Raw genomic sequence first — 72,089 nt, 5'->3', positions numbered from 1 at the left:
GCTACAGATTCCATTACCTCTGGGGTAAACTTGTGATAATTCAGCTAATGAGAAATCAGAATCAATTGTTCTGTCACCAAGGATATGGTCAAGGCCAACACTCACACATAATGTCACCTATGGTAATTTTTTTCTTAATGAAATGGCTGACTGTTATTTGTCTATAGTGTATTATCATTGTCAAGCCAAGACAAGATGATGGCATTAGGTAAGAGAGCCGCTATTAACTACCATTAGGAGCAACAATGTCAGGGTCTCAATTTCTTTATCTGTGAAATGGCAGTAATAATAATTACAACTGAGATTTTAGCACCATGAGGATATGAGCAATCTCTTCTCATCTTTTTGAATCCCAGTTTAGCACAGCGCTGGTGATTACAGAAGTATTTCTTCAATCTCCCCAAGTGTTCATGAGAGAGGCCCATCCGGTGAGTCACTTTTTCTTTATTCTCCTTACTGGGTTACTCAGAGTTTGTGACAAGAACATTACTAATTGCCTAGCTGGTGCCAGGGGCACTGCAGAGTCGTTGAGGAAGTCACTGTTAGCTGCAACCCGTGTAAAAGCCGATTACTCTCCAGAGGCAGTATGCCATCCTGGGAGAATTCAGGGCTGGTGCCTCAAAGTTCTCCTACAGAAGAGGTGCACAGCCTGGGGCAACCTATTTTAACTGCAGCCTTCTCAGCCGTGAACAATGAGAGCAGCAATCCTTACTGCTTTGGAACAGAGTTGTGTTTATTAATTAGTTTGTATTTCAAAGTGCTTCACAACTGGAAAGTTTCACTATTGAATTCAGGAAATTTTCCTTTCATTTTATCCCCCACCACATTAGGATGAAAAGAAACTGTGCTCACTGAGGCTATAAGAAAAATGGAGGGGAGTCAGGCAGAAAAGCTAAGAAACCTGACTGCAAGGTAGTGGCTCATTTCCCTGACTGTAAGATGGCACCCATTAGGGGGAGCTTTGTAAATTAGGTCTCTTAAAGGGCGACCAAAGCTGCTCTCTGAAGAATTGCATTTGTTTTAGACTTAATTTTTATGATCCCTTCAAGAAAAAAAGAACAAGAAAATGAACCAAATCACACTGTGATGGGGGATTTGAAAATGAGAAGTGGCATCAACAATATCATGTTGTCTTACCAGGAAAATAGGTTGGACCTGCGAGTATCCCAACCTTGAGACTCCCAACCAACCTCTTTGTCCTTTGCCTCGCTTATCTGCTACAAATGTTTGATCATCATCTAAAGATTGTGGAGAGAGACAGAAAATTCATTCATATTTTCCTTGTGGTTCACTGTCCACTCAGTTTTAGTTTCTCATTCCATACTGTGCTTGCAGCTGCCTGGCTAGATCCTACATCCCCGCCTCCTTAGCCTCTGGCTGGGGTCAAGTGACAAGTTTCACCAAAGGAAAGTGAACGGAAATAGGATTTCTGAGAAGTGACTGTGCCCTCTCCACTAGTTCTGAGGGCTGGAAAGGATTCTGAAGACATAGAGAAAGGCCAAGCCTCAAGAGAGAAGCCTAAAGCCTTTATTACCACATGGAGAAAGGGCTCCCACAGATAAGGAACATCTGCTTTGGATTGTCCCCTGAGTGAGAAATAAACTTCTTTTGTGTTAAGTCACTGAAAAATTGAAGTTTATTTTTGTTACCCTAACACATACACCATCAAAGGTAAATCACTTCCCCAAATTTCTCTTTATGATTTCTTTCTCATGCCAGATCATGAACTCCTTTAGGATTTTCATGATACCCAACGTAGTGCGAAACATATAAGGGATTTAATTAATGCATATGGAAGGGAGGGAGGGAGGGAGGGTTGAATTGATGTGTATGCCTTTAAAGTGACTCGCCTATTATCTCTTAGGCTTTCAAACTCAACATGTTCATTCCCGCCCCTCCCACTCTCACTTTCCCATTAACTGATGGAAAGAGGAAGAAGATTTCTACTTTCTTCATACTCTTCCAAAGGATGGACACACTGCCATGAGGGAAATTGCTGGCCAGAGGAAAGCAATTCCTTAGAGTATGCAACCCACATATCATCACCCAAGAGAGCTGGGCCACCGCCAACATCTCCATCAGCAACTTGGAAAAGTTGTCTGTCTTCCCAATACAATAAAACTGGAGACATGAGCATCCAGAGCCCCAGCCAGAACAATTACACAAAGCCAAACCACATTATCACTTGTAGGTTGCAGGATTTATGGCCAACTATGATGGAAAAGAAAGAGATACTTTACTTGTCTGAATTCATCACTGGCAAAAGACAATATGTATTAATCATAGAGAAGAGTTGGATATATTCTACCTTTTCTAATGAAAACCTTAGCAATCAGAGCAGACACAGAGCCAACATCTTGAAAAGAGAAAAATGACAAAGACTTGCTGGTTTGTTCCCATTCACGAAATATGCAGTTGAATACCTTTATTGTTGAAAAATTCCTTTCACATGCATTGAGGAAGCAGTCTATATTGGCACTTTCCTGGATTTGGGAAAGAGACTCTGACTTGGGGGGAACAGAGGAGTAGTTTGTATTCTACATTGAGCAGTAAAGCTAAAATCATTATATTCCTAGGAACCCTGTGAGTTCATGCCATGAAGACATTCTTTCCTCTGCCTTGAACTCCCAGGAATGATCCTCTTTATCCAGCACAGCAGTCTTATGCTTTGTTATAGTTGCTCCTTAATCATCCCTGCTCCAGAACATTCTCCCTGTGAGTGCAGGGAGGGCCCATGCTGTCCTTGGCCAGTGCTGGAAGAGCACACTCAAAACTGTGGAAGAGCCCTGATCAGGTCAGGATTTTGTGTTATCAAAGTTCTTTACATTGACAATTTGTTTGCAGTTTCCTTTCAGACAATGAAAAGGTAAACGTGTGTGATTTTTATTGAATGTTTGCAAATTCTAAATGATTTAAATACATGTTATGGAAACCGCTGTTGAACTATTTATCAACATTCAAATTCCAGCCTTAAAACTTCTGCAAGATAGAAAAGATTATTTGAGAGGTGAAGGAAGGTGCAATGTAAGCTTCCAAACACAGGATCCCTCCTTTAACTCTGTTGACGCTTGGACTAGCTCCCCAAACCCTGAAAGTGAGTTTGTTTCCAGAGTACCTGAAACAGAGACCACATTTTTATGATGTTTGCCTTTTCACAGCAAAGTTTACCTAAGGGAGCTATATTTTCTCTGTATTTATTTTTAAATCATTTGGGTCTTCCAATAAAATAACATTCTCATTTTCTTCCCTCTTCCCAGATGAACACATTTATTGTTTTAATCCATGAAGTGTTCCACATGGACTGTGGTTGGTAGCTGGTACGCTCCAGAGTGGAGCACTTGGAAAAGAATGTGTTATTTGCATTGAGGAAAATACTTCTTTGGCTGAATGTCTAGCCGCTAAAATAATAACAGTTCATCAAAAACCAGTTATCCCAGATGCCCTTCCAAGAGTGGCAATTAGAATTCCTAGAGTTGAAGAAAAAAGTGAGACTTGTGCGAGACGGAGAGCACAGGACAGACCACAATTGGAAGCAGGAAGTGGTTCAAAGAATTTCAGATTTGACACACAGAAAAAAGCATGGGACATAGGTGTCTGTGTATATCCAGTTTTAACTTAATCCAGGTTAGTGGGAAGTAAAACCATTATCTGATAATATGTGGTTGCCTCAAAAATGTGTTGGGCATTGTAACCAGACAGGAGTGGGCACTGAGAAACCACCAGCACCTCTGACCTGAGTTGGGGTGGCACAGCTGCCTGCTTAGACTTGCTCAGAAGGGCCCTGTGTCACCTACAGCCATGATGGGGTCATGGCAGGAGAAAGCAATCTTGCTCCAGCCATCTGAGTGGGAGGTGAGGGCCTCATGAGCTGCTTCTTCAACTCTGCCTGGAGCAATAGACAGAAAGGACAGGAAGCTCAATTCCTCACATTAATATCTCTAAAGTGACCTTAAATTTATTTTTTTTCACTCAATAAACCAGAATATATGTGTCTATATTTAATATTTATATAAAAGTGAGTGTATTAAAATTAAACTTAGATTGTGGTGATGATTACACGATTCCATGGGTATGACAAAAACTATTAAATTGTAGACTTTAAGTGAATTTTATATTTTATTTGAGGTCTATCTTAATAAGATGTTTTTAAAGCTTGTGAATTTATCCAATTTTTTTCCTAAAAAAAAAAAAAATCATCCTCTGAGTTTTGTTGTTATTGACCTCCTCCCTTCCACAGTTTTATTTTACCTTTTTCAAGTCTTGATAGTCCTGGGTACCAGGATATAATCCAAGACTGATAAATGTTGGCTAATGAATCATAGCTTTATTCCCATTTTAGAGCTGCCAGGAAAGGTCAGGCCCAATTGTCTGTGTTAAGAGATCAGCAAGAAAAATTATGCCAAAAAATGAAACTGCCCCAGAACAAAGGACTTCATGCGTTCCTGGAGTTCCTCCCCCCTTCCAGGGTCCTTATGGCCTTCTCTGGGCCTTGATGCTTCTTACAGTAGTCTCAGGCAGCCGTCATAATTTGAAAGGTGATGTTTTCTATGATACCTTCCACTTCAAAACACTCTGTGATCATGGATGACATCAGAAGACATTGCTGTGAATGTGAAAATTGGTGGTTATTTTTTTTAACCTCCCTTCAGAGCTAGCTCAGAAGCAATAATTCAACCTTACAATGTCTGGTGTGACATAATTGTAGTTGTTTTATAGGTGATAAAATCTTATAAGGGTTATATTAGTTTTATAAGAGTTGTTCGTCTTCTTTTTTTGATGAGCTGGTAAATCAAGCAAATAGTTCAGAATGATGCTTCCCAAACTATCTATTTTGAAAAATTAGACTTTCAAAAACTTTTCAAGATACCAGTAAAAATAATTGACCAGCTAAAAAAGAGACATACAAAATACATGCCTCCTTTAATATTAGATTCAATAGACATAAAATTCCATTTTAATAAACGTTATCAAACATAACAGAAAAAAGTGAATTTTTAGAAGCTGCACACATTGTTCATTGAAGACATTTGTTGAAACAAATAGAGAAAATTGTTACAATCATAATTTTTCTAACTTTGCACAAAAATAAGCAGAATAAATTCCTCATATTAAACACCTTTATACACACTTTCAAAGAACAATTTATATATCAATATTTAATTTTAATGTGATGAATGAGCTTGCTTCTTGCTTGTTAACTTAACTAATCAAGGTTAGATTGATGACACTACTCATAGGAGATCACGTATATCAAAACTGTCTATATGTTTTAATAACACTTCAAGTAGAGAAACCAGTTTCCAAGAAGGAGAAGATTGGATATTTTTTTAGCTCCTTTCCCCAACATGAAACCAGTGGTACTCTATTTGCAAAATTTTTCAATTGTTTGTAAGCAAAGAGTCCCAATGATGTATTCTAGGAAGGTATATTAAATTTAAATTAATTTTTGTATAAACAGGGATTCTGTATTTATATCTTTGGTGTTAGAGTTGAGAAATTAACATTAAAAAATAACACATTTCAGCAAGGTCATACTGCTCACCCAATGTAATCCACCTCCTGAGTTCTGCATTCCCTTATGTAGTGTATATACTATTCAGTGAAGTGAGTCCACTAATCAGTCATGTGGATGTCAAACTGCTATATAAATTAGAGTCTATTTAGACCTCAATTTCTATACATATCTCATTTCAGACTAGTAACAGTTGATGGACCAGTACTGGTCCATGGACCACACTTTTAATAGGACTACTATGTAAGTGGAACACTCCTTTAATTCACCAAAGCAACTGAGGTCAGCTCTTATGATGAACTCAAGCATGAAATTGGTGCTTGGACTCTCAAAACAGATTCTGCGATCCCTTGGATTAATGTTAACTTAAAGGAAGGTTCAGAAAGTTGCTGGAAGTTTCTTCATTTGAACCTTTCCTGTTCAGTACTTTTCAATGATTTAGATAAAGATGCAAAATAGTGTTCTTCAGACTTAAAATTATAGTTTATAATTAATTAAGTACTTACTTTGTACGACCCCGGTACTAAGCTAATTGTTTTGCCATGATTCTTTTTTTAACATTTAGAATGTAAATGTACTATTTACCAATGATGCAGGTAAGGATTATTCTTTATTTTAAGATGAAAAAAGTTACATGGCTAGTTAGTGATGGAGCTGATGTTGAATCCAGTGCAAGTGACCCCACATCCACAGGTCTGACCCACCTAAGCGGGTAGGCAAAAACGGCCAAGATTGGCACAGTTACAAGTGAAAGACACAGGGTGCTTGAAATATTCTCTAGGCCAAATTGCTGAGCAGCAATTAACAAGGTGAAATTTAGGAGGGATAAATGTCAATTCTGCTATTAGACTAACATAAGTCAATTAAACAAAAGTAGGTTGAGTAAATCTCCGGGGTCTCACCTGGGATCCTACAGGCCTCACCTTGACTAGAACCACTGTAGCAGTATGTACCCCTAAAGGTTTCTGCTAACTGTACCTCATTTAAAGAGCTCACCTTTCGGTCATCAAATTCTTTGTCTTCTTTGTGTTTTTGAACAGCTTCCTTAAATACATTTGATGTACAAAAATCTGCACATACTTAATATATACAAATTGATAAATTTGGATATGCATACACCAATGAAATCATTACTATAAGCAAAGTAATAAACACATTGAAACCTTCCAAAACTCCTTTGTACCTCTTTGGTTTTTGTTGTTTGTTTGTCTTCATGGTAAGAACCATGTTTGTTTGTATTTATGAGTTTTAAAGTGCTCCATATAGTATTGTTAACTTGAGGTGCAAAGTTGTACAACAGATTTTGAAGACTTATTTGTCTCATATATCTGAAACTTTAGGCCCATTGAACAATTAGTTCTCCATTTCCCTTTCCCCAGCCCCTGGTGACCACCATCCCATTCTCTGCTTCTATCAGTTTGTGTAATAATATATCTATATTGAAAGAAAAGAAAGATCACAAATAAACGATGTAACCTTACAACTTATCCTAGAAAAAGAACAAGCTAAGGCCAAGGTTAGAAGAAAGTTTAATGTTAAAAAAGATGTAATGATTAGAACATAAATACTTTGAATATAGAATAGAAAATGGGGGTGGAATCAACAAAGCTAACAAGTGGAGTGTTTTGTTTTTGTGGTGCTGGAAACAAAACTCTGGGCTTTTGCATGCTAACCAATTTCTCTTAAACTGAGCTATATCCCCACCCTAACAGTTGTTACATTTTTTGAAATGGTTTTAAATATTGACAAACTTGATTAACTAAGAGAAAACATTCAATAAGTAAAAACATATTAAAGAGAAGACATCATAACACCACAGAAATAAAATAAAGATAGTAAGAGTCTACTTTGAACAATTATGTGGCAATCAACTGGACACCCTACAAGAAACAGATAAAACTCTGGGTGGGATTCTTAGCACCCACACTAAGGGAACCAAGAATCATGAGAGCTGATGCATGAATGTGCTTTGTTGCCAATGGCTTTCAGTGTTTGCAATTCTGAGAAGTGTTCACTCTCCATAGCTGGGATCCCTCACAAAGACACCTCCTACAAACAAGTCCTTGTCATCAGGACTTTTGGAGCAACCCAGGTGAAGACACTGGCCTGCAGCTCAGTGCTCTCATCCCTGTCATTTTGGTCTCGGTGTAAAAGTTTTACCATTTGAAACTTGCTAAAAGTCAGCTGGCAGCATCAACTTGAAGTTCTTAGCATTCGCACAGGCTGAGTAATTCTGCATTAGGGTTCTTCCCATGCATCATTTTGTAGGTGCCTAAGGGATTAACAACACGCCCTTGCGCACACAAACCACATGCCCACCCCTGCACGAGCTCAGTGATTTGGACCTATCACATTATTGCTCCAAAGCACAGATGAAAGAATCCCTGGCCCAGGAACTTCTGGTTTGAGTCAGGGGATTTGTTGTTTGCTTTGCTGGTCTTGTTTTGTTGTTTGTTTTTACTTCTTAGGCTTTTTACAACTGAGTACTGTAGTAGAGCATCTTGATGAAAGAGGCCAGCTAAAACAGGCAACGGTAATAATTATACCAGTAGTATTTTGGGTATATTTGTATATATCACCTTTCTTTCCAAGTGCTTAATGTGTCTTCACGTCTCTGATTCTTTAATCTTCACAACATCATGAATTGAGCCCAGGACAGATTGCACAAGGGCCACGATCCAGTCTGTTGGTTTTCTAGTGTGCCTATTGGAAAACTTGACACATTCAAGAGAGTCATAGGCAATTTCAAAATCCTGCATCTCCTAAGTTCATTTGTCTAATTGTTTTCTTGGTTTTGGGGTTCTTTCCAGAGTTAATTACTAGCCTTAATTGGTTCTAGTTATGAAATATCTGAGACTATATTCTTTGTAAACATATGTCAATGTATTAGTGAAGCCTAAATAGTTATAAAATCTTTCAATTTATTATGATCCTTTTGGGTTTCTTTGATAGCAGTTGTCCCATTATAAAATAGGACACTGAGAGAGACATTCAGTCTTAGTGCCCAGAGTTTGCAGAAAGCAAAAATATTTCTATTTCTCCTTAATGTGTCTTCTGTGCTTTATTTTTAACGTAAGCCTGTGTTGGCAGAGTTTTGAAACAGGTGAATTCCAGTGTTAACAGAAATGGTGGCTGAATCAAAGGTAAGGAAAGGGCCAATTTTGTAAGCCTAAGTAAAGACCACATATTTTTTCCCCTCAAGTGATGACTTTGTTATATCAAAAAAAAGCAACTGTTTTCAAAGTATCCCTAAATGATCTATTCCTGCCCAGGTATCCCCAGGGTGCCTTGACTATGCCTACAGACTGTCCCACTCGACCAAGAATCCAAGCCATTTGTCTGAATCTAAAATTATTCCCCCTTAGATACTTACAGAAGACCCACGGGTATGTTCACATCAGTAAAAAAATTGGTCCATAGCTTAACAGCTATGTTTCTTAGCTAAGGTCTTTGGATAAACTCCAAAGCAATAAATCATCACATGTGCCAAGAGAGAACACTTTTTTTGGAAGTCAGATCAATCTATATGACCCTAATATATACTACCACATAATCATGATAGTAATAATGGACACCTTACAATTGTATACCATTACAAATTCATCACACTGTATGAATTACAAAGTGCTTTCCCACTTTTAATAAACATGTCAGTGAAGATACCTAGAGATGACCTATTATGCAGTGTGGCAATGCTGTGTGGGGATAGCCAGGTTCTTGCTCAAGAATGTAAGTGGAGATAAACAGTTCAATGAGGATAAGCAGTGAGAAAATATGTAAATGGCAGAGGACATTATTGGATGGGGTGGAGGGTATAAGCCGTCATAAAAGTTAAGAAGTAGCAAAATGGTTAAAAAATACATTAATAGAAGAAAAAAAAAGAGTAGTGAAAAGAGATGGAACGAGGAGAGGTAAGGAGTAGTCTTAGGAAATGAAATAGAGTAAATCATGTTGTATGCATTATAGTTATGTCAAAATGAACCCAAATTATGTATAACTACAACAATAATGCACTAATTTTTAAAAATGAAGTATGCTGGGTATGGTGGCGCATGCCTGTAATCCCAACAGCTTGGGAGGCTGACTCAGGAGATTGCAGGTTCAAAGCCAGCCTCAGCAACTTAGCAAGGCCCTAAGCAACTTAAAGAGATCCTAACTCAAAATTTAAAAAAAAAAAAAAGTTCTGGCGATCTGGCTCCGTGGTTAAGCACCCCTGGGTTCAATCCCCAGTAAAAAATAAAAAAGTAGCAAAAAGTGTGAATAAGCAGATGGAAGTAGAAAATAAGAGAGTGCAAGGGGTTCAAATTCAAACACTTTCATCTGAATAAAATAAATGTGCAAATTTGCAACCATATGTCAACCTAACACACCTTGCCAAAGAAAAATTCAAGTTCAAAATTTGGTCTAGCTTTGAGTTGGTCAAATAAAGCCCATCTTTCAGCTGTATTTGGTTTCTTGGCCACTTTCTTGGTCACTTAGGGGAGAGGGGAGGAGTGTGAAGAGAGCAATGTATATCCTGAGGGGAACTTGAGGTCACTGAGGCAAGCCCCCTGAGATCAAGGCCATGTCATCTGAGTCAGAGAGAGAGAGAGAGAGAGAGAGAGAGAGAGAGAGAGAGAGATGGCTAGGAGATACTCTACAGTGCCCTCCATCCCCAAGGACTTAGCTTTCCACTCTCAGTTCCCATCAGTGTATGGTCTTCCAATAAATGCCTTCTGCCTTCTGGTGAAGTGGTCTGAGAGAAAGGTTCTTTCTTCCAATCACCATCTTCCTACCTTCACTGATTTGTAAAAAGCCCTCCATTGTAGACGCTGGAAATTGGGGCTACCACTGCTTTCAATGCACCTCCTGAGATTTATTTTGAGCACAGGAAGATGGAAGCAAGAATAAATGCTTCCTCTTTTTAAATTTTTTTTAATTGGTTCATAATAGTTATACATAACATTAGGGTTTATTTTGACATAATTATAAATGCATGGAGTACAATTTGCTCCAATTAAGTTCCCAGTGCTTGCCCTTGCCCTCCCTCTGTTTCTTTTCCTGTACTCTACTGATATTTCTATTTACTGGCATTTTAAAAAATTAGTGTTTCTCTAAAAGAAATAGAGAGGGTTCCATCAAAATAAAGAAAAGATCAAGGGAATAGAATAAAGAGATTGAGGGGAAGAGGGGAGAAACAGGATAAGGGTAAAACAATGGAATGAATCTGATCTCACTTTTCAATATACCTACATGAATATGCTACAGTGAATCTCATCATTATGTATAATGTTTCCTCTTAAAGTTGCCCCTCATTTCAAGCCTCACTTGATTCACAGGGCCACGCAATCTTCTCTTCAGCACCCTTAGAGAAAAGGTGCTCCACAAGAGAAGTTAATGGTGGTCTCACATGTATCTTCTCAAACTCATCCAATCTGTTTTTGGAAAGCCACACAGAGGATCTTAACATCTGAACACCTAAATACATCGCCACACAAAGAATATGAAGTAAATATGTAAAATAATGCAGACATACATTAACCTAAATGGTGCTAATAAATTGATAGGCTTAGCAGGAAATGGAAAATAGCTAATGGAATAATGAAGAGTTTGTTTATGCCTGGAGCAGACGGCCATCATCCGTCATGTTCCCAGTTCCCCTGCCAAGAGCTGCCGCCAGCAGGCTTGCTCTGGAGTGGTGTGAGCCTAGGATAGTCCTGCTTCCTAAATTCTTCTTCGTCGTCGTCTTCTTCTTCTTCTTCTCCTCCTCCTCTTCCTCCTCTGATTTAACCCAGGGGCACTTAACCACTAAGCCACTAAGCCATATCCCATCCCCAGACTTTTAATTTTTTTTTTTTTTTTTTTGAGACAAGGTCTTGCTAAGTTGTTGATGCTGGCTTTGAACTTGCAATCCTCCTGCCTTGGCCTCCAGAGTCACAGGGATTACAGGCCTGGACCGCTGCATCTGGCTTCCTGCTTCCTGAATTCTAAAGGCAGCACAATTGTCTTTTTAGAAATAGGAGAATTAGCAGGGAGAATGATCCACATCAAGGGAAGCTTATAAAGTGAACAGGCAATGAGGCAGGGTTAGGTAGTGGTTAGGAACAGGGCAGGTTTAGATCTGTGAATGGAGTTTTAGAGCAGGAGTGAATACCTGACTCAGAGGAAATTAGTCTGTAGACTAGCAACCAACCTATTGTGTATAACCTTGAAAGGTCATCTAGCTTTGTTCAATCACAGTTTTGTCTTTTGTAAAATGGGAAAATAACAATACCTAACTCAAAGAGTTCTTCCAAGCACTTTACAAACGAAGCACAAAGCATAGCACCCAGGATAGGGTGCACTCTCCACAATTGTGCCCCTCCTGGCATTTAGACAAAGAAGTAGCCACATAGCTTAGAGTTTCTGTGTCTTTAAATGTTTGCAAACTTCTATTCACTAACAGAGCAAAAGGGAAGTCCATTAAGTGCAGATGGGCAGATATTATTACCAGTACGATTCACTTATTTATTCAGGAAACAATATTAAAGGGGACAAAAAGATAATTGCTATCAAAATTATCAAAACATGTTTTATAGAATGTTACTTTTATTTTGTGATAAAAATTTGAGAAATTAGTTTTTCTACTTCTCTATGAAAAAAGTCACAATTTTATGTTGATGATATAAAACATGATGCACACACCAGCTATCTCACCTGGGTATATGAATGAATACGCCAATGCTGGTAATACTGCCAATATATCAATGTGCACCATGGTGAACTGTGACTGAGCCCTTCGTGAGTGACACACCTGTTCTCTACTTTCCCACCCTGCCTTGCAGCAGTGTGGCAGAGAGAAGGAATGAAGGCTGAAAATGGCTATGCATTTCTGTCATGATTTTCAATTCTAATATTCTTGAAGGCAAGAATTATATCTCATTCACATTTTCTTGGGGGGATATTCATCAGCATTAATGAACAAATTAAAGAAATTTTGGAAATATAAATGCATAGTTATCAATTGCAATAACCTTAGTATTTTCTTTTCTTCAAGTGCTAATGAACTTGAGCATGGTCAGTTTGGGCAATAAATAGGTTTCTTCATCTTGCTTGCGGTAATTCAAGTGAGGCAGAGAAACTGACTTAAGCACGTGGATTCCTTGACAACATTCCCTCTCTCCTTGGACCCAGGACCAAACCTAACATGTACTATGCAGTAATGGAGGCAGGCAAACTAGAGAGGCCCCCACTAGCACTCACTGATACTTCCTTCTATTAGCCCGTTCTTCTCCAGATTCCTTAGAGCGACTGCTTCAACGCACCTATAAAGCAGTCCCATATTCAGCTGGATATCCCTGGGTACAAGGGGGCTAAAGTCATTTTTTCCCTTCTCGAGGACACCAAAAGCAAATCACTTTGCCACAAGATGATACCTAGCACCAGATTACTCCACCATGTGTATCTTTGGGTTCAGATACTGCATTCTTCCTTGCATCTAATACACACAGCGAGAACACATGGAAACTATAATAAATGCTTCTAATTAGCAAATGAAAATGCATCTGAGCCCTGAGAGAGATGCTGCTGCTTAAGAACCTTCCTTGGCTGCTGGGGCTGTGCCCATGACAGATCAAACCACTGCAACACATGAGGACAAAGGGATGGGAATTCTCAGACCCTCACATCCATGGAAAGAAAGGCTTGTGGGTTCACTCTGCAGAAGGTTGTTTTGATGTGTTTTTCCTGCACTTGTAATAAATGAGTCTAAACCTGAATCAAATTTTGATACTTAAAAAAAAAAATTCAGCCAGTACAATTGATAGCCCCAGTTAAAGGAATGAAACACTTTTGCATGGAAACAATGATTCATGAACTGCTCTTCCCTATAGGAGAGAGATGAAACCATTTGGGCTTTCCTCCGAGATGCTTATATTACTGGCAACGTTTAAAAAAAACTTCATTATATAGGGAAAATTCCAGCCTTCAATTTTTCTTCTTGAGAGGGTTTAGTGGTTGCTTTGGTATATGTGTGTCTCTTGGTGAGCTTGTGTGTGTGTGTGTGTGTGTGTGTGTGTGTGTGTGTGTTCGTGCGCACACACACGAGTGTGTTTCATAAAATTAGATTCTAGCAAAGGGAAAGTGCATTTATGCAAAAGCAATTCATCAACCACTTCTGTGCTCAGAATTCACCGAGGTAATTTAGATACTTTAATGGCAAGGTAGTTTAGGTAGGTAGGAGGCGATGTCCCCTCCCCCATCCAACCGCTATGGTAATAGAAAATGTGTGCTCTAAATGAATCTTTTCAGGAAAGTAATTCTCGTTTTAATTATTTATCCACTACCAAATATAAAATATAATTACATAGCCAAAGTCCATGGGAGCAAAATCCACAGTGCAGTGTAAAGTAGAAGAGCTTTCTGCTTTTTGAAATTTTCCATTAAAAAAAATAAGATTAGCCAAATGCAGCTTTTAGCGCTAATCTGATTTTCATGTTAGTGTTTAGCAAAAGCCCACTGCTTGATCAAACACAATGGCCCCAGAATTTGCAGTGTTTTTACCATGGCCTTGACCTTTATGATGTCAGACATATATTACTTCTCTGCTATAATTTACTATTGACATCATGGATTAAATTTGTTGTTTCAGCTAATGTAACTGAGCAAGCAAGGTAGATTGTGAAACCGAAGCCAGCTACTGAAATACGAGGGTTGTCAAGTATAAATTTACAAAAGATATTCAGACTGGGTGTGGAAGACAAAAACAAATGGACAAAGAAGCTGTTTTTGACAGACTGCAAGGGGCTAGAGACTTCAACTTGAACATTGTAAATCCAAATGTCATGAAACACTGCTGCAGAGTGAGAGACACGTCTATTCCTCAGGAATATAAATGGTGATGGGAAACCAAACTTTCAAGAGACTGTGCATTTGTGAAAAGTATTTCCGTGCCGCTGGATAACAAACCCACTGATCTCTTCTTCCTCTCCCCAACCCAACCTGAAAATCATCACAAGTCACCACCTTGGAACCACTAATAACCACAAAGCCAGTGTTTCCTGGGACACAATTTGGACAAGAAACCAAGGAACATCAAGAAATATGTTAAGATGTGTTTTTTAAAGAAAAATAAGTTACCTTGACAACTGTCTCCCCATGTGTGAGCCATGATCAGTTTTAAGTCTTATACAGACTCTATTCTTACACCAGAGTGGAAGGCATTTTAGAGGGGATATTGTAACTGCTGAAACACGGAAGGGGCTCCCATCATTCAGCATGTCACCCCTTGGTGGTACCCAAGCCACCTCTAGGACTGGTCTCTTTGAGGAACGGTCTGGCCCCCAGGGTTGGGGCTTTATGAGTCTGCTCATTCATGGTTGATTTTTCTTTGTAAACTTCCAAATGCTTTACTTTCCCAGAACCTCTGCTAGTGAAAAGAATTTTAAACAACTGAAGTCAGAAAGCAGTAAATGCATGCTGCATGAATAGACTGTTGGGCAAATGATACAAGAAGAACAAGAAGCCTAGAAAGTGAAAATACTTGCTCAGTGTCACAGCTTGTTGTAGGGACAATGACCATTGGATTTTTATTCTGTTCCAGGGTTAGACTATGCATGGAGCTTATTCAGTGGTCATGGATGCATTTGGGACACCTTTAAGGGGAAAGAAAGCTGGAGATTCTTCTTGGCCCTATAAACCTGCTTAGTGACCTGCTCTCCAACCTTTTCTGTGGACACTATAAGAACCCCTTCTGAGACCATGAGTTAGATACATGATGAATTTTTATAGAATAACACATGGTACTTCATGGTTTACTGGAATTTGAAATTACATACTAATCATTACAGACAGACATTACCTTTGAGGTTACAGTCCAATGTCTTCATGTATCTATTCATAAGAGAGAAAATGCAAATTGTAAGAGCAACTCTGATGTGGAAAAATGGGGAAATGAATATATTCTTTGTTCCTTGATCCACATGGTGCCCTTGAATAGCTGTCAAAAGACTTGACTAGGACCAGACAATATTTTCAGGTAGTCACGAAAGGAGTAACACAGAAAGCGCTCACTTACTCTACTTTGGTCAGCCATAGAGATCCCATAATGAGCATAAGGTAACCTTTAGAGGCCCATCATCATCTTGTATGTGACTAATCTAGAAGAAAGAGGTGAATCCATATTTCTCCTCTATTAAAATCCTTCAGTGGCTTGGGCTGAAATTCAAAGTCGTCAGCATCAGGCCTTTGCTGGGTCTCCTATGTCATTGTGTACCACTGTTTTCTTATTTCACCTTTGTTTCCTTAACTATGCCAAAGAGCTCTGTTGGCCTTTGCACTTGAGTTTCTCTCTGCCTAAAATGCTCTGCTCCAAGGTCTTCAATGTCTGGCTTCTTCTTATTGTTGGAGACTCCATTCAAATATCACCTCCTAACAATGATATCTAAAATATGAATTTTCTACTCAAATCCTCATTATCAGAGAATGCTGTTAATACCCTTCAGAGCAGCACAATCATCTAGACATTTTGTTGTTGTTGTTGTTTATTGTCTGCCTCCCACTGAGAATGTAAATTCTTGAGACCAGGAACCTCCTCCCTTATGCATCATGAGTAATTCTGGCAAAATTTCTGTCAAGTACCCATATAACAAATGCTTGGTGAATGAGTGAGTTGAGTCACGTGAAGGTTGAGGGTCTTTAACTTCATCTCACAGGATTTCTCAGAACTCTAAAATCCTGTGATACCCATCTCACAGGCTGCTGTGAGGACAACAGTAGACAGTGTACATCATTGGCACACAAAAATGTTCAAATCAGTGTGATTTTGGGCAATTTGTAAACTCTTAAACAAAACTTGGCTCTTTGCACATTGTTTACAAAACAAAGCCTGGAATGATAGAAATTAGATCCAGAGCAAATGAACCATTGTAAAATAAAGTGTTTTCTAAAGAGGTAACATTCTGGAAAACAATATCAACTGAGCAATTTTTCTCTCAATCAGTTCCGAAGAAAACCACATTCTCCTCCTATGCTGCAATATCTGAAGAAGTCCTATTTGCAAGTCACTTCTAAAGGGCAGCAATTTATTTTGTATTAGTGACTCTGTGATCTGCAGACCCCACTCAGTGAGAACATACATCTCGGTAACATCTACTTGATATGAAACTTTATTGATGGGAGTAAGGAAGCATGCTTATGTGAACACTTTTATTGGCCCCTTTTGTGTTGGTAGGTGGAGTACTGATGAATGTGTTGAACCCCAGAGCATGTCCTTCTGGCTGGAGCCTGTCAGTTCTGGTGCTTCCTCCACCCGCCAGCACCCCCTGCACCCGCGAGGTGTGGTTATGTACTGAGCTACATCCTCAGCCCTTTTTATTTTTATTTTGAGATAGGATCTTCCTAAGTTGCTTAGGTCCTTGCTAAGTTCTAGCTTTAAACATGCTATCCTCCTGTCTCAGCCTCTGGAGTTACTGGGATTACAGGCATGCACCACCATTCCTGGCAATGGTTTTAATTATAACATAAGAATGCATTCCCTATGGGTGATCTGAAGCAATCACCTCACTGCATCACTTTGGCATCAGTGTCACCCTTAGTTTAAAGAAGTTTGGTTAGGAATACTGGGCCTGTGTCATTCTGCTCCCTTTAGGTCTATGGCTCCCCACTGCCACTGACCTAAAGGGAATAGAAGTAAGTCTGGGTGTCTAACATTGAAGACCCCTTGACATGGATCAGCCTCATTCCTATGCATGTATTCTCTCTGTCCCTACAAAGGCAATTCCCACTAGACAGTGAGTTCCTTCAGCTAAGGGATGGCATCATACTCATTTACATCTCATGCTGTCTTGGCACACCTTTTTGTATAGAGTAAGTATGAAATATGTGGTTATATTTGCACACTTCCCAAGGTTTCTAATGCTAATATTCTATCATAAAATGGAAAAAGTAGTGTTCTAGTTCAATTGAAATATTTCTAACTCCTTTAAATATTCCATTCTTGGAGCAGGAGCAAGAGAGTCCTAGAATATGAGCCCAAAGGCAACCCCCATATTTGAGCACAACAGTTCTAACATCTAGTGGCTGTTCTTGGGAGCAGGAATCAACCAAGTATTCTCTAGGGGTGTTGGGTAATGACCTTGACAAATTAGATCCTACCCCATCAGTTCAAATCTCTGTCCCCATCACTACCACCCCACTTCTTTCCTCGCTGAGGACCACTGGCACACTGGGTCTCAGTTACTGACAGAAAGTGTCAAAAAGGGATACATCAACAATGGATTCCTTTATCGATTAGGAACAGATTAACCTTGCCTCCAGAATGAAAAAAGTTATGTGATTATTCTAAAGACAATTCTACCTTTATTGCCCAATTTTCCCAGTTTCTAAAACTAAATTCTAAATATATCTCGCCCTTCCTTTATGCTGCCTTACCCCAATATCTTTGCTCCTTCCTTTCCATCAAAAGGGATTTGTGTTCCTCTCCTGACTGCCTGCTGAAATCATACCAGTACTTTTATCACATCAGATCTAGCCTATCCCCACTCTGTGTCTTCTTCCCAAAAGAAATAATTGATCTAAAACATGGAGTCCCTGGGTTTGGGAAGCCTATCTAGAGTTCTACCATGGATCCTATTGGGAAACACACTGCCTTCCCTTGATAGGCCCTTAACCTGCTCTGTGTCCCTGTTACGCTTAGCCTGACCCCCTGGAGGCCAATGAGTACCAGCTTTCCATATGTGGGGAGACTTTCCAGTAGGTGTGATCAAGAACTGGTTGATGGGTCTAGTCTTGTTGGGACTCAGAGTAACTTAGGTACCTCCTTAGGGGAAGAGACACCTCCTCTTCACTTGTCTGTGAAGCCAGTTTTCTGATAAAACTTCTGCCCTTGTATTTGGTTTCTCCTCAGAGTCTTTCCAAAAATCACAGTCCAGGGTTGATCAGTGATTGAGGAGGACCCCATTACCCCTTCGTACTTGCTGCCACTGCCTTCTCCCAGGAATGGTTTGACAACCAGTGCAGCATGGGCAGCATGCAGGCAGAACAACAGCCAACAAGCAGAAGGATGCTGGGGAAACACGCCGTGATCCAGGCCAAAGCATCTTAACTGATCCTAAGAACTGCTTCCATCCCCTGTATCCCCCATTGCAATACCCTGCCCTGCCCCACCCGGCAGCTTGGATAGTGGCCCCATCCAGACCCTATCCAAGTCTGCCACACCTCTAACATTGGGCAGATTAAAGGACTGACTTCTCTCAGGAAGAGGCCAGCCTCTAGACCTTCTGTCGAACTTAAGCCTACGCTGCTCAAATTTGTCCCTAGCCTTCATGCTAAAATTTGTCCCTCTTCCCTGTTGGGAACTCTCAGAATGATATGTGACAGAGACAATGCTTTTTGTTTTGATTTGCTTTTGGGTCAATCTTAAAGCTCCCTAAGGACAAAGACTATACTATCTGTCTGTTCTTGAACTATACTATCTTGTCTGTTCAGCTCAATACTGGCCCCAAAGCAAGCATTGTTTAAGAAAGAAGATCACTGGCACACATCAGAAGGTAGGCAATACTCTGATGAAGGTATTCAAGTGGGTGGCCATCTCTGTGGGGCATGTAAAAGCAGTGAAGAATTGATGGGACTTGACTGAGCAAATGTTTACCTGGAACAGTAGGACATGGCATGAGCCACATGGTTTGCATTTTATCTAGCACTCATATGTAAGTATGCATGGTTCTAAAACACTTTTGAAATAATAACCCATTTAATCTTTTTATTTTGCAGTGGGAAGCATACTGGGGATTGATCTCAGGGGCACTGAGCCACAATCCCTGCCCTATTTTGTATTTTATTTAGAGACAAGGTCTCACTGAACTGCTTAGTGCCCCACTTTTGCTAAGGCTGGTGATCCTCCTGCCTCAGTCTCCCGAGCTGCTGGGATTATAAGCACGTGCCACACTTGGCCCCCATTTTAATCTTGAGCTGGAAGCATAAAGAGTTCAAGTAACTTGCCCTAAGTCAAACAGATGAGGGTATAGTTAAACAGTTCATCTGCAGAGTCTTTTTTTTTTTTTTTTTTTAACTAGGATATCAGACTGCTTTGATGGACCAAGTAGATATCAGGTTGTGGTCAGACCAGTGAGGTAGAATCCAGTAACTGCAAGGGCCAGGAGCCAGAATGGCAAAGTGTTAGAGAAGCTTATGAGACAAAGCTGTGGGTGGGACAACAGACACAAGTATGGCGGAGACCAAGAGGGTCAGAGTTGCTTGAGAACAGATTCTCAATGCCAATCCAACTCTTCCTAGAGATAGAAGGGCAACAGATTATCCTTCATACAAAGCCTGGTGGCTGGGGGCAGGCTCTGGGAGAAGACAACTCTGGCTCTGCGTCCTAATTTCACTACCAAAGAACTTTTGACCTTGGAAAAATGACTCAGTCTCAAGGAGCCTCAATTTCCCCAGGAAGACAATGATTGTCCCTTCCTTGTGGGTGGTGATAAGGACTAAAGGAGAAATTGCATGGAGCAGGCCATATGCTTGGTAAGTGCTTGCTAAATGTTGGCAAGTATTGTTACTACTATTGTTGTTAATAATTTCATATCCCCTATGGCCTTCTCAGTGCCGATGGAGCAAATTCAGGATTTGTAACTTCCTCCTAAGGTAGGTCTGGTTCTGTTCTTGAGCCAATTGTATTTTCTAGTATGAGGAATTTATTCATTTTCAAATGTTGGGGGGTGCCTGCCATTGTGTGTGCACCGAGAATTAGGCCTTTAAGATACAAGGATGAATAAGGCAGTTTGTGCTTCAAAGTAAATAACAATGTAAAAAAGAAAGAAAGTAAGAAAAAAGACTTAGAGGTCATTGTGACACCTGGTAGCACAGTATAAATGTGGAGCTGTTGGAGAATGGAGAACAGGGTGCCTGGCCACTTGGTGCAGGGGAACTGGAGTCTTGAGCTGGGTCTTGAGGGGTGAAGAGGAGCTCCTGATGAGGGGCTGACATTTCAGCAGAAGGGACTGTAATCTGGAGGTGAGTTTGGAAAAAGAGGCAGACCTCAGATTCTGTGGACAGTGGAACCCTGTTGAGGGATTTCCTGTAGACGAAATAATAGAATTCCATTTGCACTCTTGACAGATTAATATGGCAGTCTTTCTAAAAATTTAGTAAAAATACTAGTTATTTTCATAGGTCAATCACAGCTTTTGCCCTCTCCATATGCCTCCTGTACTCTGAATTTCTTGATGTTAATATTTTTCTTGGGGCTGGGGATGTGGCTCAAGGGGTAGCGCGCTCCCCTGGCATGTGTGCAGCCCAGGTTCGATCCTCAGCACCACATACAAACAAAGATGCTGTGTCTGCCGAAAACTAAAAAAATAAATAAATAAATATTCAAAAAAAAGAGCAGGCTTTTAAAAAAATATTTTTCTTTAAATTGAATGTCTTTTTCTTCAAGTTATTTAAAAATAAATTTTATATATAAGCATCAAAGGAAAGTCTGGCATTTTCCCTACAAATGAACACAATGGAAGCAATATTAACAGAAAAATAAAATTTGATCCAGATAATTTTCTTATGAGGAAAACTTGAGCCTGAGGACTGCTCCCATTATGTGAATAGTGGACCCCAAAATAAAGGAACTTAGCAAGTGTCAGATTCATGTTAAAGATATACAAGCACCAATATTAGGCTTTCTTCTTGATCCAATTATATAAATTGGATAAAGAACTAAAAAGGTAATAACTTTGTCACCACCTAAGCTAATGTTATGAGCCTGAATTGTCCGGAAACATCTTATGCTTTGGGGAACAATGGACTAGAGTAGAGGTTTTGAACTTAGTGGATGAGAATCTGCAGAAGCACATTTTACATATTTTACACATATGCACACAAATGAAGGAACAAGTTTCAGGTAATAATACTTACCTTTCCTCCGTGCAATATGTTGCAATATGCCTTATTCCATCCCATTATCTTTTTCCTTTTTTATAACATTAATAGGGAAACACTAAATTGAATTCACCATATACTCATGAGTTGCAAAACTGCCATACTTTGAACAACTTTGAATTAAGGGAAGTTGGAAGTGGGGGCAAGAAAATAACTGAAGAGACTGTCGTAATAGCAAGAATTGAAGAGTCCTAACAGATTCTAGTGGTAATAGAAATCAAAGACAGGTCAGATTGACAGTGTGATCATTGCACCTCACCTTTAAAAACCTGAAAGCCATTTGACATAGAAAAGTGGCATTCATAAATCCATTTCGGTGAGTATGCTTAGTGTGAATCAACTTCCCCAGCAACTGGTCAACTCTGGGGTGAATTTTGATGGGAGAGCATTACTGCCTGGAAAACAGTTTGCCAGCATCAACCTTTAAAAGCAACGTGTTCAGAAGCATCACATTTTACCATGTTTTTTCCACACTGAAAAGCATTCTACTATGCAAATTCCAGTTACATCATGCTCTTCAGGAAATCTTCAACCATGGCCCCGCTTGCATTTATAAGTCTACACAGTAATTGTTGTCTTGGATGATAGCTTGTTTTGTAACCCTCTGATAGCCAAATGAATGTGACAGTGATGGAACTAAAATCCTAATTACATTGTGCTCACATTGTTTGTTCAAGTGAGACTTAATGACAGGATTCCCTTGAGCAAATGCAAAATATGAAAATGTTCCAAGTTTTATAAGGCAAGGGGAAAAAATCCATTTTCTTGAATAGCTCTAGAAAGGCCACCTCTATTTTCACAAGTGTGGCTGCAAAATAAACATGCTTCCTCTTTAATTTACCTTTGCTACCAAATCAAGATGCCTAGGTGTTAAGAGAGGATTGTATAGCGATGCATTTGCCAGACAAAAAGCTTTCGCTGTTATTAATGACTGGTGGCGCCCCAGTGTAATCAAAGGGCACAGCTGCAGTGATATACGGCAGTGACAAACCTCAGGATCTTTCCTTCTCAGTGCTACGAGCCTAACAGCCAGCAGCCGAGAACTTCCAGTGCTGTATATCTACAAGATAAATAGCACGAGATATGAATATACGTATTGCTTACAGTCTTGAAAAGTATTGTTATATCCTTCCCGCACAATCATTCTAAATATGACGCTGGTGCATTTTTCACAATTTCCGTACAATCCTTGTTGTTTGTAAATGGCAATAGTTTTCTAGTTGAGATTTAAAGCCCTCCAACCATACCAGTTACCGCAGTCTGATTTGAAAATCGGTGCCTACGCTTCTGACAGAAAAGCAGGTTTCTGGAGATTCATAACCCCTTTTACAGTGACAGGCGGCATCAAAAGAAGGAATCACCTCAAGAATATACTAGAAATCATTTTTATTTTTGCTCCTCGATCATGCCAAGATGATCTAAAGGGAAAACTCAGAGTCACTCATGATATGAATTTGACATGAAGGAATCCATAAGAAAAATTCACTGATGTTTTTATTTCCAGCTATTAGGCCATTTTTTCCTTGTCTCCTGCTTTGAACTTGTGACCAGTAAGTGCCGTATTTTGCTTTGTTAAGGGTTCAAGAAAAGTATCTAATTGGGAGTTATGGCCAAGTTTAAACAACCAGTGTCAAATGAGGTTAGCTTTTTGCACTTACTCAGGTGTGAATTCCGGTAGAAAAATTCTATAATTACTGATCAGGTTTCCATTAAAAATAAAGTGAACAAAACCACCAAATGGTCTTTTCCCAGATCAATAGCAAAGACACGTCCATGCACACACACAGGAAGTGAGTGCAGCTCCATGACCTTTTCATGAACTTTCTGGGAGACGGAAAGATCATTCAAAGGGCAGAGGTCAGCATTCATGCTGGTCACAAACAAAAATCAGATTTAGCATCGTAATGAAGGTTTTAGGGCTCTCATCTACTAGTGTAAATTAAGTGGCATTATTGTACATTTCTCTACATTATATCAATGGCAAAAGAAACCCCGTTGTATTTCAGCACATGTGTATCATTATTTGCCAACTTATTATTTTGTCATCTCAGGCATCACAAGATGAAAGATGAGGTTTAAAGCTAGAAAACTTCAGTCAAGATCAGAATCTTTAGCTCATCCAAAGGACTTTACCATGCTAAAGGTGTTCCCTCTCTGGGCAATCTCCCCCCCCCCACCCCACCCTGCCCATCCCCGGCCACCCCCGCCTCACCAACCCCAACACATATTGCACAAAAGCAAGAGCAGGATGCCTGAACGACAAGATAACAGCGAGTTAAGGATAGCGCTTCAGTTAGAAATAAATTACATAGGTCCCAAAGGGGAGCCTGGGTGTCGCTCCTTTGTGCATGCAGGTCCACCTCACACAGAAATTGTGCAGATCTCTGGCTTTACCCCAGCAACGTTCAGAGTTGAAGAGACCCCAGTGGAAATGACTAGGAATTCAAAGCATTTTACAAAAGAGCTGTGTTTCCAGGAACTCTGACTCAGAGCAGCATCACTGTGCAAACTGAAAGCTAGAAAGAGTCTTTGGATGGAAGATGACCACACAGAGGTGCCAACTGGCAATGCTTATTTCCATCATTCTTAGTTAAAGGGAACCCAAAATAGATGGAAGTCATGTGTCTGCTAGGATTGATTAGGAGGTAATAAGGCACTTTGGGGCTTTGAGAAAATGGGGAAATATCAAAATACAGAAATCCTGCTGTTCTGAAAAAACAGAACATTCTGAAATATATCCTAGCTATTGATTAGGAAGAAAAAACATTTTCAGAGAATCTGATGCTAAGTCACATATGGCTTGTATCCCTCTTTAGATAGTATATAATAATTGTAAAAAGCTAAAGACTTCCAAACACTTTAATAGAAATAAATTCATATTCAACATGTAGTAAAATATGGGCACCACCACTCTAGTGTTCCACTGTACATCCTAATGACACACAACATCATTCCTCTCTGTCCATGTTCTATCTTTCTGGGTGTAACATTTAATTTTCTTAATTGCTTGACTTACGACCTAAGTTTCAATGTCCTTCTACTAGTAGAAGTAGTCAATGTACTACTTCTACTAGTAGTTGCTTGGTGTAACTTTAATTCACAATATTCTGTGTTAAATCAGAAATAAACTTTTAGTAAAGCAAGTTTGTGTATGTGGGGCATGTGAGCTGGAAGAATGGGTACCTGTTCAGCCTGGAGAACTTGGAAGTTAGAGACCTGGGAGGACATTTTGACACCCATTTGTTTTCCTAAAAAGGAATCCAAGGGTTGGTGGTGGTGGTGTGTGTGTGTGTGTGTGTGTGTGTGTGTGTGTGTATGTGTAGAGATGGGTCCTATCCAATCACAAGGGATTGTGGGTTAAGGGAAAGGTAGATCCTGGGAGTTTTCTGCAGGTACCAGTTTACTCCCATGGCTGCTGAACTGTGCCAAAGTGGAGGATATTCTAGAAAGGGACTGTTAGCTTAGCTAATAGATAATTATACAGTGGCCTCTTAGTCCTTGAGAAAGATGGTGTATTGGTTCAATAGTCATTTGCCTGGGTTAGACTGCAGACTCCACCATAAACAAGACAAATATCCTTGGGCAGATGACTCAACTTCAGTAGACCTCAGTTTATTCATTTGTATAATGGGGATAATGACAGTGACCTCAGAGAATCGTGTAGAGAAGCTTAGATATGCTGTATGAAATACTTTGAGTGCACTGTTCCTCCACCTTCAACAAACGCCAGAGGCGTATACATTTTGTATTCTGCTTTTTATAGAAGAGGGAATAAGGTTCTAGCAGGGTAACTTGGCCCCATCTGCCATATGATAAGAGGCTGCAAAAGGACTCAACCCAGTGAGACCTGTATGGAGTTCTGTGTCCATCACCATGTCTGATCCCAGTATCAGGACTCAATCCCAATCCCAATGGCTCTGCTCAATGGCCTCATACTACTGCATTTATTTTTTAAAGGAAATATAGCATACCATGTGTATTGGAATCAGATACACAGGAATGAGAGCTGTAGCATTTATATGAAATAAATAAGATGCTTATAAAAGGACTTAATATGAATGGTTGCTTAGCTTTCTCCAGAAAGATCAACTTGTCCAAGTTGTTAGAACTAATTACTGAGAAGAGCATGTCAAGAGCCTAACTGCTGCTCTAGTCTGGTATTTTTTCCAGTCCACACACTGCCTTGAATATATAGGCTCAAAACGAATAGCAAGGCTACTCAGCAAAACATGGCATCATGAATAAAAATGTGGACTTTCCACTTAGAGTGCCTGAGCTCAAATCCTATAAAAATGTGGACTTTCCACTTAGAGTGCCTGAGCTCAAATCCTGACTTCATAGACTTGCCCTGTGATCTTCCGAAAGTTCCATGGTCTCTGTTTTCTCAGCTTCCTTATCTGCTAAACAGAATGATCACCAGAAGCTGGTCTATCTCCTCCCAATTATTGTGAAGATTAAGTGAAGAACATTTAGAACAATTCCTGGGACATTAAAAACACTCAAGAAACGTTAACTATCACTATTTTTTTTTAATTGAAGCACACAGCCTTTATGTAATCCAAATTAACTGCCAAATTTTGGAAATCTTGCTTTGTTCTTTCCAAAGTATGTTGGGTCAAGAGGACTGAAGTGGATACATGTTGGAATGAAGTGCTAAATTAGAGAGCTATACAAGTTATTTTAAATCTCCTAAAGAGGACATGGTTAGGCTTTAGTTCTGTAATCAGATAATACTTCAAAGAATCTTGGTAACTCTAGAAAGGTGTCTGCAAAAGTATTCTAGCTGGAGGAAAAAAAAACATTTGAAAAGGACTCCACGAAAGTATACAATCATCCTAGTGACTTAAGTTTTGCCAAGGAAAGGTGTGGACTTGCAAGAATCATATTATTCAAATCAGAAAGATAGATGAAAATCAGCTAAATATAACTTGTGTCAAGAATTTATTTAAAGCATTTATTTTTTAAAGGAAATATAGCATACAATGAGTATTGGAGTCAACAGAAAATTAATCTGAAATAAATATTACATCTAATTTTGTACAGGAGAAGCCATTAAGATTTTTAAAGATTGGTTTTTCTATCTACTCCAAATTTTGTTTAATTCTTCACAGAGCACAGTGAGCAGATTTCTGCCTCTTCACCATTTTAATGCACCCAACTTGGTTTTAAGCACACATCAGAAAGCAACTCACAGTGAAAGCCTTTTGTGTTTTGTAGACAGAAATGTCAGAAACTGAGCCCTGGCTAATACGAGGTATAAAAGAATTCCTCCTGATGCCATCTGTCCTTCAAGGTCAAGTCCTGCACAGCTGCACACTTGGGATGGCCTGGGATCACCTGAGTAACCTATAGGTGACATTCATATTTGAGATATGAGCTAACATGGGGAAGAAAGGAAGAAATAGCAACATGATACTTAACAGATTCTGGTCCAAGTGATTGCACATTTGGCTTCCTGCAACTCATAAATCCATTATCTTTAAAACCAGGCTACTCACATTGCACGCATTCCTCCCAAACAGCTGCAAATGATAAGCCTTACTCCATATAACTTTCTCCAAAGTTACCTCAGAGATAGTGACCATATATGTGATGGACTCTACTTTTCCCATTTATTTTTAAAAGATCTAGAGATTTCCATAGCCCATCATTTTTGTTGACCTTGTGAATGAGTCTTTCCAAGCAGCCCTATTCTCCAAAGACTCTGATTCCAATAATGAGGCCATATCTTAAAATATAAACATTGTACAATTATAAAACTAGTCTGCCCACTATTATTCACCATATCCTTTTAGATTTTAAAAAGAAGAAGGCAATTCTGCCATTTGCAGCAACATGAATGACTCTTGAAGACATTTTGCTAAATGAAATAAGCCAGACACAGAAAAACCACAGGATCTCACTTAAATATGAAATCAAAAGAATCCTCAAATGCCTAGCAATAGAGAGTAGAAAGGTGGATACCGAGAGCTGAGGGGTGGGGAGATTGGGGAAATGTTGGTAAAAAGGGTAGAAACCTTCAGCTGTGAGACCAATAATTACTGGGGGCCTGATCTTCAGCATGGTGAGTATAATCTAGTATGTACTTGAAATTTGCTAGAGAATGATCTTGAGTGTTTCTCTCTCTCTCTCTCTCTCTCTCACACACACACACACACACACACACACACACACAGCATGTCAACTATACTTCAGTAAAGCTGGGGGGAATAATAATAATCTATCATTCTACATTTTTGTGTGTGCAGAGAATTTTTTCCTAAAATATATTATTTTTAAAAGGTGTTTTTTTAACCAAGAGTTTCTAGATAAAGCAATGCATCATAATTGGTTTTTTTGGATGCTTGGCTAAGGTAAGCATGTATTGATACCCAGGAGCAATATTTTTAGTCTTAGATACTATTGTTTTCATAGCTTTTTGGTAAAATAAGCAAGCAAGTAAATGTGCAAGCCAATAGAGATCTCCTTTTCTAAGTGTTAAATAATCATGTAATTATAACTCGTAACTAAGGGTAGAGTGGGGTCTGGGTGATGGGCTGAAGCCAATACATAATTGGTTGACAAAATCCAGTTGCATACATCCCCTTTCAATCCCTTTAGCAATAGAAAGCTGGAAGCGTCAAATTAGTCATAATAGGGAGTATTTACACCTCAGACATTGCTGAATGTTTGTGCTCCCTCTGCTCACCTCCCCAGAGATAGATGTTGAACATTTGCCAGCATACCACAAGTACAGCAGAATCATGGTCTAGCCTTGAACCCCAAGACTGGTAAAGACCATTTCTAGAATTCTAATCATCAAGAATCATTAAACACTTAATATTCTCATGCTCATTCCTTAAATAGATATGAATGAATGAGGCAATACAGAGAAGGGGAAAACTGCAAATGATTGTGCTTATTAAACTAGTTTTAATAAATCTATCTTTTCATTAAACATAAAAAAGAATACCATTACATAGGATAAATTGAATGTCACATGACAACTGATACCCAGAACCACTTGAGAAGTGTGGAAAAATGGACAGTAAGGAATCTTCTAAAAATAGCCTTCTTAAATCAAAGGAAAACTATCCCCACAACATGGGTTTGTTCTTTTTTTACTTCTGAAGAAAAAAATTACCTCACACATTAGGAAAATAAAAATAAACATCAAGAATTTTCTGCTATGTTTTCCATTAATAGACAACTTCCTCTCAGGAGAAGGTTGCTGAATAATGTAGGTTGAACTTTTCCTCCTCATTGTTGGGCCTGCCTCCTCCCTGTTTGGTAATTCTTGGCTTTCAGTCTGACACATGGTTCCAGAAGGGTTTAGTAGTAAAAAACGGGGGCGGGGGGGGGGGGTGGAGAGGTGGGGGTGTTAGCTTTTATTGATTCTGAAAGAACAATATAACAAGATACTGACAATAATAAACAGATACCAAGTTGTTTCAGCCTGGAAACAATCGCAGCCATATAACACTTGGTGGCCTCTTTTATACGAACTTTCAATGACTAACACCCATCCAAGCCTGCAGCTTCTGTAGGTGCTCAGGAAACGGTTAAACTGCTGCAGGTCAGCCCGGTGACCTCATGGAAATGCTTTGATTTGTCTCCCACATAAACCAATACGAGTCATTTATTATACTAACAACTCCTGACAGAATCAAGGCACTGGACAAGTCTCTTTTTAAAAGAAAAAATGACCCTCACACTTAAGAGTGTCTTCTCAGAAGGATCCAGACTTCATGAAGTTTTGCAAAGTGTCTGTAGAGCTTTTATGTAATATTGAAGATTTGCATGATTTAGCAAATTTTAAAAAGTAGCTACACAATTTCAGTCTGGTTTAATCTAATCCTGTTTCTGACACATTAAAAAAAAATTTGACACAAAAATTCTCTGGGGGAAACAATTCAGATATAGCAGTTATTCCAGATGTTCTCAGCCTCAGAATGGGAGAATGTGTATCTCTGAGTCGTGCATCCAGTGGGTACCCAGTTAGTCAATAAATATATCACCCAAGGGTCCTCTGGATAAATAATATTGTAATCAGTGATATATAATTTATTTTTATTTAATCATTGCAAATACTTCTAGATTTTGTTTTCTAAAAGAGTCTGTGAGAGCGGGGGAAAAAAACCAGCAATAGTTCTCCAATACTGACTCCTGTTCCCAAAATGGGTGATTCATGGTCAAGTCAGCTTCTGCTTGCTGGATGGTCATGGCTAGAGCTGCCCGCTCGGGGAGGTAAAAGCTCTGGTGATACCACTGCCCCCACCCCACCACCCTTACCCTCCACCCCAGGGTTATCCTGTAGTTAATTAACCACTGGAGTCATACCGTGCACATGTGAGTGTACAAGATAATTTGGTGATAGTTGGAGAAGAGAAAGGAGGAGAAAAAAAAATGGAAAAAGGCCAAGAAATTCCTGGACCTTGAGATAGAAAATAAATCATTTTTTTGTATTCCAATTCCAAAGTGAACAAAGTTTGCCACAAGGCACCCTCAAATAGTAAAGCTTAAAGAACACCAGCCTGCATCAAGTCGTTAACCTTTTAGGACCTACTCAAGGCAATGTAGTGTGACTTTATTAATGAATGCTTTAATGTGGTCTATAAAAGCTAACAAACACAGACACTTGCTATGATTCATCAAATTTAATATTCCATCAAACCTTTCAGTTTAAAGACCAATGGTATTTTTTAATAGCAAAACCTCAAAGTGGAAGTCCTGTGCTCCAATTAAACTTAATGCATAAAAAAATAAATAAATAAAGTGCACAAGAATTTAATGCTAGGTCAAAATTTTGAATAAACAAACAATAAAATAAATATTGCTGTGCAACATGAATTATAACTCCAGAAAAATGTTTTATTGAAACTACAATTAAGAAATGTAGCCCTTGAAAACAGACTTACTATTTAAGGCACATGTAGTTTGCTGTGCTGTTAGGAGGCAAAAGACTTGATTGTCAAACAGCTAGGCTTCTTGCTCTAGGCAAAGGCAAATTCCACAGCCCAAAATCTAATTAGAAACTTCTAGAAATTTTGCACTGCTTTATTTAATGACTTTCATACCTTGGAAATCTGTATTTATGGGCCTTTCTCTGTAAGATCTCTCCTTGTGTAATTACAACATATACATTTTTCCCATTGATATTTTATAAGCTGTCCTGCAAAGGAACAGCTCAGCTTGCTCACTCTCAGTGCCTATCTGCAAGGATTCTTGGGCAAAATTTTCAAAATATAATGCTTTGCAGTCACTCTTTTCATATTTTTCTTTCTTTTTAAACATTTCTGTGCTGTGATATTTATCAAAAGAAAAAAAAATTAAGCCGGGGAAGATCTGGCTTCCCTCGATCTTGTGTTCGATATCTGGGTCATAGTCAGGTCCTGATACATGCCAAAAATTAGTACAATACCCTGGAAACACAATCATGGGTCTGTGATTCCATTGTGGACCAAGAAAGGGGCCTATAAATTATGTCACCAGGCCAATCCACTATGTCATCAAAGAATAATCCAAGTGGATTATTATCTTTTTCTCTTCAAATCATTCTGTACATGACTTAAGTGCTTTGCAAACTTTATTCTCTTTATCTGGCTGTCAGATAGGTTATCTCTCATTTTAGGAATGAAGGATCAGACACAATGAAGTTAACTGATGAGCTGGGATTCCGATTAAACCAAACCAGGAGGCTACTGGCATCAAGATTTTCCTATCGCTCAGAATGACATTTCTTAACTCCTAGAGAATACCAGGTCATGGAAATTTTACCCAGCTCAGTTACTTTCTCACAAACACATTGTTAACAATGCAAAGTTCTCAAATGTACTCCAAAATGAATAAAATGTGTATATATTCACTAAAAATATCTTTTATGCAGAACATAGGATCTAGGAGATATTTTAACTGACTTGGGAAATGAAAAGTTGCTATGTTTCCACTGTGAAATGTGAATAATTCACTCCCATCATCTGAGATTTTTGCGGCAAATTGGCTCATGAATCACAGGGTAACCATAAAAAATAGTGTCCATATGACAAAAAGTAGATCAATTTTAAAATTTCAGCTATATGTCAATCTCTCTTAGAAAGAAATAAGAAGGGTACATTTAATATTTTTAGTGAATATTAGACTCATGTACAGGGAGTCTGCTATGATTCAAAAGTCATAGAATTTATAGTTAACTTTCAAAGATATACATTATAAAACATCCATCTTAGGAGATAAAAATGCTAACTTCTAAGATGTTAGGCAACTTAACTTCTACAGTCCTAATCAGGGCCATGTTTGGCCTAGTCAGGTTCAACCCTCTCATTTCAACTGCAAAATGGGCCTCATTGAGGAGAAAGCATTTGCCTGACCACATTCTGAGGTCCCATCCAACTCTACTACCTAACAAATCATTCATTCTTCTCAGGGAATATCCAGGCCCCCATTCCCATTTGACGCTCTATCCACTCTCATCTCATTCCATGCACATTGGAAGAAATATATATGTCTATGTGTGAGGCACCTCAGAGCCATATTTTTGTGAACTCTGGGAGTTGTTGGTAGAGGGAACCAGGAGGAGACCCTGAAAATCTAAAGCATGGCTCTAGCACCCAAATGGAAAATCCAAGGACCAAGGGAGCAGCCACTGGACAGCTCTGTGGAGCCTAATGACACAATAGAGTGAGAGCACTGAACCTTTCTGATAGCCCTGGGGACAAGTGTTCATACTCAGTCTGCCCTGGGAATCAGAGCTGTGGTCCTGAATCCGTTAAGGACACCACTCCCTGTTTTTAACTATCAGTTAACACTTCCCTCTGTAAAGTTCACATTCATTCAACAATTATTTTGCCCCTTAAAAACACCAGACAGAAAAAAGAAATTGTTTTATAACCCTATAATCACCAGCAGCCAGCAGACACTTCTAAAGCATGTCTATGTGTCTGACTCTTCTGAGCCCCAAGGTAACATGCCAGACCTGGATTTAAAGCACCATACACAAAAGGTCAAGGTTCAGTCGGAAATGTGGAGACTCCTTAGATTCACCCCAGGCTTCACTCCATGCAGCATTTTCTCAGCCCTAGCCCAGGCCCTACCGTACTTCCAACATCTTTAACTTATTCTCTCTGGGCATCAACATTGGACCATAAACTCCTGTGAACTCAGGGACAGTTTCCCAGAGATCATTGTATTCTCCCAAGCAGAGAGTCAGTAAATGTTTATTCAACACTATTTTTAAAAGGCTTAGTGCTATTCGTAAGATAAAATTGAGAGGGCAAAACCTAGTCCCTGCAGAGAAAGCACAAAAAGCATGAAAAGTAATTTTAACTCCAATCAGCAATGCAACAGCTGCAGAAGAAGAAAGTCATTTACCTGGGTGCATGGATGGTAAATGAAGGCTCTAAAGAAGATTGACACCTCAAATTATTCCTGAAAGTGAGTAAGACTTAGACAGGAAGAGGAATGGATGGGCATGCCAGGCAGGACAGTTGATGTTAGTAATGATGGACATAGAAGGACTGGTTCAAGAGAGCACAGCATCAATGAAGAGAAATTAGAGAAGTAGATGGGAGAAGGTGTTTGAAGTCAAATGGTAGAGGGTCCTCCCTGCCAAGCTCAGGAGTTTGGACGTTATCTTATATGGAAAAGGGAGCCATTGAAAGTTGTAGGTGAAAATTACAAATATATACTTTACAAATACCATTTGCTATACACCTTGCTGTGAAATCTGAATCTGTCATTGATAATAATGCCAGAGGCTCTACGGCCAGTCAGGAGATGATTGACAGTAAAATTGTCTGAATCAAAATTTCTATCTTCCTGGTGAATAGAAATAGACTGGAAGCCTTCCTATGTACGAGCTATCATTTCCTGCTAATAATCATATTTGACTTGAAGGAAAAATTTTTCATTACTCTCCCAGAGATAGAAATTAAAATCATAGTCACTCTTTTATCTTTCATTTTTGACCTCTGGGTCAGAGTCTATAATAATCCCACACCTCTTTTTATAGCACATCATCACATAACTCCACACACGACACTTCTGGTTTCATTATTTTTTTCTTGCTCACTTTCAGGTCCACATTTGTTTCACCCTTACATAAACATATTGATATTTTTGAAATATGCATATATTCTTGTATATGCACTGTTGTTTTGCATTTAACAAGTTTAATTTGTGTTTAAAATGTGGAGAAATGGAATTTTGCTTTAAATCTCATTCTTTTTTCTTTTAGTACATAAGGTGGCTTTCATAATTAATTCTTATTGCTACATATATATACACGAAAATATCGACTCCACATTCACTGTATGGTATGCCATAGAAAATACCCCCCCCCCAGTGCACTTATCAATTCCTCTAGTGGAAGGCATCAAGGATCGATTTCAATCCCCCATCATCATAAATAATGCTAAAAAGGCATTCTTGTATACAGTTCCTTTGTGAAAATTTCTCTGGGTTTGTGTTCAGAAGTGGGATTGCAGAAGTAGGGCAATTAAATAATTTATTCTCCCAAGGGTATTTGGGGACATGAAAGGAGCACTATTCATAATTATACCAGGACTTTAGGTTCCCCTGCTACCCTTGGTAAGAAGGCCTGTCGCCTTAGTCTTGGGGCATGCTCACACTTATTTTCATTAAGATTGTCAGATTGCTATGTAAAATGATCAGACTCATTTCCTCTCCCTCCATTGATTGAAAAAAAAAAAGATTCTTGCAAACACCTGGCATCATCCAGATTTCCAAATTTTCAGCATTCAGATGTGACTGAAGTAGTCTATGTTGCTGTGACTACCAGTGAGTTTGAGAATCTCTTCAGATACCAGTTCATCATTTGGACTTCACATCCTTTGTGTTGTTTTTTTTTCCCCCTATGGTGTTTCCTGTCTTTTTCTGGTCCATTTGAAGGAATTATTTATACAACCTAGATATTAATTTGGGTTCAGGTTTTTTGTTTGTTTTATACTCAGTTTTAAGCACTATGAATATCTCCTCCCAGTCTTCAATCAGTAAATTAATGTTATGATGTTTATACTTTAAAGTATAAACATCAGGGTCATCATTTTCTCTTTAAATAAACAGATAAAACAATTTTTAAAAACAGATAAGCAATTTTGCTTAAACAAACAAAAGACATGATTATCTTTTCCCCAGACTCTGGCTGACTCTAGCTCTGTGCATATTTTCTTAAAAACAATGGTATGATCTAAGGTTACTTTGGCCAAGCCACTGCCGTCCCTCATGATGGTGGTTCTTAAACTTCAGTGTGCTCCTGAACCACAATGTGTAGGGCCCCGACTCAGCATGTTTAACAAGCTCCTCAGGATTGCTGATACTGAAATCCAAGTGCCACCTATACAGAAACAGGGCGTAGGATCTAAGGAATATTGGGGATCACCTAATTCAACCCCCAGACCTACAGATATAACAGTCCAAGCCACCAGAGGACAATCACCATGACCAGTGTCAGGTAGGAAGACACAGGTCTCTTGCTGGGATTCCCAGGTGGAGACTCTTGTGATCGCACCAGGCAGGACAGGAAGAGAACTCTCAAGTGTTTTCCTCATTGGCAGCTTCTAATCTGGAATGACCCTTCCATTTTTTTTTATGCAACTAAGTGAGCCCTGGTTTTGTTTCACAGTTGACTTTTTGTCCAAGGCTTGGGATGACAAAAAGATGAAATGCTTTCATTTTTGGATATCATTATTATCAGCATGGTTGAATTAGGAGAGCAACGTGTTTATTTCTTGCATTCTCAACATTTTGGAAGCTAAGAAAAGGATGCATGAATCCCTCCCGGCCCTCCCACCATGGATAGCCTCCTCTGAAAATAGCCCTCACCAAACCTCCAGAGTCCAAAGCAAACAAAACTACAAAACTCGGTTTTGGCGTCTCCTGTTTCGTATTCACACGATGCAAAACACATGGGCCAAATTTATGTCGCTGCAATTTGCCTGGCAGCCGGCATTTAAATCACCAAGATTGCAGCTCCACGTTTTAGGGTGTCGTTTGCAATCCTGTAGCCAAGAGCTCTGAAGGAACAAGCTCACATGAAGGGTCGTTAGCCAACCGGATGTGATGGGACTCTCTAGCAGAGAACTAATTAGTATGCTGTGCCGTATCTGCATATCTCTCAAATAGACATTGTTTGTGTCTTTCCTCAGTGACAGGGGGAGATTGTTCCATAGAACACCTTACCTTTTAATATGCGGGGTTTGTTAGAAGAACAGCTCAATTCATATTTCCCCTGGTTTGATGGTAAGTGAACAGCAGTGGCAATATTAATCTGTAGTAACCTGTCAGTGAACTCTACAGCTAATATGATGTAGTTATGATTTTACCATCAATCAGGACTGAACAGGCTCTGGGCAATCCTTACAGCACAGCCTCAAAAAATCTAATTGTGCAAAAGCTTCATTGGTTTCCAACATTTCTTTTTTATCTGTCACAGGCTTTAGGCCTAGTACACAACCTTTTATTATTGGCCTTATTGCATTAGCTTGTCGGACAAAGAAGAAAAGGCTAGAGCAGAGGGTTCCCCTGCATTCCATCATTTGTTTGCATGCAGGATTTTATTTGACAGTCCTGTATTGTTTTAGATGTAGATAAAAATTATTAGGACATATGGCATCATATGAACTTTTGAACTGCCAATTGCCCATGTATCCTAAAGGACTAGAGGCATTTACAAATTCAACTCTACCTACGGAGATAAAGATGCTGCATGGACCAGCAAATAAGGTGTCCCTGGGGAATTGTATTTTCCAGTCAATGCAATCTAGCATGTTCTCCTTGACCAATTTTTATGCAGGGGAGGAGTAAAATCATTGGGAGATGGAATATTAATGGCTCAGATGATTTTTAGCCAAAACAAAGTTTGAATATGTGTGATAATAACAGAAAAACAGCCCACTTTCTCCAAGACCCTGCACACACAGTGTGAAGTGGCACAAGGCCACATGGTCTTCGTCACGTGCAGAACATGTCTCTGGGTGTGGGAGATGCAATCAGATTCGGTTCCAATGAAAGCATGTGTGTAAAACACAAATCCACATCAAAGTAGCTCCATCTCTTGAGTCCATACATAGGGTTGGAAGGAACTGCAAGTCTTAAAGCATATACAAGCATTCAGGAAGATGAACTATTAACTTTATCTACTTAGGCACTTTAATCTTTTGCATCTTAAATGCAATTGGGTCTTTGGAACTGGGAAATTGCTAATCAGCATGTTGGGTAAATGTTTCTATTTTAAAATGTGCACATTTAGAAAATCACAGCTGGCCATAAAGTACATATTTATGTTTGTGATTTAATATATCACAAACTTTATATTTTATTTCACTTAGCGTCACAAAGAGACCATATCATTTTTTTTGTGAAAGCATTATGTAACTTCTACAACAACGTTATGACTCAAAACACATATATGGTAATAAATCAGATATGTATATAATGCCTGTTTTTCAAATTTGAAATGCCTTTTAATAAAAAATTTTAAGGATTAAATCCATCTCTTACATTGTTCTAAGGCATTTAAAGATTCAATTGAAAAATTCCTATTCATTCATCAGGAAAAATCTGCATAGAATTACAGTGATTGTCTTTTGAAACACTGTACCCTTGCATCAAAGGAAACATATTGTGACTAAGGGCACATCAACAGCACAGCTGAGTGTTAACCCTTTCCTCACCAGCGTGCACATTGTTCACACCTAATAAAAATAGCTGCACAGAATGAGGAAATGGCCATGGCATCCTGCAATAAGCGTTCAGGAACGTGCCTTGGAACAACTGAGGTAGCTGCAGGAGGAGAAAGACAAAAACAGGATGTTAGAATTTTTGCAGCACTGGTGGTGGCTTTGAGAGCTCTCTGGCTACGTCATCATTTGTGAAATTTGCTTTTTAAAAAAGGTTGTCCCTAGAGAATTCCTTTCAGATATTTAAATCTAAATGGTTGTGAGGAAGACCACCTGAAAACAGCTCAGTTTTGTAAGGCCTCTTAGAAATTTATGGCTCCTAATGCCAGCCTTCCTGACCACGAGGCCGCACACCACCAGCTCGAGCCTTTGTCATCATGGGAAAATATTTGTATTTGTCAGAGGAAGGTTAGTTCCAAAGAACCATAACTAAAAGGAGTACTAGATCTTATTGTGTTGTTATTAACAAACAAGCCATGGCAGAGACTGTCCATATGAGCAGGCTGAAAGACCTAAACTAGTAAGAATCCCACACTGGAAAATGACTGAAAAATTAGAAATCTGTTCAGTGTAACCCAGACATTGTTCAAAATACATACAAACACACTGATGCAATTTTTTAAAATTAAGAAAATAACTATAGAGACATGGGCGTTACCTATATAATATTAATGTCAAGTGATAGCAACAGTGAAAATTTTCTTGAAAAGTAGAAAATGCCAAGCAAATGAAAAATGATATTTCACTAATGTTCTTTTTGGGTGAGCTGGACAAAAGATAACTGGATTCATCATATAAATATTCCCATTGCTAGGAAGTAAGAAAAGATGTCTTTCAATAAAGGATGCAAAATCAAGGGCATCTGGGCATGGTGGCATAAGCCTGTACTCCTAGCTACTCAGGAGTATGAAGCAGGAGGATCATGTGAACTCAAAAGTTCAAGGCCAGCCTGGGCAACAAAGTAAGACCCCCCAGCTCCAGAAAGAAAAACAAAACAAAAGAAAAACATGGCAAAGGGTTATAGAAGAGAATTAGAAGTGAAAACTTGGGGGGCAGAGGAATGAAGAAATTCTCTTAAAGGGGATCATCAGATCATAGACATAGAAAAAAGACAGTTATTGGGAAGATAGGGAGAAAAGTTTACAAAACCCATACACTAATTAGCTAGAAATTTGAAACATAGATAATAAATATTACTATGCAAATTTCCATATATTCAAACATTAATTTATATATGTGATATGCTACATGGAATATATATTACCATTTTGTGCTAACAAAATGTATTTTTCCAACAAAATGTCTTCTAAAGCATATCTTAGGTACATATAAATGTAGTGTATTTTGTCTCTATTGAGAATATTTTATAGATCCCAGAGAACTTAATATAATTAAATTCGTATAGCTTATGTTTTCAAAAATTATACTCATGTTTTGAAAGTTTAAAGAGCAGTAATTACTCCAGTAATATTACAGAGAGGAGAGTAGAAAGAACTGAGAGGTAATGTAAAATCACAGTGGCAAAATGTGTCACAGTCCAGCAACCAATCAGAGTAAAACACATTTATAAGCTCAGCAGGTCAGAACATAATAAAGCTGATAAGAGTACAAAGATTTTAAAATTATTAGAAAACATAAATGATACATAAATCATTGAGGTAGGATCCATCAGGATTTCCTGGTATTTTGCTGTAGAAAAATGAGTGAAATTGAATGGAAGTCTTCAAATACATTTACTTGCATTCCTTTTTGGATAGATTTATAGTATCCATACAAAAGTTTAGATCATCGGTGTAGTTGACTTACACTGTAGTTGACTTATATTGCTGATCTAAATTTTTGAAACATGTTATGGGTCAAATGAAAAGCTGTATTTAAAACCAATATTTTGTAAGGAAATGTTAGTTGAAACTTAGCCACTTCACGGGGCTCATCTATTAAAATGTGTATTGTAATGTAGGCGACTTAGAATAGCTTCTGAAGTCCAGTGAACACATATGGATTCCATCTCAGTTCAACCACCTTACTGGCATTGACCTTAAGGCAATTTCATGCTTTAATCTTTCTCAGTTTTAGGGTCCTCTAATATGTCTATACTGTAATATCTACTATTATAGTTTTGTGTGGACCCAGATGAGAAACCACAGAAAGTGCTGCAGGCAGGGCTTTGTACCCGCTAAATAAAAGGGCAGTTCCTCAAACATTCATTTTAGGTCAATACTTCAGAACTCACAAAGGAAGGACCCTGAGGTATTCCCAAACCTTCTGAAATTCTCCACGCTTTTAGGTGTTCTGGGCTTCTGTCACCTTCCAGGAAAACCACACCTAACATATGCCAGCTATCTGAATAAGTGAGGGCATCCCACCAGAATATCTCCTTTAAATTAACATCAGCTTTATCTTTGACATCTATCCTGAATCTTGTTTCTATACCTTATTCTGGCAGAGACCCTAGAATTTAAAATGACCAGGAAGACGCAGAGAATAATGCTTTGAAATTCAATAGCTGTTAAATTGGAGTGTGTGGGAGCTTACATCAAGTTCCTCCCTTCATAAGCAACCTGCTAATTCCTAATTGTCCATGGTATTATTCCCATTTGCTTTCCATAGGAGGGCTAATTTCCTTCATGGTATGCTTTCACACACCCCAACCAGCCAGAGAAGTAGGTGCTAAATGAACTCTGGAGGGTGCACACAGACGGTTTCTTCTCATTGGATTGCTGATATCGAATACCCACGTTGCACTTCTCAAATAAGCCTGCAGAGCAGTACACTCCACTATCTATAAGCTTTCTGAATAAAGAACATATATCTTTGAAAGTAGATACAACAATATGCCGGGGGCTGTAGAAATGCTTTCCATATAACATTTCATCCCATTCTTGCAAGGCTAAGGGAGTTACTATAGCCTTTCAGAGATGAGGAAACAAGCTCAGCCTTACCAAACACTAAGTAGTGGGGCATCTGAGTTCACAGAACTAGAGCTCACGCCACTATACTACTGTGTCTCAGAAATTCAAAAATGGCAGATGAATAGGTATCTAATACAGAGGGGTTTTAGTTTCTTTTGAGTAGAATTTCTACATCAAATTATCAATTAAAGAGAGACTATTTCCTCATTCCAGCTGCCAGCTCATTTCTACTCTCCTGCAAAATGGGTCAAAATCATCCTGTTGACCATCAATGCCTAAACAAGTGACTTGTCTTCTCTTACATGAGTCCCACTATTTTACTTATCAAGCGAACTCTATGAACTGATGCATTGTTTTCAACTTCAGCATTTTCCCTTCCAATCGTATTTCTGGGTACCTTTCAACTTCAGCAACATTCCCCATACTAACAAGATTTCCTGGTGTTAAAAAAATTTTGGACTTCAGAACGTGGGCAAGCCCAGGATCCCCAGCACAAATCAATATTCAGCATTACAGAAATGCAGGAGTGAGCCAATAGAATTAGCAGAGTAATTTACTGTGCCTCAGCTGCAGCTGGCAGGGACTGCAGAGGGACGCAAGCAGATGTTTGTTTGTTAATGGTGACTTTCTCAGTAGTCAGAGCCCAACACTCCATCCCTCCATTAGCAGCTCTGTCCAGCTTAATAAAAAAGGATAAGGGATATTTTGGTTTTGTTCAGTTGGTAATGCTAATTGAGTTCTTTTTCTACCATTCATTGCAACATCCCATGTTTTTCATGATTATAATAGAGAATAATATTACATGACATTTTAGATGTGTTATAGTGGAAAGGGAAAAGAATTTTACTCAATTACATCAGAAATTGTTATTGGAGTCAAAATTTCATGTGTGTGTGTGTGTGTGTGTGTGTGTGTGTGTGTGTGCATGTTTTTTATGCCAATATATCTCACCACAAACTTGGTAGAAAATGAAATGGCAGCAAGAGATACTTGAAAGAATATGCAAGTTTTTCTTTGTTATAGCAATTGGCAATTCTCTCTCTCTCTTTCTCTCTCTCTTCTCTCTTCTCTCTCTAAAAAAAATAAATTGAATAGACTTGTAGCAAGACATAGAGTCAAGGAAAACAGTTTTCTCTGGACTAATTTCTTACCCTCCTTATACATGGAACCTTCTGGGAGAAAAACAAAGACTTCAAGGGTAAGGATGCCCTCTTTGAAGAGGCCACTGCCCAGATAGTATACTATGAACCCATTGTAAGGCTTGACATCTCCTTTGGTTTGTTTCCTCATCTGGATCTTATCTGTGACCTGGGTTTTCTTTTGTATCACAAAGTATTTATCCAAGATGTATTTTCTGAAGGTTACTATGGCCGGTTTCTGAGCCAGATTTATGAGGGAGACAATTTCCTATAAACCATACAGGAACATTGGCATAGACTAGGTAATGGAGTCAGGAAGGGTGTTTAAAACATGAAAAGATGAAACAGTTTCCTCAAGAGTACTAGTTCAACTTCAAATCTTAGTGGAACTTAGAAGTATGGAAGGAAAGCCTTTGAGGTAGAGGGAATGGCTCACCAAGGGCACAGAGGTGGTAAAGAATAAGATTGTTTATGCTCAGGGAATCAAGATGAGTCATTTTGGCTGGATGTCAGTGGGGAAGTAGTCAAAAATTGGCCTGGAAAAGAAAAGATTCTGCAGCTTGGAACACTTTAAGTATTGGAGGATTATGAACTCAGTATTATCTGCCTCCAAGGTCTACTTCTACTCTAGAGGTTTACCATCCATGTTCTGAAGATTTCTAGAGATCCTCACAAGCCTGAGGTTAATTTGGAGGTGCATGATGGAAGTCCCTGGGCTCAACCTGAAGTCATCTTGGCTTCAACCTGACTTAAGAATTTTTTTGATGAAGGAGTTTTCCTTCTAGCAAAATTAGTAGTTCTACTCCACCTCAGAAGAGAAGGGGCTTTCAGACATGCCGAATCTGGGGAGTAAATAGGACAAGCAGAGGTATCCAAGTGCTAATATGAAGAATTGATCTTGGGATGAAGATACAGGTTCAGCAGCATGTGTGTAGAAGAAATCAATGAAAGGGGCTACCTACTTCTGTGTGGGTATTAGCTTTCCGGTATCAGTAACTTCATTCTAGTATGTCTAACATCAGTAGTTAAATTCCACTGGCATGTGTAGAAAGGCTAAAAGTTTCTAATTGCTCTGCAATGCTGGATGTCCACCCACCTCTGTACCCACCAGTTGTGTCCACTATTAAAGCACTTGTGTTTATTCTCGAGCCAGTTGTTGCAAGCTTCATTTGGTTTTGTGATTCATAATTTTATTGGATAATATATAAGCCAGTGTAATATGAATGCAAAAGGAAGTAAAGTTGTTGTTTCCATGAAAAATAAGTAGAATTGTTTGGAAAGACTAAGTCAAATCATTTGCCTTCCAATAAGGTGGGAATGAGACAGTGGTGGCGTATTAGAAGAAAATATACAAACTGGGCAGGTTTGGGCTTCAAGTTGTTTTCCAAGTGTCTTTAAATTCCTACAATTCAAAGAAATGGAAACTAGAAGCTGTAAGCGATAATTTTAAGAATGCAGTATATACAAGAACAGTGATATAGATTCTCAGCCTCAGATGTTGGCCCTATCTCAAAAGAGTGGGAGATTAATATATATGATGATTAATATTTACTTGTAAGTTTTAAGTGAAAAGAAAATGTTACATGGATTTGTCTGTATTGCTTTTTATGAGACTTCACTGTAAATGACATCTTTGTTAAGCTATAGCCACTTGTTCTGACCAAAAGAAGTGATAATGTGCCTACCATGTATCTCCAGTCCATGAACAGAAAAGGAATTCTTACCACTAGGAACAGAAATCAATCACTTTGGTCAAACCAACTAGAAAAATGTGGCAAGAAACAAAATGATTGTTGAACTTGGATAAAGTTTCCCAGAACTCATAAGTACAGAAGAGGGGAGAAGAGAGAGAGAGGGTTGAAATTCTGAATGAGTTGACTGTAATTTCCTTTGTAAAATCATGTGGGAAGAACTAACTCTCTTCTTCCTACAAACACATGTACATTCAGTTATTACTAATACACACAATTCTGCCAGTCCCTGTGATGACATTAAATAAGGTTTCCAGCTCCCAGGGCAAGGACTACTGTGAAGGTGCTTTAACTGTGTGTCAAGGTCAGATTTTACTTTGCTGCCCTGGAGAAATATGAGGAGCTGGAGCAAGCAGAAGAGGCTGCCCTGCTCCCCAGCAGCTGCTGCATCGTGACCCGGAAGCCCTGAGTGCTTTGCATTCAGAGGCCTGCGTCTCTAATTGGCACTGCAGCCAGGACAGGCTCCTCCCTGAAAGAGAGAGAGAGAGAGAGAGAATTGTGTGTGTGTGTGTGTGTGTGTGTGTGTGTGTGAGTGTGTGTGCGAGGGCCCACGCTCACCTGCTTCTCTTCTCTTGTTGCCATGGGTTACAGAGCCCACAGCCTGATAGTAGGGCCAAGCACTCAGGCTGGAAATAACAGTGTCAGCCTCTGAAAACAAGAATTAGAAATAGGGAGCAGGGAAACAATAGCAAAAGAACAAAAATCAGCATCCTGATGCAGCCTGACTGTGAGCCTGGAAGCCAGGCAGTCTAAAGGAGAGCAGCTCTTCATAAATCTAGCCCTCACCAGACAGGCTGTTCTAAACAGCGATGGGGAAGAAAGAATGAGAGCCATCTCCACCACTGCCGTGCCTCCACCCGCCTGGGCCTAAGGTGTGGGTGGATGAGCCAACTTGGAGAAGAATAAGCAAGTGTGTTAAGAGTTAAGTCAAGAGCTGGTGGGGAGCCCAGGGTCTGCACAGCATTGCAGTGTACCAGGCACTGAGGGGCTGGATGCCACCAACAGGAAAGAGGCTGTGACCTTGAGGAGGTCACCATTGAATTAAGGATTTTGAGTCTAAAAGTCAGCCTTGTTGTGCACCCTGCATCCACATACTCATTATTCTCTTCATTGGATGGACCATTAGTGAAAACAGTGTGTGAAAATATTTTGTATGAAATGTGTAGAAGTAGCAGAGTATTTTGCAGGTGAGAAAAACAGGTTCAGATCAGATAGGTCATCTACTTGGTGTGCATTTGTTTATTTTCTTTTGTTGCAGAGTGGAAAAGAGGAGAAAGGAAAACTCAAATGAAAGAGCTAATGTTTGCTGGTGTACATCTCAGATTGGACGGCCAGAGGTGAGAATCCCAGACGGAACTATCAAGAGAATTAATAACTAAGATGGCTGCTTTTCTGATGGGTCACACACTGCCTTTGGATGGGAGTATAAGGGCTGGCTTCCCCGGGCCTCATGGATGGCAGTATATTTGGAATCATATTTGAAAGGACACTGTTGTAGAGTATGTGTGGCCTATAAGCACCAATGCGAGCTTCCAAGAGCAATTTCTTCCTTCTTTGACCCCCAACAAATAAAAAGGTGAATGCCAGGTTCTTGCCTTGCATGTTGACCTTGACCATCTCCTCGCTGGATTTCACAAGACTATGTTCTGTGGTCACCATCTGTTATTGGCAGGAAAGGTTCCATTAGAGGTTGTGGCCTAAAGAAAATGAGTTTCTTGATGTCACTTACTGACTAGCTATCTGCTAGCTCCCTTTCCTCCTCTGTCTCCCACTTGCTAAACACATGGTAGCTGTTCTCCTTTTAACTCCCAGCAGAAATTCAAAAATTTCTGCTCACATTGAAACACATATGGGATGGTGTCACTTGTACACCTCAGGCGGCTTTTGTAAAACCTTACTCTTTATCCTACTCCAGTAGAACAGAAATGACAATCATGGCCACTTGCTTCCAGGACCCTCCTAGCGGAGACTAATGTCAGGGAGGGGTGAGCCTGTTTCCCTCACAGAGGTGTGGCAAGATTGTCAGCTCTCTTCTCCCCCCTGAGTTCCAAGGGCAGGACACAAGGAGGAGAGTTCAGGCCAAGTTTCTTAGAGGGCAATAAAATATTCCACATGTCTTTGTGAACCTCCATCAGGAAGCAGGAGGGAGCCCTGCATGCTGGAAACACACAGGGAGTTGTAGGCTGCACCTTGAAATGCAATCTGTCCCAGGAAACCCAAGAAACAGGTGTCCGGGGGCTCACATCCCATCAGACGTACCACAGCTATTCCAAATGCTTTAGAAAGGAGTTAACCTCTCTCTGCTAAAGAAATTAATCCAGAGCCTAAATCCTACTGTTGTTAATGGCTAGATGACCTTGAGATGGATCCCGCAGCAAAGTCCTTTGATCTCAGCTTCACCCTCTGGGGCTGCAGATTTCTCTCTGTAATCAAAGTCCAAAGATCTTTTTTCTTCCTTCAGGGGGTCCATGTGCACTCCATGAGTTTTTCAGACATCACACCCTGTCCCTCTCTACCTCACGTTCTCCCTGTCTTCCTTTCTCCATATCACACTTACATTTGTCTTTCACTTCTGACTCCCACTCAGAAATAATCATTTAGAGTGCCAGAATTCAAAGACACACCAACCAGAAATGCTCACAGAGCACCTGCCGAATACCAGTACAGGCCAGGGACGTAACTGCAAACATTGCTGATGGGCTCCCATCCTCATTTGTACCCCTTTGCACCCCTTTGAGGGTGCAGCATGTATGAGAAACTTACGGGAGTTGGATAAGCTGGAGTGCAGAGATGGAAGGAAAGGTAATAAAAGACAGTGTAAGAAGAGGCTGGCAGGAGCCAGGCCATGGAAGCCTGTCAATCTTTAAACCACATCAAGGAAATACACTATCCTTTGGGCAATGGGAGCCATTGAATGTTATAAACAGGAGGGAGGATAATCAGATGTGTATTATAAACAGATGGAACAAGATTGGAAGGGGCATGGGAAGATCAACAGGGGACTAGTAAGGGAGCAACTGAATAGAAGTAATCATGGCCTTGAGTACAGTAGTGGCCATGGGGACAAGGGAAACTGACCTGGATACTTATCTAGAAATTGAACTTAAGATCTGACAGCTATGTGGGCCTATGGATGAGTACAGCATGTGAGCTGCCTCCAGAGAACTCATTAATTATGGAGCAGGAGTGCAGTCACCTCAGATGTCTATCACTGGGCCTGCCCTGACCACAGCCCAGCTTAAAGGACAGGTCAAGAGGAGCTTGGGTTAAACAATGTAATCCTACTCCAATTGGTCACAGTTGATTAAACCAAGGGTAAGCACCTCACCCCAAGGCAGGCTGGCCACAGGCTGGCCGGCAACCAACAATGGGGCTTGGGCCACACCTGTACTCCAGACTCATTAAGTTTGCTCTCTTTAGGACAGGAACTATGAAAAATGCCAAGAGAGCAACATAGTTAGTAATGAGAGCTAAAGTTTAAAATGGATGATACAGAGAGAGGGTGGAGCAAACAGGAACACAGAGGGCCGAAACTGTAAGGAATAAGAGGTTATGTCAGCAATAGAAGCCAGCCCAAAGTCAGCATGGAGCAGGTGACAAAAATAAGCATATCAACCAACAGGGGGCAAGGAAGAGCACAGGTGATTTTTAGAACTATCTCTGGCTCTGAGCATTTTCTATTTCTAATGCTGTTCCACAGCATCTTTGCAAATAAATCGCTTGCATAGCTTGAGAGTCTATTCATTGCAACAAAAAAGCATAACCAAAATACTCACCTAATACTCAGCCCAGCATCACACGCTTATCTTTGCCCATCTGCTTGTGCCCACTGTGTTCGTGATGCCAGCTGCGCTAGATTCCTCATAAGGAATTCTGCCCCCTCTGATGACTTACTGAGAAATGCCTTTGGCCACACTCGGTAGGTACCTTAAAATCAGAAAGAATGTAAGGCCTCATTCCAGAGATTCTGTTCTATGGCAGAATTTTAAACCCATGACTTGTTTCAGTGGGTTGAAAATGTCTTTGAACGTGTGCACCCATCTCCAGAGCTATGATTAATTACTGGCTGTGCTGCTGGTTATGCCTGCAGCTCTCAGCAAGAAAATGAGTAAAAAGTATTTGAGTTTTTATGTTCTCTAGCAAGAAGCCTTTTTTAGAGGAAGGAAGGAAGGAAGGAAGGGAGGGAGGGAGGGAGAGAGGGAGGGAGGGAGGGAGGGAAGAAGGGAGGAGAGAGGTAGAGCTGGAAGTAATTTGTAACAAGGTTCCTACGTTTTTTAAGTGGCTCTGGACATTGTGTCATTGTCCTGAGCCACAACGCAGGCAGGTGAGGTGTGTTGCTTCTTCCCCACACACGAAGTTATCCTCATCACGCTCCGTGCACATTTCTGAATTAGTTCCAGCTAGTTAGTGTCACTGCAGGACAATTTAGACTGCCATTGTTTGAGTATTCAACATACTCTTCGATGATGGATTCCCAGAAAAGGCAAAATCCATTATTTACACACAGTAGGAAAATAAACCTTCTCCTCAGCCTAAGACATGAAGATCGAGAAAGCTTTTCATTTTAGACAGTTGGAAATTTCACATTCAAGTGGCTTTGTCAACTCCTTTAATCAATGTCCTTTGGAAAAACAAATTTAGCAATTCAGCTCCTGTGTTCGGTAGGGGTGAGATGTAACTAAGGATATTAGCTATCAATGGTTCATGGTCTGTTAGCCAGCACCAGCTTGCAATAAAGTACAGCTAAGCTAACTGACAGTTGTGCCTTGAGGTAACATCAAGCATCCCAGTTTAAAAAAAAAAAAAAAATCCCTCCAGATTTGAAAAATACAGGTAGGGCAGTTGGAAAAAAAAAATGGTTCTCTCCAGTTATAAGAAAAATACTTTTTCTGTTGGATCAAAGATGCTTCTATAGTACAGTCATGGTTTCCAAGCCACTATTGCAGGGACAGTGAGGGGAAGAGGATGTGAGCAAAGTGTCCATGTACCCTGTGGATCTGGGAACTGGGAAGGGAAGAACTGTGCCTCATAGCAAGAGCTCTGCCAGGCACCACCTGAGTGGCCAAGGAGATTTCAGGTTGGGTGGTCATTGTAACCGGACTGGGGAAAGAGCTATAAAAGTGTGTTTCCCAAACTATGTTTCTAGAAATAGATTTGATGCAACATAAAGGAGGTAGTGGTGCAAGGTCTAATTAACTGGGGAAAAAATGTGTTAAGTAAAGCTAAAGAGGTTTGTTTTTGTTTGTTGCAGGGCTCCTTGTTGCTTTTAATAGACTAATGAGTCTGTAGGAAGGGTATAGCTTACAGTCTTCTCAATTTCTTTTCAGCAGGGCTCTTGGGAACCTTCTGATGGAGCAGCTCACCTCCCAGGAGCCTGTGCCGTGGAAACACTTTTGGAGAGGTGCCGTCCAGTTCTCAGTTCTGGGCTTGCCCAGGAGGTCCTGCTCACTCTCTGTCTGCCTCTAGATACCCTGTGCAAGCTGTCGCTCATAATTGCCTTGAAGTTCTGAATTCTTTTCTGACTCTGTTCTGACACTGACTCTTTGACACTGACATTCCTCTCAGTTGTTCTAAGTACTGCACTAACTGCATCTCACCTCCCCTGGTTCCTAGCTTATGCGCCTGTTGTGTTCTTCTTCACTGCCTGGAACACAGTGGCCCTGGTTCTCCCAGGCACAAATCCTGGATCACAGTTCACTGAGCAATGCCCTGCTCAGTCCACCCCAGCTCCTCAGCAAGATTTGATTTTCCAGGGGTGGTAGCAAACACTCAGGCATGAACCTGCTTACCTCTGCCCCAAACTCCTGATGGAGAGTCCTTCTGAGCTGCCTCCACCTTCTCCAGAACTCTGAGATGTCCTGAGAGGCTTACAGACTACAAGATGATTCAGAGAAAGGGACAGGGGCAATGTTGCTCCCATCCCCCATATCTTCCCTTCCACAGTCTGTCGCCTTCTCCTCCAATTACAGTCCTGTCTTGTCTTGCATAGACAGGGTTAGCTTGGGGCACAGCAGTGCAGGAGGTGATGCTGTCTTTCCAACAAAAACTCATTCTATTTCTTATGCCCCATCCCCAGCCTCCTCCTTCTGAGTCTCTCCCCTCTCTCCCTCATCTCGCCACCACTGGGGACTTTTTCCCCAGCACAATTGCACTTATCTAACATCAGTCATTTATACATAAGTACAATTTAAAAATCAGGTTTTGCCTCTTTGGAGACTTTTTTAAAAAAATATTAGGGAATTAGGGAATGGAATGAGTGGCCTCAGGAAGTAGGTTAGAGAGTTATACTCCCTGCATGCTAGAAATCACAGAGTGCCTTTGCTGAATGCTGCCACATTGAATTGGAGAGCAAATGAGGGAGTCTCCAAGTTATTCTGTGCCTCTGGCTTGGCTTCCAGGTGGTAAAGTGGGAGTAAGCAGATCTCATACTTCAAAAAAAGTTCTACCTGGAGCTAACCATTTGGTATTGCAGTTATGCCTCTTACCAGCTGAATTTTCATTTCATTTTTATGTTTTTATTTCTTATACTACAAAATGGCATTATTATTATTATTTGACATTGCAATATGAAAGAAGACAAGAAAATGACCCAGGGCTCTTATGATCCTTTTTCTCTTTTAACATTGATGGTCTGTCATTGATGGAGCAGAGAGATGCTAGGAGGTATTGCAGGAGGCGCCAGGGTCCTCTGCCTAGCAAGACTGAGAACTGTGATGAGAATGGTGAATGCAAGAAAGGCAACCGGCCAGCTAAGAGAAAGGCACTGCTGGTTAGGGAATACTCGGTTTTCTCAAAGTTGTAAAAACTCTTTTGTTAACTAAGTTATAAGCCTCTTTGGACCACTTGGTCTGTGGCATTCACCAGAGCTGCCCACAAAAGATGCTCATGGGAAGTCACATGAGCAGTCTCCCTTAATTGGCTAGTGCATACATACTAAATGGTAGGAAAAAGGACTATTAGGTGTAGCACCATCTCCTTTCTGAGTCCAGTTCTAGGCACTTGATTCTCAGCATGAAACTTTCTTGGTATGGAAACAAAGTTGAATGTTAGGGAACTGGGATCCATCAGCCATCTTTGCATTTCAGATTCTCGGACACATCACCCCTTCTCAGAGCCTCCCTGGACCTCTCCACATGAAACTGCATTCTTTCTCTCTCTCTCTCTCTCTCTCTCTCTCTCTCTCTCTCTCTCTCTCTCTCTCACACACACACACACACACACACACACACCCTTCTAATTAATTAACTAATTAACTAAACTTCTTTTTTTTACTGTTTATTTCTGTGTCCTCTACTCACCCCACAAAATATACAGCCAAGAAGGCAGGGTTTTAAATATGTTTTGTTTCCTGCTATTTCCCCAATACCTCTCACACAGTGCCTGGCACACAATACATGCTCGATTAAAATACAGTGGCTGATGGAATGAATCGATTAAAATTGTTAACCCTCTGGAAAGGTACATTATCCTCTCTTACAACGTGGAATCTGTTGTTCTACCCTTATACACCCACATTTCACATATTTTAGAAATGTATTACTCCAAAAGTAAGGCATTCTCTATATTACTATTTAAAAGTCAGTACTAAATTTTGTTGGATAAAATAAATACTTCCAAGTCATTAAGATTATTTTATTTTATGTGTACCATAAATAACACATTTGAGGTTTTTTTCCCTTTTGGGGAGTGTACTGGGGATTGAATTCAGGGGTACTTGACCACTGAGCCACATCCCCAACCTTATTTTGTATTTTATTTAGATACAGGGTCTCACTGAGTTGCTTAGTGCCTTGTTTTTGCTGAGGCTGGATTTGAACTGGTGATACTCCTGCCTTGGCCTCCCAAGCTGCTGGGATTATAGGCCTGTGCCACCATGCCCAGCTCCATGTATTTTTGAGGTAGAATCTGACTACAAAGCTCAGAACTACAAAGCATTTTCCTATATTTTCAACATGATAAGTTTCCTGAAAGATGTCTAATAAAATTTCAATAAATAGCAAACTGAGGTGAAGGAATGTGATTCAATCAGGTCAAGTGGCTCTCTAAGATCACACAGCTGAAAGAAGACAAATTTAAATCAGAAAACAAGGATCACAATTTCCTCACCAGTAAGATTTCTGCTCACCAGAAATATCATATTAGAATGATACCATATTTTAGCACATTATTTACCAATAAATAATTTGCACTAAGTTTTCAAGATCTAGAGTGGTTTCCAGAGGGAAGTCTTGAGTGAAGACATGACGGGGCACGTTTACAAGAATCTCTAGCTCCTAAACCACCTGCTTGGAGATGGAAGCCCATTTTAAGTCCTATAGAACATTTCTAATGACATTTTTTTCCTAGTTGTCAATAGACCTTTATTTTATTCAATTATATGTGGTGATAAGAATCCAACCCAGTGCCTCACAGATGCTAGGCAAGTGCTCTACCTCTGAGCTACAACCACGGCTCTCTCTAATGGACTTTTATTGCTTCCTCAATAATTAAGAGTGACTTTTAGGAAATATTTTACCATTTACTTTAGAAAGATAGCACTGAAAGTGGCTTTGGTCATCATCTGCTGAAGCCCCTTATCTTTACACAGGAAATATAACACTCAAAGTTCACATTATAGCCCAAGCAAGTTAGTGGCAAAGGCTGTCTCTGACTCCCAGGTACCCTCTTTATTTTAATGAGGTGCTTGGACAGATGACAGCAATCATCAAATTGCCTTCTAGATTTTCTTACTGTAGAGTAACGACTTCAAATCACATGGGTATTTCAGGATAAGTTCATTTCCCAGCATGTTTTTGCTCTCCAGATTTTAAGGTATTTGAAGATCTAAAATGTCTAAGAAAAAATGAGAAACGTGGAATTAAAAAGATATGTCCAGTTCCCTCTCCATCCTTGTTAGAAGTGACTCTGGGTGAAGTCATTCTTCATGAACAGACAGCAGGGTCTCAGGACAAAACCTGACCTGGGACTGAAGGCTGCAGCTGAGCTGTGCACTTCATGGAACACCCCCCAGTCCTATCAACCTGCTCAGTGACCAATGTTTGTCGAACTGAATCTATCAGATTTTAAACCATTGTTGAAGTAAATTCTATCCCGTGTGCTAGAGGGAAAGACTCCAAATGAATCGACATTTTTCTTTGCTTAATTCTATCCTTTTAAATGAATGCAGCTGGAAACCATAAATAAATAGCACCTACTGCATAAACAATAACACAACACAGACCATAGAGTTCAATAAACGTGTGATGATGATGATGATGACGATGATGGCATCCACATCTTCTGCCTACCATAGACAAGATTTCTGGGTTTAACAATACAGTTTAATATTGTAAAGGAGTAGCATAAGGTCTCTTTGTAGTGATGGAAGAATTTTCTATTTTGTTCGTGGTGATGGCTCATGCTTCTACACGAGTGATAAAATTGCATGAAACTATATACACAAATGAGTGCAAGTAAAACAGGTGAAATCTAAATATAGTCCATGCATTGTGCCAATGCTGATTTTCTGGTCTGACTTTATACTACAGTTCTGCAAGATGTTACCACTGGGAGAAACCAGATGAAGAGTGTACAGGACTTCTTTGTACTATTATGCAACTTTTTGTGAATCTATAATTATTTTCAAATTAGAAGTTAAGAAATGATGCAAGGTTTTCCCTTTTTTGTAACTTTTAAGACATGTCATTAAAATGTAGATATTTTTAGACTTCCTCAGTTACTGAAAAAAATTCTTTAGATAAAATTCTGAACACTTCCTAGGGATTGCTCTTATTAAAATAGAAAGAACTCTTGCCAGTAAATGGGTATCAGAGTTAAAAACTGTTATGCAAATAGCTGATTTGTAGTATCACTCATTTTAAACTGTTACACTTTTAAACATATATTGTAGGTGCTAAAATTTAAGGTATTGACCAGCATATGGCAACTTTAAAAATTATAATAAAATAAAATAAAATTGGGCATTAAGAAAACTGAGCTTTAAGGTCTGTAGAAACTATAGAGAAAAAATTAAAAGCTCCAGTATGTGCTTAAGAAAAATATATGCACTTACCTTCTCTCCAAAATAATGTATGCTACGTTTACGAGGAAATTTTTCTGAGTCTGCATGCAAAGAAAGAAAGCTCAGTCTTTCATTCGCTTCTAGAGGAAATTTTATTTTCTGTAAAAAGCTAGTCAACTCAGAATGAAGGAACTAATTTATATTTGACCACTAGGTGTCACTGTTGGTGGTGGCGTGGGCGATGAGGAGGGGGAGGGGAAATAGAAAGCAATCTCAGGGATTTATTTATTTATTTATTATTGTGGCTTTGAGGTTTTTGTTTTTCTATTTTTTTAAAAAAATTATTATTGTAGTTTTTAGTCGTCAATGGACCTTTCTTTTATTTATTTATATGCAGTGCTGAGAATTGAATCCAGTGCCTCGCACATGCTAGGCAAGCGCTCTACCACTGAGCAATCACCTCAACCTCTATTTTTTTTTAACACAAAATTCTCACATGACTGCATTTCTCCTTCTTTGCATTCAGAGGGACAACGTGGAAAGTAAATAGATAAATATGAAGGTACAGCTTTTGGAGATTCCGAACCCACCAACCATCAGAACACCTTAGGAAATGGGAAGTACGGAATACAGTGGAACTGTAATATCCCACAAAAATGGACTTTATTAAAGACAAGTCCATTTTAATAATTCCCTAGTCACTAGCAGGAAAGCAGAAAACGTCAATTACATCGCCTTCAGAGAGGAAAGCATTCCTCAGCCACGTCTGCTTCGTGCTGAAGAAATTAGATGAATAATTTATATTACAAAGCAGACTGAGGGGTCAGCTTGTGTGTGAAGGGATTTGAGTAAGGGCACGTGGGAAACGTCATCCACGAGGCTGCAAACGGATCCCAAAGAGAAGAGTCCCGGCAAGTTGCATAGGGTCTCCCCGCGCCCCCCCAGCAACTCTCCGTGAAGCCCAACTTCATCCTGGACTTGGCTATGAGAAACGGGAACTTTTTCAAAGCCCATGTACAATCAAACAATGAAAAAGCGATTTTCCGGGTGTTGTTCTTGGCACGATCTGCCAGGAGAGCAAGATGGGCGGCGGCTGCCTGGCCTGGGGAAGGGGAGCGTGCACACCTTGAGCAGCAGCGCCGGGGCGGGCCGCCCGCCTGGCGGGGAGGGGCTGGGAGGGCGCCCCGGCGTCCCGGGATCCGCGGCGGGCGGGGCGGGTTGGCAGAGCCCTGCAAAGGAGGACGCCGCGTGCCAGTGCTATTTCCAGCAGGCGTCTCTAGCTGGAGCTGTTATTCTTTCACTTTCTTAAGGGGGAAAAAAAAAGTTCTAAGAAAGCCAAAGAGCTGTAGTGGAAGGAAGTTTGAAGGAGAAAGTCCAAACCAGGGATTGACACCCCCCACCCCCATGAGTACCTAGAGGAGAAGCTTTTTAAACGGAGGGAGAAGTTGAACTAAATTACCCCCAATTTTTATATCTGAAGATATTTCCTTGTTCATTATGGTATAAACTACAGCATCAAATGATCGTTTCTATGCTGTGTTTTAGACATTCCTTAGAGCAGGATTAACCCATTTACTAGAGGCAAGTTGGTGGAATAATAATTTTTTTAAAAAATGAAAAAACAATTGAGGGTTGGGGGAAGGGGAGTAACTAATATGGAGTATTATTCTCAGGTATTATTCTCAGCATGTTAACCCATTTGATCCTCAAACTACCCAACCAACTAAGAACTATTTTTATTCCTATTATAGAGGAGGAAAATGAGTCAGAGAGGTCAAATAACCAGTCCAAGGTCACAAAGGCTGAAAAAGAAGCATTCTACCCTCAGCAACAAAACCTGGACCAAGACTCAGCGCTCTGACCTGGTCACTCAGCTCTCCTTGTGACAGTTTAGGCCACCTTGTATCTTGTGAAATGGCTTCCCAGTTCAGATGCTAACCACCAAGATCCACAAAATGTTTGCACATGGGGACTGGTCTACCTGCTACATTCTGGCAAAGTACTACATTCTGCAAACCAAAAGATGGAATGTAACCAAGTATGAGAGGTGTGGGTCCTTGACAGCCATGCCTCTGTGACTGACAGTCCAACCACTAGTTTAGTCAAACCTTGGAGACATCCCTATGGACCATCTTCTGCTCATATTTCTGCATTATCTCTGATCAGAATCAACTGGCTATATGAGACTATCTGTCAAACTCTCATTGTGATTTACATATTAACTTCCAGAAAACACTTTTCTGGAAGTGATGGTACTTGGTATGAACACATATTTTCCAGAAGGTCTTTTTTTTTTTTTTTTTTTTTTTTGCCCAGGACACAAACATACACTAAAATTTTGCCAAAATAAGTTCAAGCTAATGACGTAAACATATTAGAAATAGCTGAAGCTACATAAAATGCTTTTGGGGCACTGATTCGGGGGGGGGGGGGGGGGGAACCCAAATGTGCTCCCTAATAACCCTAGTAGCTATACTGATTCTAATGGATAGTTTTCTAGTCCGGCCATGGTATTGCAATTTGTCATCAATGGATGTAAGGAGGCCAGGTTCCTTAGTTGGAATGAAGCCACGATTAGTGGATAGCTGAAAAAATAACCAAACAACAAAAACAGCGCCAGGCACAGTGGCTCATACCTGTAATCCCAGATACTCAGGAGGCTGAGGCAGGAGGATCCAGAGTTTTACTTAGTGAGATCTTGTCTCAGAAAAACAAAACATAAATAAACCTGGAGAAAGAGTCCCAGGAAATAAATTCAGAGGAAGTTTTTTTTTTTTTTCCCCTGGGGGAAAAATAAGTACCAGAGCATAGTCAAAAAGTTCTTGTGGAGATTCTTATTGTTCTACTTTCAGTATAGACACTAAACATGAACAATGGGAGGATCAACCAGATTTCTCATTCTTGTTGTACTGCCAATAGGCTGGGGTTATTTCACTGCCAATGATTTTCCTAGTTGTATTATTTAGGGTTCTCCAAAGAACTAGAACCAATAAAATTACATACACATACATGTAAATAATGGGAACTGGCTTGCATGATTATAGAGGACTATCTCTGGTATTAACAAAAAGGGAGAAGACTAGCAGAGGAGAAAATCAGGAGATGAGAATCTCTGTTTGGAATTGCTGCTGAACTGTTTCTGGGTATGAGCTAATCTTGAGGCTGTGTATGAGACTATTCACTGAGAGGAGATTTGGGATGTATAAGCATCAGATTCAGTAGGAGATAAGGGTAGAATAACAAAACCACCCAGACCAGTACATTTCCAGACAGACTCCTTGAGTGTAGGCTAGAGCAGGCTTGGGCTGGGATCCTCCTGCAAATCAACTTCCAAGAGCAATATCCATAACTGGACAGGCTTTGGGGGAGGGTTGGGAAAGGAGAGTTTGTAAATTCATCCCACAAAAGGGCTTGACCACATATGAGCTGATCTAATCTGAGCCAAATAGGCTTCAAGAAACCTAAAGGAGGTAACAAGTATACTCCATTTTCTCCAAATCCCTGGACTCAAGGGAGTTCAAGTTGGATTAAGCTCCCTTTGTTCTCTCCTTGCAGACATAGTGCTACCATCACAGTGATCAGTCAGACCTAGATCTGAGGGATTCCCCTGCCAAAATTCTTGATGAGACCCTTCCTTAGTCTTCTAAAGGGTCTGGTATTAAGACATGTGTTGCAAATTTGAGAAATGTAACACTTTGTTAACTATTATACTTAACCTTAACAGTTATAGACCTACAGTTATTGCAAGTTGGTTTCCTTCCAATATCCATTCTTTCTTCCCTCCATAGTTATGGGAACACAATTTTTGTGAGAGTTGATGGCAACTTGGACTAGCATTGTGATGGTGTAGATGAAGAGATGTGGTGGGCAGAAGAACTACTAAGAGGTAAGTCCAGGAGGGGTTGGTAATCGATGGATATGAGCAATGGGGAGAAAAGGGATCTAAGATGACCCCTAAGTGTCTGGCTTGCAAAAGAGAGCAATTGAGTCTACTACCAGAGAGAGAGAGAAAGACAGACCGACCAGGTCTTGGAGTCATGAGTCCCATTTTGGATGAGAAACCGATCTGGAAGAGGCAGCTGGATATACAAGTCTGGGGTTGAAAAGAGAGAAATAATAGTTTGTCAGTTGTCTGAGTATAGGAAAGAAGGATCATCTACGGAAAGGTTACTGAGGGAAATGGTGAAAGGGCCCTCTCAAAGGCTGGTAATTCTTGACCAGGCAGTGAAGGATGATCTTTTCTGAAAGGAACTGAATAGAAGAGGTAAAAAGATGAAGGAGTGATGTCATGGCAAACTCAGGAAGAAAGCATTTCAAGTAAAAGGGACTGGCTTGTGGCACACAATACTTCTGAGTTTAAGTAAGATTAAGACTGAAAAATAGCCTCTGAATATAGCCATTGGAGGCCACTCGTGACCCTGGGGAAAACCGTTTCCAGTAGTGAGAGAAGACAAATGAGACCAGGTGGGAGAGTGACTGGCATGTAAGAAATAGAGCCAGAGATGCCTTCTTTTCCTTGCCAGCTTCTCTTCCCCACTCATAATTATTCATTAGTAGATGTCGGAAACTCCTCCTGGGGGCTGAGGCTCGTAGCTCAGTGATAGAGGGCTCACCTCGCATGCACAGGCCCTTCCCAGTGAAGTCTTTTATAAGAAGGTCCCTGTCACCATGAAGAGTAACACCTGGGGTATTTTTGTCAATTCTTCAGTGTTATTTGAAGGTGATGTTCGGTTTTGATGGAATGAGAGTGAGAGTTGTTTTTATGGCAGCTGAGGTAGATGTAGATATTGGTTTGTTCACTCTCTTTCTCACAATCCCTTAAAGTTGAACAAGGTTAAGAGAGCAGCCCATTGCCCTAGAGGTGATGGACACTTTGACTGGGGTTGGTGCCCGGCAATCTTTCCCATCTGTATCCATCCAACCTGTGGAAATTTCCAGTTGTGGGTAGCAAGTTAATAAGGAGTTAAATAATGGGATCTCGACTCTGTGGGCTGTCATCAGAAGGAGAGGGGCTGTAAAGAAGGACAAAGCAAGGAAGCATTCTTTCTCCCAAGGTTAGCAACACAAACCTGTTCAGAATATATTTTTTGAAGTTCAGATTGGAGGCAGGTAGTAAGGATGGGGGTGGCTAGCTGGGTGAATGGAATGTATCTACAAAGGAGATAGTTGTGAAGAAAAAGTTTTCAAATGAGAATTCTGTAGTTTGGCACAGATTAAACAGGATATTTATAGCTAAGGGGAATGGAATACTTTGAAATGGCTTAGAGATCAGAGGGACAGAAACAAAGACTGAGAAAACAACATTTTTTTCCCAAACTCCCATGGCTGTTAATGCCAACTTGGCCTGAACACATCTAGTGGCAAAACCTAATTCAAAAAGATGACAATGATCCAACTTTAAGGTGAATATACATACATTTCACTGAAGAAATATCAATGTGTTTGACTATGAAGTGTTGTCCATCCCTCACTGGGGTGTTGAATACCAGAATAAAGAAAGCACCAAATCATTATTACAAAACAGACAATTCTGAACTTGGAAGCACTTCAGGAAACATATTCCCAAGAAACTGCATTGGGGACCTGTAGTAGGAGGGGCCAGGAAGACTGCACACCTGAGAATATCAGGACCAACAACACAGAACCACTGGAGAGATCACAGCCTGGGCAAGGGGTCCACATATGGGGCTGCAGCCATATCAAGGGAGCCCTAGAATGGTTAACAGAATCCACCAGGGGCTGATCCTAACCCCATGTCTTTGTGAGAGGGGAGTCTAAAGGGCCTTGATGGTCTCTAGCCAGGAAGTTCATGTTCCCAAAAGTCTGCTCAGCATGCCAGGCACGACTCATTGCCTCATTTTATCCCTTACACCTGCCCTCTGAGAAGGGAAAATAAGGATCAGACCACAAGGTCAGTGACACCACTGGGATCAAGCCAGGTCTGTATGACTCCAAAGCTCATCCATTGCCCATTACACCATGCAGGTCTCCTGTTGAACATAAGTCAGCTGACTATTGGCTAAAGAGAGCAATTCTAGCAAATACTTGTCGAATGTAATCTTTACACAGGTACTTCTTTTAATTCTCAAAGCAATCAAACTAGTTTGATATGCTATGGTTCCCATTTTTCAGAAGGAGAAACTGAGGCTTAAAGAGGAGAGTAACTGGCTCAATGTCTTACGAGCTTAATAAGAGGTGGAGCTAGATTTCAAATCGACATTTGTTGGTTCTCAGAGCTGGCCTCAACATTCCATATGTCTTTCCCCCTCCTGAATACAATTTGCTGATGTTTTGCGTGATATTTAAACACATACACATGCATGTTTTCCTAGAGCCACATGATTTCCTAGAGGTAAGTGTCAATGGCCTTCTGGGATCCCTCTGATGGGTGAAAGGGTAAAGGTCATAATGACAACCACAGAAACCTGTTTATTATCAGGAGATAACACTGCCTGTCACTTTAAATGAGCCAGAGACTTCCAGACACTCCAGCAAGTCTCCCATTACACAGGAGAACAGCTTTGACATCAAAAGAGAAAGAGATATAGGCAAAGGCGGTGGGGGGGTGGGGGGGTGGGAGAGGCGTGCTTTTCTTTGGCTGTTGAAGATTGGTCAAGTGAGTCTAATGGCTTATTAATAAGAAGCAATTAATTGTGTAGCCAGCCCAGTAGTTCTAAGAAATGAAATCCCAAATCTGATACATGAAGGGCATCAGGGATTGAATAACTGTTAAAATGCAGTTTCTGGCACTGCTTTGCATCAATAAAGATGTAAAGAACAAAGGAATCTCGTGCAACTACTGTGCAATCAATAGACGTTTGAAATGCAAAGGCTGAGAAAGCGAAGAAGCATGGAACCTCCTCAAATGTTATTAACTGCTTTCCAGTGAGGAAAGGCATGGAATGGTGGAGACACAGAATTGGAAAGGAGCTTAACAGGTCCTGGGTCCCACAGCTTGCATCCCTTCCAGCATGGACAGCTAGTCTCTCATTTCCAGAGAATTACACAAGAGACTGTATTCCAGAGAAATAGGAGAATGTGCATTTCCTTGTTGCAGACATTGGACAGCTGGCCCACTGGGAGTAGTAAATCAGAGCTCAAAGCAATGAAATACAAAGAATTTCTGGACTCACCAGACCTGATCTGATGAACAAGACTGACAGCTGTCTGCATTCCAACTGAAATCATGAGAAATCAAAATTGCAGCCAAAAAAGGTCTGGACCCATTCTTTAATGGGAATTCTTATCATTCTAAAGCCAGAACTCATAAATTTAAGCCACTTAAATGAGGGATCCAGAAGCCACTTGGGGAATACCCTGGTCAATGTGGTAGTTGTGACAGCCTGTGCTTGTTGGCAGAAAATAATGACCACATGGGAAGGATGATCATGGTTTATAGCCATGAACTAAGAGAATTCTAATGCCAGACCAAAATTAAAATACACAGACACATCCACATATACACATTTGGAGACTGCAGAGGTATGATAGTCCTAGGAGAATAACGTGTGTTACAGTGCAAATTTATTGACTAAGCCCAAGATGTGTAAGATTGCCATGTTCAGAGAAGTGGTACCAGCAATGTCCCTGTATCCAAAATGTCCTCAGTTCCTATTACTAGAGCTAAGGGAAGATTCTTTATAAAGTGTTTGAAATATTTTGAGATCTCTGAACCCCTTGGGAACACTAGGCATAATAATGGAACAGATTTAATGATCTCTATATCATGCATTGCTGTTGCCTAGAAACATTCCCCAAAGATTAGTAGATGCTGTTTTTTGTCCATACTCTTACATTTCTGAGCTTTTTTACACTTGTCCATTTCATCAAAGAGAGGATATGTAAAATTTTTATCTGTGCAGACATTGTTTATTTTATGGGTGCTTTTCAGAGAATTGCTAAAGAATTCAGGGGACCCAGGGAGTCATTTCATGCATTTTCAGAGCATTTCTAAGAGGCTAAATACATTAGGTGGTAAGCGCAGTATTGCTGTATCAATACCATAACTGAGGGAGTAGAATCAAAGAATCAGGGCAGAGGCTAACATTTGTACTGATAATCCTTTCAGTTCAGTCTAAGAGGTTCTCTTTTTCTTTTTCTTTTCTTTTCTTTCTTTATTTTTTTTTAAATGAGACCTGAAGCTACAAAGGCCATTTGTAATGAGACTTTTCTTTAGTTACAAAATCATAGTCTAAATTAGTTGAACCCCATAAGCCATAAATATAAAACTGGCTGACTCAATCTAATTTTAATATGGCCAGGCATTGTTATATGTTTGAAATACACACAAATGATCAGGTTTTAGTTCTGTTTTAAACAAGTGATTGACAGGTATTAGTACATAGGTAGCCTAGTCTGAAAAGGCCCGTGACTCCATTTCACTGGGTGATACACCCAATTGGCCCCAGGAAAGGAACTGGTAGCTATCTCCGAGAAGGAATGAGGGCACAAGCATGACTGGCAGCTCACCCCTTCTGAGATCCAGCATATTCTCCCATCCCAGATAATAGAAAGACAGGCCCTGTTTTCTTGGGGAAACCCAGATAATAGGAGTCACTCATCAAAATGCACCATCCCCTGCCTGGATGGTGAAGCCCCCGCATTTGTTTTAGATTATACATTCTACCTTTTATTCTCTAGTGAGTCACAGGAGGGGAAAGCATGGCATTATAATGTGTCCTTGCCGTATCCTGTCTGTGAGTCTTCAGCCCTGGGTTAAGACTTGCTTATTTAAAAGAAGAAAACCCTGTTTAAAGTTCCACCTCTGGAACTAGAAAGTTAATCCTTGATTAGATAAATAGCAAGCTCTGAGTAACAATTAGAAACTAATCCCCAAATCCTACCAGATTATAAAGTCTTATGAACACACTGTGTCTCTTGGGGGTGTGTGGGGGGCACATGGAATGACAGACCTACTTACTTCCATTTGGCTTTTTGAGAAGGATCTAGAAAATTATAATGACTTTAAAGGTATTCATATTCTCTCTCTCTCTCTCTCTCTCTCTCTCTCTCTCTCTCTCTCTCTCTCTCTCTCTCTCTCTCTCTCTCTCCGTGTGTTACTCATTTTGTTTGATGTTTATGAGAAATCACAGGGAAGAGTCACTATTAATGAATATACATTGAGTGTCAAAGATGTGCTAAGGGAATTTTGAAGTACAGAAAGAAACATGATACTGTGAGCCAACAGATTAACACAGGCACATATTTTATTGTATGTATGCTATGATGTTTTATGCATTGAGCCTATGTTATAAATCAAGTAAATAAACAAATATACTTGGCACTAGCTCATGTGGATCTTTGGACTATTTAGACAATTACAAATGAGAATGATTTTTTTCCTTTTATATTTTATCAAACTTGTTAATTTTATGATGTGAAATGCTTGCTTTCCACCCAGTGTTTAGAGGTTAAAATTCTTTTAATGAATACAGAATAAATGAATTGTTAAAGTAGAAAAAAATATGAATTTGAAGTACAAAATACACTCTTTGCTTCCTACCCAATGTTATCCTGTGTTTATAACCAGTGAACACCTGAAGTCACACTATGAGCATGCTAGATTGGAGGAACAGTTAAAACCTGAACAATGGAAATTTTTCCTATTGATTCACAGAATAAAAATAACAGAAACCCTCTCTGATTTTTAAAAGTATGAGCTGAAGTACTGAAAAGATGAGAAACCACAATTGAAACTTCAGGAAGTGGAAAACATGAGACTGACAACCTCAAACCATAATCTTAAAAATGAGCCAAACACATACTCTGAGTTCTGGCCTGCTCAACTTTCCCTCTCTCTTCTTCAGGTAATCATACCTTTTTATTTCTGTGAGGAACGACCCTCCCATAATCTCAGGAAACACTATGAGGGACACTCCTGCACCTGAAGCAGTTATTTCCAACTTTTACCATCAGCATATTCCCTACCTGTGCTCACAGTGATTAGTGCAGAGGGAAGCACATGACCCACTCTGACTCTGATTATCAAGCCCAGAAGTTCTTGGTTGAGCTAAACAGGAATCCAGAAGGATACAAACCTGAAGTCGTTATGGACCATCATAAAAGGGGAACCATCAAAAGAGTAAGTGAAGAGTGAGACTGAGTACAGATGAATTTGAACTCCAGAATCCAGCCATGCCTCAAATCAAAATTTTGCATAGCTTTTAAAAAGTGTAGTATAATCTATTTTAAATCTTTCTTTTAAATTAATATCAGCTTAGAGGTAGGTTTTCTGTCCTTTATAACCAAGATGATCCTGAGTAGTATACTTCAAAAGAATGAATGTGAACCATAGTGGGACTTCGAATGTAAAATCTGAGTCTATTGTTCTGGTAGGCGACACAGAAGAACTCCCATCTGTGCCCCAGATGAGCTGAGACCCTTTACTTATTGAGTCTATGTGCCAAACACAGAGTCAGTCAGAGGCACAAGGGCACTAAAAAAGACCTCAATGGTGATGTTGGGAACATCTCCAGGCTGAGAGAATTTGACACGATTGAACTGAAGTATGAGATGACGCAGGTAAACTCTAGTTTATCTGCTACCAACAGCAAATGAAGACAGGAGAAAACATAAAATGGAGACCAGCTGGAGAACATGGTTTGGATTTGCAAAGTAACAGCACAGTCTGCACTGGGGGAGCAGGATGCATTGTAGAGCTTCCACGTCTGCAGACCAAGCACAGATTTTCAGGAAGCTCTGTCAGACAGATTTCCCTAGGTTGCCACCACCATCCCATCAAATTCCCTCTAACCCCTGTCTGATATGATTGACAGGTATTCAGAATTTTAGAGTAGCAGAGAGATGGACCTGTTTTCCTTTTTACCAATCAAATATTATTTTATAACAACGTGTTTGTGTGTGTGTGTGTGTGTGTGTGCGTGTGTGTGTAAGGATCCCTGGTACAGGGCCTTGCACATTTTAAGCAAGTACTCTACCACTGAGTTGTATCTCCAGACCTATAATAACATTTTAAGAAAGAATTACCTTATAAAATACAAGCAGAATTCTAGTTTTAAATACATATATGCATATGCAAAAGAACAAATATCTTTTTAGGAAGAATTGGAGGCCAGGCTTAGTGCATCAAAGAACATCCTATGTAAAGAATCTAAAATCAATTCTTAAAAGTTAACAATCTACAAAGGAAAAAAATGGAAAGCAAAGTAAAAGACAGATAAAATATAAAAAGAAAAAATTTTAATACAGGTGAAGGTGATTGAGAACGTAATCTAGAATAATGATAAAAGGAGGCTTGAAAGTCCAGACAGACTCAGGGGGTATCCCTGAATTCTACATTCCCTACAGTGATCATGGAAACTAGATCTTGTGAGGGTCCCTATTTTTATCACCACAACTAGACAAGGCAGAAACTGTAGCTGTAATAGAACAAGAAATAATTCTTATTCATCTTTTTTTGTTACACTTAGGGCCTTCCACAGTGACTACCACATATTTTTGAAATGATTGATTGATTGATTAATTAATTCCAACTGGAAATATAAGCAATGATGACATTTTAAACTAGCCCCAAATTTTACTGTTGAGAAATTAAGAACAATAAGGTGGTGTACTTAGTTCAAAGTCACATAGGTAGCTAGAGGACCATATGAAACCAAAGTCCAGTATTCCTGAGCCAAGGGGAATAAAATGTTTGCATGCCTGGAAAAGAATGCAGATGATAGTGGCTCTCTTATTCAATTAGCTAACAGTTACCACATGGAAGAGGGCAATGTCTCAATAATTGTAGGGAACCAAATATTCCTTTTATCCAGCTTTGCCCAGAGACAGTCCAAACCAGAATAGCCAGTGAATTGACTGAACAGGGAAGAAGACAGGGCACTGGTGATAAAAAGAGACTTTCGTGCATTTATTGTCAGATTTATATTGGTCTCACTCTTCTGGCAGAAGCATCTAGAAATGTCAACCTGCCAGTCTATCAGTTGTGTTTGTTACTGCCATTAGCCTGTAGGTCCTAGGTTAGGGCCAGAGGAAACCAGAGAAAGACAGATGACAGTTCCGGAGAGAAGGAAATAGTCACATAAACAGGCTTAATTTCACACAGCTCCTTTGTCTGGAAATCGTCAGACCTGGGACTAAGCCTGCCTTCATCACTATCTGACTGTGCAGCCTCTGAAGACCTCAGTTTCCTCATCAGGGCTGAATGATTGCTAAGATGCCTCCTGGCTCTGACATTTCCAAATTCTGAGTCCTGTGGGGATGTGGCATAAAGACAATCAAATTCACTTGAGGTTAATCTAGAATTGTCCATCCTATCCTCTTCTCCTGCCTTTTGCTGAATAATGAATGTAAACCTGAAATTTGTTTTGCTTCCAGAATGCCTGGAATGCTGAAATTATTCATATTTTAATCGGCTTTTTAACAAGAATAGGTAAGAAAGAAAATTAGGACAATTAAGAAATAATGAAACCATTATAAAAATGGTAATGATTTAAAAGCAGGTAGGGGAATACTGTTATTAGAAATGTTGAATACCTGCAAATGAACAGTCAGATGACAAGCACACCGTGGGAATAAGGGACTTCACTAATGCACAAACTGAACTGTTTATAATAATTTTCTCCCAAAACTGAGGATAATGCAAATGTCTTGATTATTACTGGAAATATATATTCTCTTGAAAATTGACCATTCTGCACCATGCTGGATATTATATCTCAAGATGTTATCAGCGCTTCACACAAATTTATTTTCTTTTTAAAGATAGTAACTTTTGTGTTTTTCTTTTAAGTCAGAGAACTTTTCTGAAAATTACCAAAATCAGATGTGCTTTATTAAATTTTTTTAAAAAGAATATTATGTATGATGCTGACAGCTATCACAAACAAACCTAAATCCCAGGTTTTTGCTCATCTAGAGTCTAATGTGAATATTCTTTCCTGCTGTCCTGGAAACACCTCTTCCAAGCAGTGAGGTGGGGATCTGGGCCCCTTTCATCATGTGCATCTTCCATCTTCCAACATCTCAAAGAAATCACTTTCAGCCCAAAGACAGAGGTGGTGAGAGCTTGGACAATTGTACAGAGGTGTTTGTGACCAAGTCTGACAGTGGCCAATATAATTTCTGCTCAGGGTTCCATCTCATGGTGCCACCTCCATCCCAGAGGCACAGGAAGGACAGTTTGGCTGTGTGCTCAGGAAGGGGAGAGGGGCTCCCTTCAAGGATTCAGGTATGAGGAATTGCCTGCTACTCCTTCTGGCTGAACAAAAGGCGAACCTTGGACACGAAGAGTGAGTGATGGTTTTCTATAGATGTAAAGAAAATGTGTTTCTTCTTGTGCCACCAAGTCCAGAATGTGCTGTTAAAAGGCAGGCAGGGAGATGTGTGCTTCCCTGTGAGATGTCCTCTGTGCCACACATCGCAGAGCCTCTGAGCCTGAGAGAGGATAAGTGGGTGAACCCAGGAATCATCCCAAAGGCAGCCATGGAGCCTTCTGTAAGGACTGTCTGACGATGCTTTTTAGATAACCAGTAAGGATAAGATGAGGGTCAGGGAAAGAATCCTCAGCACATGGCTCACCAGTCCCTTTTCCAACTTCTTTCAGTTCTCTACCAGTCTCTCTCCTCATTCTCAGTTTCTCTGTTAATCTCTTTCCATCTATGTCTCTGTCTGGGGGAGAAGGGAGGGGGCTGTGAGAGCCCAGAAACACAGACTTGAAACAAGTGGAGCTGAGAGCAGCCCAATGCCACAAACCCTGGTAACGATAATGATGAAGAAAAGCTGCCGCCAGACGCATCTCGTGATGACGCCAATGATCTAATTCTCTTATTATCAAAAGAAGCAGGTAAAGGCAGCCTTGACAGAGGCTTTAAAAAATCAAAAGAGCACAGCATCACTGGAACTGTGTTATCTGATTTATGCCTTTTCAAAAACCAGACTTGTGTCATATGCTGATAATAGACTCTAGCCATCAAAACGTTATTTTATCTGGTATCTTGATTTTAAAGAATTGTGGAAACTAGCAAGTGGAACTGGGTCATTTATATAATGTTTGAAACTATGTTAGTCCCCATGGGAAAAAAAATGACAACACACACACACACAACAAAAGTCAAAACCCAGACCAGATAATAATAGAGTGAATAATAGAGTGAAAAGCAACCATGGTGTTGTAGATGGCCAAGGGAGTAGAATATAATTTCCAAATGTTCTAAAAACACACATTTTCTTTCATAATTAATGCAACTATTAATGAGTGATAGATTGACATGTGATCTCCCACCAGATGAGACCATTTCCCACTAGTACTTGGGCACTGTTAGAATTCAAAGCCCTTACTGATGGCAGAAGGAAGTTTTTGCTAAAGAAGAAATATCAAGAAATAAATGGCCCCATCTATTAAGTAATGGGGGTGGGGGGGGGGTGTGAGGGTCTCCTTGAAGTAGACTCAATACAAACTTTAAAAAAAAATTTTTTTAAAGTTTAAGTAATTGAATATAAAAACTCCCCCCAAAATGACCCAATCATTTTACATTTTATGCAATTTAGAGAAGGCATTTTTTTCCTTAAATGACTAGACATTAATCAAATGGACCTCCAGTCTTGAGAAGATAAATGCCAACCAAAGAAAAGGAAGCCTTCTGTATATTTACCTTTCTTTTTAAAGCACAGACATTAGAAATGAATGGGATTTTTGACCATTTATCATACGTAGAGCCCAATTGTCTGGCAGAAATTTTTATGTCAAACCACACCTGGCCATACATGTTTGTCTCTTGATTCACGAGCTCTAAATATCATATTGCAAGATTGTTGGGCTCAAGCCAAAAGTAATGTGTTTAACAACTCCCCCCTTGGAGTCTCAAATTAGCTGTAATACTGAAAAGGAAAAAAATCTGCCTGAAAAACCAAAACTATGGATAATCTAAGACTTATTTATTTAGTGTTTTAAACATATTATTTAATGGGATTTTGGCAGTATATTGACCTTCCTAATGAGGTTTGACTAAAGCCAATATTAAAATTAATGTGCCCTCCCTGAGCAGCCAGTGACAAGTATAAGAGGAGCTGGCTCAGAAGAGACTCCTGTGGCAGAGGAAACCAGACTGGCCTTTAAAATTGGCTATGGACAATCCATCTGCAGATGATCAGGACCTGACTCCATAACTGTTGCAGATTCTAAGAACCATCTTTACAGATCATGCACAGTGAACAATGATCAGTATTTGTTGATAGGAAATATTGATTACAATAGTTATAGTTTATGGAAACACAAGAAGAGAGTATAAAAGATCCTGAGAGTGGTTATTAGTGGGAAGGCCAGTACCAGTTGCATCAGAACTACATGGTTGCTGGAAAGCACTACAGGGTGAAAAAAATGCCCGAGACTAACCTGTCCTGCAGCATCTCTGCATTCTCTTCTACAGCTGGCTGCTCTACAGCCACACTTGCATGTCTAAAGTATTCACTTATTAACTGATCTCAAAGAATTCTCATGCCCAAGCATCAGAGAAACATGATGTATACAGTCCCTCATGACAGAACCAGTCCAGCTCAATGGTGACACAGATGTAGTCAATCATTTTTGCCTCTTCACTTTTTTTTTTTAACCCTTTGTTCATTTCCTCTCCACAAATCTTCAGGTTGAGTTAACCAGTCAGAGCCAGAAGCAGGATGTCTCCTTCTAGTTGCTCCAAGGTAGATTTCAGAGCATGGCCTTCAGTGAGATCAAGCCCGCGTTTCCTGTACATATCCTATCCTTCCCTGGTCACTTCACAGCTGTGTGGCTTGGGTTGAGTTCTTTTACCTTTCTCAGATATAGTTCCTTAGCTGAGTAAAGTGAGACCACACATGGAAAGAAATGACAGGCAATTCTTTGTAATAGAAAGGATGGGACAGTGCTTCTCCTCGTGGTTCAAAGTCTGGAGATTTGAGGACTGTGTCATGCTCATTTGTTCAGTATAGTTGAACTGGATGTTTCATGTTGAGAGCCACAGCCAAAGGGGCCCCAGCAAACTTCCAGCTGCCAGCAAACTTCCAGCTGCCGGCTGATGATTGGCTCACAGTGGCCCCAGCAACATCTAGCTGATTGGCTCCTCTGCGGTGATGTTCATTGGGCTGTTTCCCTGCCCTTCAAGCTGCCAGCTGATGATTGGCTCACAGTGGCCCCAGCAACATCTAGCTGATTGGCTCCTCTGCGGTCATGTTCATTGGGCTGTTTCCCTGCCCTTCAGACTACGGAACTGCTCATTGGGGGACTTCTTTGGCTCCGCCCACGCGACCTAGCCAATCGGCCTCAAGAGCAGGAGGATTGTGGGAGGTGGTGGTTGGTGTGTGGGAGAGGCGTGTGGAAGCCGGTGGTGGCAGTTGGGCTCTGAGGGTTTTTCCTGAGGAGCTGTTTTGTTTGGCGTTTGTAGTTTTAAAAATAAAGTTTGTTTCTTTTGACAAGTGGCTCCTGAATTGTGCCCAGCCAGACTGCGGCAGTTTCACACATTCCAAAGGGAATTTGAGAGGTCAGATTATCCACTACATCCTTGGAGTCACCATATATACAATACGACTACCCTCCCTGGCACCCCAAACAGGGCAATTTCCATCTCAAATTGACTTTGGTGGAATCCCTTGGCTGTGTTCTCTGAGTTGATGATCACAGGGGCTCTCCTTGTATTTGAACTCCCAGACTGAGTGGCCAAGGCAAGCAGGACAGGGGAGCAATGAACAAGGGTGAGGACTGACTTCCTGGAGGACTGGCCTAACTTCCATATCACAATTAAGATTCCAAAATGGTTCTTTAAATATGCTCACGCACGAAGGCCCTGCCCTTGAATGTGCTCCCCTGGCTCCCATCTGAGTCAGTGTAATGAGTCTGCATTTCATAAGAGCTGAGCCTGGTCCAAATGGAACCATGTATCTGTTAGAAAGATTAATGGACTGTATCATCCAGCAGTTGACTATAAACTTCTAATTGTGTGAATCTCAGTGTGGTGTCTGGAGCTAAGCCGGAGCCCACTTCCTCAGAAGCTAATATCCACAGATATTGTTCATTATTTTTCTAATACCAGCCCTAGGTACATCAGTCCTGGGCAGATCCCTGAGGAAAACAACAACTTTTGTTGTAGGTATTTGAGAGAAGTCATTATCACTGTTGCCAATTAATTCATCAATCAGTATTTACCGAGCTGCCACCAAGAACAAGGAACAGCACTGTGCCCTGCTGAGTCAAGGAAGGTGGAGGATCTGGAGAAGGAAGCAGCTGTAAATAGGAGCTAAGACATCTCCTCCCTGATAGGAATCTCACAACATCTCCTTCCTCTCTGAGCCTGAGAATCATGACACAGGACGGCAGCCTGTCTACCTACCTGAGGAACAATGGACACGTGTGTGAGCATGCTTTGGGAAACATTTAGCTGAACATAATGAAACATTTATCATAAACTAGACCTGAGCATAAATAAGGCCACTTGAGTTTACTTGTACCCATTCTCTTTCTTATAAATCCATGCCCCTCTTTCCACATTTCCCAGGCATTTCTAGTGGCTTCTCTGTGTAAGTAGTCCTTGCTCTTCAACTTTGAAATCATCAGCAAAGGCTGCTTTAAGCTGTGCTTGCTTTGGCCCTGATAGAACCACTTTCTATTAAAAGAACCATCAAGCATGGGCTGCTCATTGGGATCACAGGAAAGCTAGAGAGGACTCTTTTCCTCTTATCCCTACCCACCTGCTCTCCCTACTCCTCCTTTCCTGATTCCCTTATAATTCCTCTTCATGGAAAACGTCTAACTGCCAGCCACATGATGCCTTTCCATGCTCCTGAGCCCAGCGACCCCTGGGTCCTTCATCTCAGGCACCTAATTGTGTCAGTTGCTTTTAATCACATGGCAAAAATGTCCCTCTCTTCTTCCTTGTAGCTGCATCCAATGAACATCTCCCCTTACGTTGTTCCAAACAGCCCTTTCTTGGTAGGAAACAAAGGTGAGAGGAATATTACTTATCTGTATTTCCATGGAACTCTGAATGGCATAGGACTTGTTGGCAAATGAGACTACAAGTTTCCAAAGTTAATCAAGTTGCTGAGGTTTTTCGGGATCCGGATGTTGGCAGAATTTCCCCACCCTCCCATGCCAACTCAGAGATTTAAATATCCAGGGAAGGGTAAATATAGAACACACGACTGCAGACTGCAGCAGTAAGAAAGAACCAAGGCTGCTGTCCTGTCTAACCAGCATGCCCTGCTCTGTGCTCCAAACTCCCTTTGACAAGGTGGGGTATAATAGGCCCGCCTCAGTCCTGAAAAGTGCCATCTTGGGTTTTTTTTCCCTCCCCAATTTAGGCCTTTGTCTGCCACCTCATTGATAACCACCTAATTTATAGACCAGAGAAAGGGCTGATTAGGACAGAGTCATGTAGATTGAGATCTGCACTTTGCATGATGGCAAAACTAAAGCCTGTTGGTTGTGCTGCAGAATTTAAACTGATTCCATAAACTGTCTCAAGTTGTTACAATGAGGCCTATAAAAGGACAATCCCAAAGAAGCCTGAAACTAATGAGTAGGCACGAACTGCAGGACCCAGTTTTACCAGCAATATCTATAAAGTCCTTTACCAGAATATGGAAAGGTTGTGTGTACTAGCCAAGACTCATTTTTTTATATCACTGAAGGAATGATGGCCAAGTTTGGGTCTTAAGACCGATCACCAAATGTTTTCTGTGGCTTCTCCCAAGGACAAGTGATGGTGTGTTTGTCTGGTCTTGCTGGAATGACTCCATTGTATGGTTGGGGAGTTTGGGGAGGTAAAATTAAACAGGAAGAAATAAGAAAATGGAAAGACTCATCATGCCAATGGTATCACACCTGTTGCAGATGTAATTTTCTCTAGTACCTGGATTGTCTGGACATCAGTGTATGTGAATAGGACTCCTGGATGCTCCAGGAATGAGAAGGAAATGGCAAATACTCAGGAGATCCAGGGAAAGAGTCTGTGGAAGCTGAAGGCGCTAGTGTTTTTCCTCTCATCCTTAAGAGTATAAATTGTGGAGCATATAAACAAACAAAAAGCCCAATGAGACTATTTATGAGGAGAAGCAATAAAACCCACACAGATAATGTACGACAAAGAAGAGGAAATGAACTTTCCCAAGCAGAGTCTAATGCCCTCTTCATGGGTGCCATGCACAAGATTAACGACGCCACCCTCAGACTCCTCGGTGGCATTTCAGGACCTTGCATTACAGCTTCCTTTCATTTCATTGG

The 72,089-nt window shown here is 40.1% G+C and overlaps 1 long non-coding RNA gene across 1 annotated transcript; it reads right to left on the bottom strand.

Annotated features, from left to right (window-relative positions):
* Window positions 1-36,731: 36,731 nt before the first annotated feature.
* LOC113194556 (uncharacterized) lies at window positions 36,732-48,785 on the bottom strand. Its single transcript, XR_013343645.1, has 5 exons — window positions 48,669-48,785; window positions 46,656-46,806; window positions 44,475-44,538; window positions 43,438-43,527; window positions 36,732-37,180 (listed from the first exon to the last, which is right to left on the bottom strand). It is a non-coding gene; the product is annotated as an uncharacterized LOC113194556 (long non-coding RNA).
* Window positions 48,786-72,089: the final 23,304 nt, after the last annotated feature.

This window comes from Urocitellus parryii, chromosome 1 (genome assembly GCF_045843805.1).
Source record: "Urocitellus parryii isolate mUroPar1 chromosome 1, mUroPar1.hap1, whole genome shotgun sequence".
Taxonomy (NCBI): Eukaryota; Metazoa; Chordata; class Mammalia; order Rodentia; family Sciuridae; genus Urocitellus; species Urocitellus parryii.
The sequence above is the reverse complement of the archived record's forward strand: the minus strand, read 5'-3'. Positions and strand labels throughout refer to the sequence as shown.